The sequence below is a fragment of the Pelophylax lessonae genome (assembly GCF_965119305.1).
Source record: "Pelophylax lessonae genome assembly, chromosome: 3".
NCBI lineage: Eukaryota > Metazoa > Chordata > Amphibia > Anura > Ranidae > Pelophylax > Pelophylax lessonae.
Window position 1 is genome coordinate 77,296,530 of NC_138770.1, and position 51,429 is coordinate 77,347,958.

A 51,429-nucleotide genomic window follows, 5' to 3' on the forward strand; every position below is an offset into this window, starting at 1 on the left:
TGCGTCATGCATTCCAACATGGCCGCTATGCATACCAATAGCTTTCTTAATGACACGAAGCAGCGGTGGACATCTTCTTACACCCACGCAAGTCTTCAATTTTACATTTATTTTATCAGTAAACTGACCTTATAGAATAAATCACAGTATTACATTTGTATTATTATTGTATTCTAGTAAATATAGCGAGAAACCTGCGGCCAATGTGGTGACGGCCACCTTGGTACACCCCGCACTGCTCAGCGACAAACTGATTATATAGTGAAATAGACTGTTCCACTCGGCTGCGGTGAAATAGTCTATTTCAGTATATAAGGTGAGTTTACTGCTAAAATAAATGTAAAACTCCAGACTTTCGTGGGTGTAAGAAGATGTCCGCTGCTGCTTGGTGTTCTGTCACATTAGGAAACCTATTGGAACGCATAGTCGCCATGTTGGAACACATGGTGCATGCGCAGTAAGTTGTTCTTTCCGAATGCCACTTCTGCTAGCAGAATCTGATAGGTAGCGCTATTCTGACAGAACACTGATACATCAATGGGCGGGAAGAGGTTAAAGGGGAGTGGTTTGACTGCACATGTTTACTGTCCCCCAAACACAAGTTTAAAGTAGCATCTCACTGTGTCCTATGATCACCAGCATGAAAATCACACAGGCTACAGGTGCCCTGTCACAGTGTCATATGGATGCTGGGGATGCTGACTTTGTTATGCAGTAACACTCACTACAGTCATAGCTTAAAGTCAGCATCCCCAGCATTCATGTGACACTGTGACAGGGCACCTGTAGCCTGTGTGATTTTTATGCTGAGATCATAGGACACAGTGAGGACTCTATCCTCTGTTCTTCACTCACTGTGTCCAATCCAGCCACGCTGTCCTCCTGCTGTTCCCTGTCAGCTGCTGAGCAATCTGCCTCCGTACATGATCACACTCTGCACTTGAGTAAGGGGAGGCGGGGCTGAGCAGAGAATTATTGTATCCCTCCGCCAGGCAAAGCAGTGGACAGCAGCAGCCAGGACTATATTGCAGCAAATCACCATGGAACTAAATCCTATGTATACATGCGACCCGAAAATGGAAAAAAAGTCCCGCCACTGCACTCACTTCCTGGGCCCTTCTGCTGTCATTATAGGGCCCAGGAAAATGTAATTACACCCCCAAGAAATTACAAATTAGGAAAAGGTTTAGAAAAAACGATTTTTTTTGAACATGCAGAAATTTACTGTGATGCTGCCCGGGCCCCTTGTAGAGCTGATGGAGCCCGGGCCCGGTACAACAGGGCTGGTTGTACTGCCCTATCAGCGGCCCTGATTGGGGTGGTCACGTGTCACCTGTTGTACAAAGTGGGGCTGTCAGTGACAGTGAGAGAAAGTAATATTATATTATATGTAGCTGTATTCTCATGTCTTCCTTTACCATAATCAGCCTCTGAAAGTTCGCTGTGTGGAGTCTCCGCCTATACAATGGTTGCTTTGACTTGCAGGAGCCACCCTCATAGTTGCCAACTGTCCCAATTTTCCCGGGACGTTCACAGAATTCAGACCCATATCCCGGGAAGAATCGCGGAAAATTGGCTTTGTCCCTGGGCTGCCGCAGCTTCCATCAGTAAAAACATGGCCGCGGGCCAACTTTCCAACTGCGCATGCGCTGCTCGGGCGGAGGGGGGCCATGCACAATGACATCATGCTGCCCAGGGGTCAAGTCATGGGAAAAAAGTGTGGGAACTCACCCAAGATCCCACTTCAAAAATAAAAAAAAGTGTGTATATATACCGTGTATATATACCGCCACTTTAGCGACTTGGTAACCAGTCATAAGCCATAATGAGTGGAGCGGGTAGATGACAGGTCAGCATATGCAGAGCAGACACAGAGACAGCCCACTCTACTCTTTGGGTCCTCCGATCCAATCTGCCCAGACAGGAGGGGACGGATCCTCTTCTGTTTTTTTAAGTGGATCCGATTGGAGATATGTCCGTTTACACCTACCACTCTATAGAGGTGAATGGAGGGTCTGATTGGGTCCACCTGAAACACAAACAGGTGGACCAGATCAGACCGATCGTGTGAAAGGGGCCTAAGGCTGCTTTCACATGGATGCACTGCGGTTTACCTGCACCTCAACTGACCTCAGTCTACACTTCTTCCTCAGGATTCCTAGAGGTATCTCTGGCTGATGTTGTCCCTCAGGCTGGTATGGCTGGTGGCTGCTGCTGCTGGCTGTCTTCCAGGGCTGGTACTGCTGGATGATACTGCTGGTGGGTACAGCTGGCTGCTACTGCTGGCGGGTATTGCTGGTGTGTACTGCTGGCAGGTACTACTGGCTGGTACTACTAGTGGGTACTGCTGCCCTGAATAAGGGGGGCATGCCCTCCGAGACACTGGTGAATGGAACTACTGGGCTGTGAGCAGAGGAGTCCAGGGACTGACCTGACATGGCAGGACTGAAGATGATTATCACCCCATCTTCTCTGTACACCTCCTTATCTCTCTGTGCTATCAGCTGTGTCCTTAGTCTCTGACCGTCTCTTGTCCACAATCTCCAACCCCATCTCCTGTATCATGTCCAAACACTCTCTAACCATCTCATATGTCATGTCCAAACACTTTCTGACCATCTCCTGTATCATGTCCGCATACTCTCTGACCATCTCCTGATCATGTCCGCACACTCTCTGACCATCTCCTGTATCATGTCCGCACACTCTCTGACCATCTCCTGTATCATGTCCGCACACTCTCTGACCATCTCCTGTATCATGTCCGCACACTCTCTGATCATCTCCTGTATCATGTCCGCACACTCTCTGACCATCTCCTGTATCATGTCCGCACACTCTCTGACCATCTCCTGTATCATGTCCGCACACTCTCTGACCATCTCCTGTATCATGTCCGCACACTCTCTGACCATCTCCTTTATCATGTCCGCACACTCTCTGACCATCTCCTGTATCATGTCCGCACACTCTCTGACCATCTCCTGTATCATGTCCCCACACTCTCTGACCATCTCCTGTATCATGTCCGCACACTCTCTGACCATCTCCTGTATCATGTCCGCACACTCTCTGACTATCTCCTGTATCATGTCCGCACACTCTCTGACCATCTCCTGTATCATGTCCGCACATTCTCTAACCATCTCCACACACTCTCTGACCCTCTCCTGTATGATGTCCGCACACTCTCTAACCATCTCCTTTATCATGTCCGCACACTCTCTGACCATCTCCTTTATCATGTCCGCACACTCTCTGACCATCTCCTGTATGATGTCCGCACACTCTCTGACCATCTCCTTTATCATGTTCGAACACTCTCTGACCATCTCCTGTATCATGTCTGCACACTCTCTGACCATCTCCTGTATCATGTTCGCACACTTTCTGACCATTTCCTGTATCTTGTCCTCACACTCTCTGTTCATCTCCTGTAGCATGTCTGCACACTCTACACTGTTTCCACAGACAATCCTCCTCCGGCATTATGATGGGCCATGCAAAAATTTGACCAAACAGACCATTATGAGGAATCTGAAGACAAAGCTGTGGCAGAGATTCCACCACCGCACATCAGTGCAGGACCTGCAGTGCTCTTGAAGTGACATCAAAAGGCAAAGCCCACGAGCGCTGAAGAAGGCCATGGAGAGAATCTCGGATAAGTAGTAATGGACGAACATCGGCCAGGGTGGTTAGCGAACGTTAGCCACAAAGTTTCTCAAATGTTCGCGAACCGCAAGTTCACATCGGGCCCCATTGACTTTAATGGGAGGCAAACTTTAAAAACCTTTAGGTCATATTTGCAGCCACAAAACACTTACTAGCTGTGCACAAATAGTCTCACCACATGGACAATGTCATAACAGAAGTATTGGTATTGGAAAAGTTGCCCTAAAAAAATTATTTTTACAGCAAAAAAATTTATTTTTTCCCAAATAAGCCAGAACTGACAGCAGTCGGTAAATACATGTCAAATACATATAGAGTCCATTCACACGTCTGTAAAATGGGTCCACATCCATTCCACAATTTGGCGGAACGTTTACAGACCTTTTGATTTTCAATTCCAAACTGAAAAATTAGGCATTCACAGGATACAGAAGTAAGTGTCGGCCAGTACAGGCCCCAAAAATCAGCCCACATGGGTTTACCTGACAGCTAAGAACGTTGTATTCTGTGGCTGAAGGTACATTAGGCATTCACAGGATACAGAAGTAAGTGTTGGCCAGTATAGGCCCCAAAAATTAGTCCACATGGGTTTAGCTGACAGCTAAGAACGTTGTATTCTGTGGATGCAGGTAAATTAGGCATTCACAGGATAAAAAAGTAAGTGTCGGCCAGTACAGGCCCCAAAAATTAGCCCACATGGGTTTACCTGACAGCTAAGAACGTTGTATTCTGTGGCTGGAGGTACATTAGGCAATCACAGGCTACAGAAGTAAGTGTCGGCCAGTATAGGCCCCAAAAATTAGTCCACATGGGTTTACCTGACAGCTAAGAATGTTGTATTCTGTGGCTGGAGGTACATTAGGCATTGACAGAAAAAATAATTGTGGGCCATGAAAGGCCCCAAAAATTAGGCATTCAATGGACATGAAATGCCTTTTATGCCGCTGTATTTACAGAAGAAAAGGACCATAAATTGTTGTGGGTGGATGGCGGTCTGGCGGATATTTGTGGCCTGTCATGAGGAATTGTAATCAAACATGGTCTACTGGTCACATGTGTTGAATTCCTCAGAGATCCATGCCTCATTCATTTTGGTATAAATGTGAGGTAGTCAACACTGTCATGAGCTAGGCGAGTGCGCTTATCGGTCACGATCCCCCCTGCTGCTCTGAACATCCTTTCAGACAGGATACTGGACGGGGGGCAAGCCAACAGTTCCATTGCAAATTGTGCAAGCTCTGGTCAGAGGTCAAGCCTTCCCACCCAGGAGTCCAGGGGTTCATCACTCCTCAGAGCGTCCACATCGGCCGTTAACCCGATGTAGTCGGACACCTGTCGGTCTAGGCATTCCCTGATGCTGGATCCGGAGTACAGCTGTCGATGGGTCGGCTGAAAGAAGGATCTCATATCTGAAGTGACCAACACATCTTCAAACCGCCCTCTTCTTGCAGGCACTGTTGGATTGCTACCCGCAACTGTTTCTCTGTGAGTGGAAATTCCTCCAGCCAGCACACGCAAAAGCAGAATGCAGCATTTCTCGCAGCAAGGCCTGGAAGTGCTGCATTCTGACCGCCCTCTGTGATGGCGGTAACATTTCCGCCATTTTTTGTTTGTACCGGGGGTCTAAGTACGTTGCCACCCAGTACTGGTCCTTGCCCCTTATGCTTTTTATACGGGGGGTCCACCTTAAAACACTGGAGCATGAAGGTCCCCATTCGCACTAAACTGGACGCGGTGTAGTGGCCTGGCTCCAGCTCATCATCCAGGATAATGTCGTCCTCATTCTCCTCCCCCCATCCACGGACAACACCAGGGATCCCAGAAAGGTTTAAAGCATGCTCTTCTTGCTCCTCCTCAAACGCCCCGGCGCCATCCTCCTCTGTCTCCTCTTCAGACTCCTGTTGTTGACTTGTCTCAGATGGAGTAGCACCCACTGGGAATTCATCCAACATTGCGACTTCCTCATCTTCCTGCTCCTCGACGGCTTGATCAATGACACAACGCAATGCACGCTCCAGAAAGAAGGCGTAAGGTACAATGTCACTGATGGCGCCCTGGCCGTGACTGACCAGTTTGGTCATCTCATCGAATGGCCGCAGAAGTCTGCATGAGTCCCGCATGAGCAGCCACTGGCGAGGTGAAAGAAAACCCAAGCTCCCCAGAACCTGTCCTGCCACAGAGTTCATACAGGTTAACTGCATGTTTCTGCTGGAGCAGCCTATCAAGCATATACAACGTTAAGTTCCATCACGTTGGGCAGTCACAAATAAGACTCCCGGTCGTCCCATCATTAGTGGGATTGACTTCCTTTGTTCTCGTATTGGAAAATACGTAGATGAATTCCTCCAACCACTAGTGTCACAAATGCCATCCTATCTTAAGGACACTACACATGTTCTTAATAGTATCAAAGATGCTACATGGAAGGAGGGTATGATCGTGGCCACGGCCGACGTAATGTCTTTGTACACTATCATTCCCCATCAATTGGGGATTGAGGCTGTACAACATTACTTAAACATCCTTAGTGGCCTTGACAAGGAACAAATAAGATTTATTTTAAACATCTTAAATTTTGCCATGACTCACAATTTTTTTGGGTTTAACAATATCTATTATTTGCAATGCTGTGGTGTGGCCATGGGGGCAAAGTTTGCCCCCAGCCTGGCCAATTTATTCATGGCCAGGTGGGAGGAGGTTGTCGTCTATAGGGACCGTCCGCCCCAGCTGGTGCTGTGGCGTAGGTACATAGACGACATTATCCTCCTTTGGGATGGAGATCAGGGCTCTCTTGATTCTTTTATGTCTACTCTCAACGTTAATGACAGAGGAATCAAACTGGACTGTACCAGTAGCACCACAAATATCAGTTCTTGGACTTAAATCTGATTGTTGATAGGGACAGGCTGGTTACATCTACTTATTTCAAAAAGACAGACCGTAACAGCTTTATCCCAGTGGACAGCTGTCACCACAAATCTTGGTTGCAGGCTGTCCCCAAGGGACAGTTTATGAGACTGCGACTAAACTGTACACACCTTGATGGTTTCCTTTCACAAGCCTCACAATTGAAGAATACGTTCTTGGATAGAGGTTACCAATCAGATTCTTTGGATAAAATCATTAGGGAGGTGGCTGATATGGAAAGATCAACCCTGTTGGCCCCACGTGTAAGAACCAATTGTGACAGTAAACCTTTTAAAAATTGTTTTGTTACATCATTCAGTACGCAACACTATGAGATTAAAAAAATTATGCAGAAGCATTGGGCTGTAATTAAAAATGACAGGATATTGGGCCCTGCTCTCCCTGAACGGCCCAATGTCATTTTTAGAGGAGCCCCCTCTTTGCGGCACCAGGTGGCCCACAATGTCATCGAAAGGCCTCGTAAACCCCTATTTTTCCCGGAATTGAAGGATTTTTATCCTTGTAAGAGATGTAACATCTGCTCTCTTAACGCTTTCAAAGGTAGAAAGATAGTAAAAATTAGGTCTCAAATTACTGGAAGAGAATACCCTATTAATTCTTTCATTACCTGCTCGACACCAAATGTTGTCTACATGCTCCAGTGTAAATGTGGAAAACAATACATTGGGCGCACTCTGCGTACCATGCAAATACGCATGGGGGAGCATGTAGCCAACATTCGAAAGGGCTTCCCTGGCCATAGTGTGTCGAAGCATTTCGATTTGTGCCATCATAAGGACCCTCATAATACTCTATTTGTGGCATTTGACCATTTTGTTCCCAATTGGCGAGGAGCCAACGCTAAGAGAGAATTATCTCGTGCTGAAATTATAGGTCTGAATTATAGGTCTATCATTGTTTCCTGGCATTATTATTCTTTTAGTCCATTTTGGCTTGCGATCAATGAACACTATTTATAACTTTACTACTTCCGCCCTCATGGGCCGCGGTGCAGTTGCGTCACTTCCGCCCTCAGTAGATATTGATTGGTTGAGAGAGCGGAAGTGCTGGACATACAGGGGATTTATTGGCGTGACTGTGGTGCCCGGTAACCACCCCCCTGACGACGTCACATCTGACGAAACCGGTCGGGCGGTTCCGGACACCACGTTTGTCACGCCCCTCTTGACGCCGGCTCACTTCACTACCGCGGGACGCCACGATCTTACGATGTCTGCTTGTACTTGTTTTGTGTTATGTAAGTAGAACCTTTAATAAATTCGATTGAACATCTTTGCTGGATTACGCTATGGTTTCCTTCCTTCTTCCTTCCCATTTGGTTTACCATTAATACCGGAGCTACTCACAAGCTTCACCACGGCTGTGTGTTATACCTTGGAGAGCTAAGAAGTGGTTGGAGGTGATCCATGTCTTATTATGTGGAGGAAAGAGTCTATCCTGAGTGTTTTTGTCTCAAGCCTGAGTGGCCTGTCCATTAAGTTGGGGGCCCATTCCCTTTGGTAAGCAGCCACCTTTATCTATTCACCACGGGTGTTTTCCTCCTGCTCACCACACCTTGGGACCTCACCTTCTTTTTTGACTTTTTTCTCTCCACCTCAGATCCATGTCTGGGATTTGTGATTCTCATGGACTTTCATATGTTGGTTGTTGACTTCACTGGTTGTTTTGACTTCACTGCACCAATGATTTTTTGCAATATATTTATCATAGTTATTTTTTAGCGCTGCACTATTTGATACGCATTATTGTTTGGATTTCTATAGGTCCAGTGTTCTAGCTGCTAAACATTATTTGATCTTCTATTTTCATCATTATTTAGCACAGGATTCCCCCCTTGATTGTATTAGTCACAAATAAGACGCCTGACGGGCAGGTTGTGTCGCCGCTGAATGTCAGCAAGGCGGGCCATGGCTGTGTAAGATCTTCTGAATCTGGCCCGAGATTTTCCTGGCCTGCCGCAAGACGTCCTGGACCCAAGGGTATTTGGCAACGAATCGCTGCACGACCATGTTCAGGACGTGTGCCATGCATGGCACGTGTGTAATTTTGCCCTGTTTCAGAGCGCTCAGCAGATTGGCACCGTTGTCGCACACCACTTTACCAACTGTCAAATTGAGCTGTGTCAGCCACTGATCACCCTGTGAACGCAAAGCTAAAAGGAGTGCAGGACCAGTGTGGCTCTTGGCTTCCAGGCACAACAGACGCAGCACAGCATGGCAACGTCTCACCTGGCATGTGGAATAGGTTCTGGGGATCTGGGGCGGTGCAGCGGAACAGACGGTAGCAGCGGAAAAGGAGGAGTCAGCAGAGGAGGAGAGGGAGGATGGAGTAGGAGGAGGAGAAGAGGCAGGCCTGCATGTAATCCGTGGCGGTAAAACCAAATCTACACGGGTGCTACGGGTTACATGCTTGACGGCCGTCAGAAGGTTCACCCAGTGGGCAGTAAAAGTTATATACCTTCCCTGCCCGTGTTTGCTAGACCATGTGTTTGTGGTCATATGTATCTTGGCACCGACACTGTGTGCCAAAGATACATTCACTTGCCGCTGAACATGGCCATACAGTTCTGGAATGCCCTTCTGCGAGAAATTTCCTGCCTTTGTCCCATTGTGGTGTTCCAATGGCCACAAATTTCCGAAAGGCCTCCGAGTCCACCAGTTGATATGGCAGGAGGTGGCAGGCTATCAGTTCTGACAAGCCAGCAGTTAAACGTTGGGCAAGAGGGTTATCTGGCGTCATCATTTTTTTACGCTCCAACATTTGGGCCACGGAAGCCTGCCTTTATCCAGAACAACGTGAGGACGGCATGATGGAAGGTGGAGTGAAGGACAATTGTGAGGAGGAGGAGGAGAGGCTGGACGGTGAGAGCCTGGAGTGTGGCTTTATGGGTTCTGACGGTGTTGCTCCCACTGGGCTCGGTGATGGGAGTCCAGGTGCCTTCTTAAGGCAGTCCTCCCTAGGTGAGTGTTGGGCTTACAGCGACTTATGCGTTGACTGCAAAGGCTGCAGATGGCAATACTATTGTCAGCAGCAGACACATTAAAAAAAAGCCCACACTTCGGAGTCACGTGTCGGTGTCCTGGGAGCGCCAGATGTGACTGTACATGGTTGATGGCTCGCTCCTGATACATTTACAGTCTGCTTTGTCCCTCCTGTGCAATGCAAGTTCTGCCTGCTTCTCCTCCCTATCTGCTGGTCCGTCTCTCCCTCTGAACTCCCCTCCTCTTCCTCTCTGGTGGGCAACCATGTGATGTCCATAGACACGTCACCATCCCCACCACTAACATTCAAGATCTCGGAGTAGGCAGCAACAGCGGGGACCAACCTCCATGGGCTGATCTGGGTACTGTCGTCAGACTGCGGAGTGGCGGCTGTTGCTACCTCCTCTTCCTGATCCGATGTCAAGAATGGCTGCGCATTGCAAATGTTTTGGAAAAAATAATTCCAGTGACTCAAGCGGAGGGTATATGGTGGTGGTGGTGGCTTTGAGGGTGCACACAGCAGAGAATGAGGATGGTGCAGAAGAGGAAGGCTGGGTGAGCCACTCAACCAAATCTGGTGCGTCCTTTGACGTAACTGAACGCACCATTCTGCAACTTCACACTTTGGCTCCAGCCTGCTGCTCCTGCCCTACCACCCCTGCGTAAGGGCCTGCCTCTTCCTCTGCCTGTCATTTTTTAAATGTGCTCCCCCAAAGACACCACCACCTCCCCTCCGCTTGAGTCACTGGAATTATTTTCCGATCCATCACAAGACATTTGCGATACGCAGCCATTGTTGGCATCGGATCAGGAAGAGGAGGTAGCAACAGCCGCCACTCAGCAGTCTGACAACAGTACCTGGATCAGCCCAAGGAGGTTGGTCCCCGCTGCTGCTGCCTACTCCGAGATCTCGAAAGTTAGTGGTGGGGAAGGTGACATGGATGATGACGTGTCTACAGAGTTGTATAAAGTACTCGAAACCCATACTTGAGTAAAAATACAAGTGCTCGATCAAAAAGTGACTTGAGTAGAAGTGGAAGTGCTCGATCAAAAAGTGACTTGAGTAGAAGTACTAAAGTATTCAACATTTTTTGTACTTAAGTATTGCAAGTAGTTTTTTTAAAAATGTTGCTACTCAAGTACTGAAAGTAAAAGTACCAGTAGTTTAAAAAAAAATTGCTACTCAAGTACTGAAAGTAAAAGTACAAGTACTGTGTTATGTAGTTACTAAAGAAAGAAGTCAAGTTTGAACATCATATTGTTTTTTATTATTTCAAATGCAGCTTTTATTTATACATACAGTAGCATTTATTTTCGTATGTGCTGATTTACACATGTTTTGAGCTTCATGAAACCTGCCATCTACTGTTCTGGCAGTGGTAATTTTTATAATTGTAACGAGTAACTATGCAGCACAAAAAAAAATATATATCGGAGTAGAAGTATTGAAATCATTGAAAAAATGTAGTGAAGTAAAAGTAGAAGTAGGAGAAAAAAATTCTACTCTAAGAAAGTACAGATACCGCCTTTCGGTACTTAAGTACAGTAGTGAAGTAGTTCTACTTAGTTACTATACATCTCTGCGTGTCTATGGACGTCATGTGGGCAGCCAAAAGAGATGAAGAGGAGGGAAGATCTGAGGGAGAGATGGACCGGCAGATAGGGAGGAGAGGCAGGCAGAACTTGCATTGCACAAGAGGTACAAAGCAGAATGCCAATGTATCAGGAGCGAGCCATCAACCATGTACAGTCACATCTGGCGCTCCCAGGACGCCGGCACATGGCTCCGCAGTGTGGACTTTTTTAAATGTGTTTGTTGCTGACAACAGTGTTGCCATCTGCAGCCTTTGCAGTCAACGCATACGTTGCGGTAAGCCCAACACTCACCTAGGGACGACCTCTTCTCCTTCTCCTCACATTTGTCCTCCACTCCACCTTGTATGATGCCGTCATCACGTTGTTCTGAAAAAAGGCAGGCTTCTGTGGCCCAAATGTTGGAGCGTAAAAAAATGATGACACCGGATAACCCTCTTGCCCAACTTTTGACTGCTGGCTTGTCGGAACTGATAGCCCACCAACTACTGCCATATCAACTGGTAGACTCGGAGGCCTTTAGTAAATTTGTGGCCATTGGAACACCACAATGGAAGGTCCAAGGCAGGAAATATTTCTCGCAGAAGGGCATTCCAGAGCTGTATGGCCATGTTCAGCGGCAAGTGAATATACAGTGCCTTGCGAAAGTATGCTGCCCCCTTGAACTTTGCGACCTTTTGCCACATTTCAGGCTTTAAACATACAGATATAAAAACTGTAATTTTTTGTGAAGAATCAACAACAAGTGAGACACAATCATGAAGTGGAACGAAATTTATTGGATATTTCAAACTTTGTTAACAAATAAAAAACTGAAAAATTGGGTGTGCAAAATTATTTAGCCCCTTTACTTTCAGTGCAGCAAACTCTCTCCAGAAGTTCACTGAGGATCTCTGAATGATCCAATGTTGACCTAAATGACTAATGATGATAAATAGAATCCACCTGTGTATAATCAAGTCTCTGTATAAATGCACCTGCACTGTGATAGTCTCAGAGGTCCGTTTAAAGTGCAGAGAGCATCATGAAGAACAAGGAACACACCAGGCAGGTCCAAGATACTGTTGTGGAGAAGTTTAAAGCCGGATTTAGATACAAAAAGATGTCCCAAGCTTTAAACATCCCAAGGAGCACTGTGCAAGCGATAATATTGAAATGGAAGAAGGAGTATCAGACCACTGCAAATCTACGAAGACCTGGCCGTCCCTCTAAACTTTCAGCTCATACAAGGAGAAGACTGATGCAGTCAAGAGGCCCATGATCACTCTGGATGAACTGCAGAGATCTACAGCTGAGGTGGGAGACTCTGTCCATAGGACAACAATGGAAGAGTGGCAAGAAGAAAGACATTTCTTAAAGATATCCATAAAAAGTGTCGTTTAAAGTTTGCCACAAGCCACCTGGGAGACACACCAAACATGTGGAAGAAGGTGCTCTGGTCAGATGAAACCAAAATCGAACTTTTTGGCAACAATGCAAAAACGTTATGTTTGGCGTAAAAGCAACACAGCTCATCACCCTGAACACACCATCCCCACTGTCAAACATGGTGGGGGCAGCATCATGGTTTGGGCCTGCTTTTCTTCAGCAGGGACAGGGAAGATGGTTAAAATTGATAGGAAGATGGATGGAGCCAAATACAGGACCATTCTGGAAGAAAACCTGATGGAGTCTGCAAAAGACCTGAGACTGGGACGGAGATTTGTCTTCCAACAAGACAATGATTCAAAACATAAAGCAAAATTTACAATGGAATGGTTCACAAATAAATATATCCAGGTGTTAGAATGGCCAAGTCAAAGTCCAGACCTGAATCCAATCGAGAATCTGTGGAAAGAACTGAAAACTGCTGTTCACAAACGCACTCCATCCAACCTCACTGAGCTCGAGCTGTTTTGCAAGGAGTAATGGGCAAAAATTTCAGTCTCTCGATGTGCAAAACTGATAGAGACATACCCCAAGCGACTTACAGCTGTAATCGCAGCAAAAGGTGGCGCTACAAAGTATTAACTTAAGGGGCTGAATAATTTTGCACGCCCAATTATTCAGTTTATTATTTGTTAAAAAAGTTTGAAATATCCAATAAATTTCGTTCCACTTCATGATTGTGTCCCACTTGTTGATTCTTCACAAAAAATTACAGTTTTATATCTTTATCTTTGCAGCCTGAAATGTGGCAAAAGGTCGAAAAGTTCAAGGGGGCCAAATACTTTCACAAGGCACTGTATCTCTGGCACACAGTGTTGGTGCCAAGGTGCATCTGACCAGACACATGGTCTAGCAAACACAGGCAGGGAAGGTATATCAGTTTTACTGCCCACTGGGCAGGGAAGGTATATCACTTTTACTGCCCACTGGGTGAACCTTCTGACGGCCGTCAAGCATGTAACCCGTGGCACCCGTGTAGATTTGCTTGTACCGCCACAGATTGTATGCAGGCCTGCCTCTTCTTCTCCTCCTTGGCTGACTCCTCCTTTTCCGCTGCTACCGTCTCTTCCGCTGCGCCGCCAAAGATCCCCCAGAACTTATTCCACATGCCAGGTGAGATGTTGCCATGCTGTGCTGTATCTGTTGTGCCTGGAAGCCAAGAGCCACACTGGTCCTGCACTCCTTTCAGCTTTGCGTTCACAGACAGATCAGTGGCTGACACCGCTGAATTTGACAGTTGGTAAAGTGGTGTGCGACAACGGTGCCAATCTGCTGAGCGCGCTGAAACAGGGCAAAATGGCACACGTCCTAAACTTGGTCGTGCAGCGATTCGTTGCCAAATACCCTGGGGTCCAGGACATCTTGCGGCAGGCCAGGAAAATCTCGGGCCAGATTCAGAAGATCTTACACAGCCATGGCTTGCCTTGCTGACATTCAGCGGCGACCCAACCTGCCCGTCAGGCGTCTTATTTGTGACTGCCCAACGTGATGGAACTCAACGTTGCATATGTTTGATAACTGCACGTTTCTGCTGGAGCAGCCGAACGACTACCCGTATGAATTCTGCGGCAGGACAGGTTCTGGGGAGCTTGGGTTTTTTTCACCTCGCCAGTGGCTGCTCATGCGGGACGCATGCAGACTTCTGTGGCCATTCGATGAGATCACCAAACTGGTCAGTCACGGCCAGGCCGCCATCAGTGACATCATACCTTACGCCTTCTTTCTGGAGTGTGCATTCCATCGTGTCATTGATCAAGCTGTCGAGGAGCAGGAGCAGGAGCAGGAAGATGAGGAAGTCGCAATGTTGGATGAATTCCCAGTGGGTGCTACTCCATCTCAGACTAGTCAACAGCAGGAGTCTGAAGAGGAGTCAGAGGAGGATGGTGCCGGGGGGGGGGGGGGATGAGAACGAGCAAGAAGAGCATGCTTTAAACCTTTCTGGGATCCCTGGTGTTATCTGTGGATGGAGGGAGGACGACATTATCCTGAATGATGAGCAGGAAGCAGGCCACTACACCGCTTCCAGTTTAGTGCGAATGGGGGGCCTTCATGCTCCAGTGTTTGATGGGGAACCCCGTATAAAAAAACATAAAGGCCAAGGACCAGTACTGGGTGGCAACGTACTTAGACCCTGGTACAAACAAAAAATGGCGGAAATGTTACCACAACCACAGAGGGCAGTCAGAATGCAGCACTTCCAGGCCTTGCTGCGGGAAATGCTGCATTCTGCTTTTGCGTGCGCTGGCAGAGGAATTTCCAGTCACAGAGAGACAGTTGCGGGTAGCAATCCAACAGCGCCTGCAGAAGCGGGCGGATTGAAGATGTCTTGGTCACTTCAGATATGAAATCCTTCTTTCAGCCGAACCCTTGACAGCTGTACTCCGGATCCAGCGGATCGCCTAGACCGACAGGTGTCCAACTACATCGGGTTAACGGCCGATGTGGACGCTCTGAGGAATGATGAACCCCTGGACTACTGGGTGGGCAGGCTTGACCTCTGGCCAGAGCTTGCACAATTTGCAATGGAAATGTTGGCTTGCCCCCCCCCCCCCCATCCAGTGTCCTGTCCAAAAGGACGTTCAGCGCAGCAGGGGGAATCACGACCGATAAGCGCACTCTCCTAGCTCATGACAATGTAGACTACCTCACATTTATAAAAATGAATGAGGCATGGATCTCTGAGGAATTTAACACATGTGACCAGTAGCCCATATTTCATTGAAATTCCTCATGCCAGGCCACAAATATCCGCCAGACCGCCATGCATCCACAACAATTCCTGGTACTTGTCTTCTCTAAATACAGCGGCATAAAAGGCATTTCATGTCCATTGAATGCCAAATTTTTGCAGCCTTATTTTTTTCTGTGAATGCCTAATGTAACTTCAGCCACAGAATACAACGTTCTTAGCTGTCAGGTAAACACATGTGGGCTAATGTTTGGGGCCTGGAATGGCCGACACTTACTTCTTTATCCTGTGAATGCCTATTTTTTTCAGACTGGAATTGAAAATCAATAGGTCTATAAAGGCCCGTACACACGTAGCGATTGTCGGCCGTAAATATTCGGCCACCGTCCGATCGGTCGATTGTCGGCTTGTTAGTATGATGCTTCCGACAACCGACTGCGACTTTTCGGCCAAACAGAATCTGGCGTGCAGACTTTAAAATTTTTGTTGGCCGTCACCAGAATGGCCGATTGTTCGCCAGTCAGTACAGAATTCAGCCGACAAACAGCAGATTTGCAAGAGTGGGCATGCTCAGAAAAGAAAAAAGACACGGAAAGTTAACCATCACATGACATCACTTCTGCAGTCGGCTGTTGTTGGCCGACAAAATTCGTGTGCAGTCTTTAGCACTTTTCAGCCGACAGGACAGCACCGGACAAAAGACGGCCGATCGTTCGGCCGACAATAGCTACATGTGTACGGGGCTTAAAGGTTCCTCCCAAATTGATGCGGACCCATTTTACAGATGTATGAATGGACCCTATATGTACAGTATTTGACATGTATTTACCGGCTGCTGTGAGTTCTGGCTGATTTATGAAAAAAAATTTAAAAAAAATTTTTGCTGTAAAAAAAACAAAAAAAAATAAAAAATATTTAGGGCAACTTTTCCAATTGCAATTCTTCTGTTATGACATTGTCCATGTGCTGGGACTATTTGAGCACAGCTAGTAAGTCTTTTGTGGCTGCAAATATGACCTAAAGGTCTTAAAGTTTGCTTACCAGTAAAGTCAATGGGGCCCGCCGCGAACTTGCGGTTCGCAGACTTTTGAGAAAATTTGCGGCTGACGTTCGCGAACCGCCCCGGCCAATGTTTATCCATCACTATTGGGGGACCACTGGTCTATCACACCAGTTGTACAAAAAATTGGCCAGTAAGTTTGGCACTGTGTGTAGCAGAGTTAACACAGCAAAAGAGGCAATATTTTTGCAGGACACAAATACACTTATAAAAGTATACTCAGATAACACCCCACTTCAATCTGTGGTATTGGGGGGCCACTGGTCTATCACACCAATTATAATACTTTAAAAGTGCTTTCGTCACTGTTTGTAGTATTGCTGCAGAAACACTAACTACACCAGTCACAATGCTGCACAGTGCACAATACAAATCTACTATAATATTTCTATATTAGAAAGTATATTATAAGTGTATTACACCCCTATAAAGTGCACTGCACACCAAAGAATAGTACACCTATACCAATCCTTAAAAGGACTTTTGTGGACCTTAACAAAGCGATTTTTTTCTCACTGACAATCTGTCCCTAGTGCACACAGCCAACCTCTCCCTACACTGACAAAAAGCAGAATGTGAAATGGCTGTCAGGTCAGGTCTATTTATAGGGTAGGGGGCATGTCTATGTGCTGAAATGTCTTAATTGGCTGTCCCATTTCACCTGACGGCTGTGTCATGGGTCAAAGTTCTCCCCAATGTAAACTAATATGGCCGCCGCAAACAACGCCATATGTTCACAAAATCGGCAGACTGAGAAAGAGCAAAGTTTGCAGCGAACCGACCGCCAGGCCATCCCTACTGATAAGTACATGTAGCCTGGTCGCAAGGCTGGTGTTGTTCAAACTGTTCGTTCTGTTAAAGTTTCTTCAAAATACTGACTTATGGGAGATGAATCATGGATTGTCTGTGTGATGGAACTATACTCCCAGGGAGCAGTGGGACTCGCAGGGGCAGTTGGGAGTGTCTTTATAAAGGGGGCAGGACCAAGGTTCGCTCTCTTGCCTCGAGCACAGCGCGCTGTGAGGAGGAAGAGAGCTGATGCGGAGTGCAGAGAAGGATAGGCCGAAGGCCTAGAGGGCAGACACCAGAGACAGAGAGAGCGGTGTGCGGAAGGATCTCGGTGGTTGCTTGAGCGGAGGGACGCCCTGAGAGGCTGCGAGTGTTGCTGACGGTGTAGACTGTGGGACACAGAGCTCATCACACTGGGTGAGAGATCCAATTTGAAGTATTTACTGTACTACAAGACTAAGCCAGGGCAGGTCTGCAGAGCAGTTCTAGCAGAAGGCCACACTAGCTTTAACAGTCGCCACAGGACACTGCAGCATTGATTAGTGCATGGCAGACCAGAAAGCCTTGCCCCTCTTTTCAGTTTTAGATTAGCTACCAGCTGTGGAGTACAGGAACCTATCTTCTCCCTTTCTGTTTGGATTACAGTTAATGGTTATTCCTGTGGTGGATTACAGTTAATCACCTTTACCGTGGATTACAAATACATTCCCTGGATTGGTTAAGGACTCCTTTGCCGGCGAAGACTAGCAAGGACTTGATCATCCAGGAGACTCTTGCAATCGAATGTAAAGGGGGTCCCCTATAGAATCCAGAGTGCACTCTGATAGATAGGGGGAGAAGGAAGGAATGAGCGCACAGAAAATTTTTGGGTAGTAAAAAATTAAAAAGGCTTTGACTCAATAGTAATTTAAACAGGGATGCAGCCAAACACCATAGCAAAGCTATATGGATATAGGGTAAGGATTAAAATTAGCACAACCACTGTGAGTGTAAAATTACTATTAGAAGTGTGTTATAATTCAAAATATGAATACGAGTTAATATAAGTTAAAAATATATATAAATTGAAAATTAATTGATTAAAGTACTGATGTGACTATATAAATTATGATCAATGGAGTGTGAAAAGCTCAAACCAAAATTAATAAATCATCAAAATTACATCAAATAAAGTGCATACATCAAAGGAAAGTGCTTATATAGTGCCATGCTTCTTATCAATCAATATAAGTGAAAACACAAAGTTCATCAATAAAAGTCCTTGTTATAATCTTCCAGTGACAAAAGTGAAAGTAGTGCTGATCATCCAATTATAAAGTGCTTTTCAGTGCTGTGCTTGAGTGAAAGTTCTTCCACCACAGTATTCATATAACTTCCCTGGGTAAACTCACCAGAAGTTGAGCTGGTTAAATTATAAACCAGAAAAACACACCTGAGCAGCAAATCGGTTGTAATATAGAAACCTCTCTCCTTACACTTCACCCAATCCCTTCAGGATGGATCTCATCTCACGGACAGCCACATAGAAAAAAAGAGGAAGGGATGCCACACATAACGTGATACTGTGTATTACTTTTTTACCACCACTAATATTGTTTTATTAAACAACTCACATTTGTTGGTGTCTGCACCTATACAATCCTCCCGCTGCTCGGATCACATCACGAGCAGGGATACAAAATTGCAGTGTATATCAGAGCCTTTAGCAGTGACACAATCTGTGCGGAGGACGCCTCCTTACCCAGACAAGTTGGCATCCGTGGTGATGACCATCCAGTACAGGGGAAGAAAAGATTTTTCCCTGACAAAGTGCTGAAACAACTAAGCCACCAAACCAGGTACCCTCTCATACTCCGACTCAACGGGGTCAGATTGTCTAGAGACTGAGGATTCTTGTTCCATTTTACCAGGATCTCTTTTTTTGTAGAGATCTTGCGTGGAACTGAGCAAACAGAACCACCTCAAAAAAAGGTAGACACCATCAGGCCCAGCAACCACGTGCCATTACATAAAGATGACTGTCTGCTGGACAGCAGAAGCTGAATTTCCTCCTGCAATTTCTGGAATTTTTCCAGAGGAAAAAACCACTGCGCCGAGTCCAGAGTCAGATCCAGATAGTCCAGACGGTGGACGGAACAAGAGCAGACTTCCGAAGATTCATAATCCAACCAAACTCCCACAGATTAATTTCCAAATTATCCAGAAGAGCAGTAGGAGACTCTTGCTTGCAAAAGCATATCATAGATGTACCCCAGTGCCACAACAATGGGGGCCAAAACTTTTATGAAGACCCGAGAAGCAGAGGCAAGACCAAAGGGTAACATCACAAACTGATAATGCTCCTCACCCATGTGAAGGAAGGCATCCTTGATGTCGATGGAAGCAAGGAAAACTCCCTGGTGTAGAGTCACCACTACCATGCAAATGAACTCCAATCAGAACTTCTGTACCCGCACAAAGCAGTTTAGTGGCTTGAGGTACAGAATTGGAAGTACCTTGCCTTCCTTCCTGGGAACTGTAGACAGGTTTGAATAAAAGCCCAAAGAGATACCCTAAACGATCTGGGGACACGCGCAGGTAGGAAGGGAAAAATAATTCCAGAAGATCGAAACTCGATCTTGTAGCCGGAGTGAATGACTTAAACACAAAGAAAGCAACACCAGCTTAGTGAAGCATAAGGTTTATTGATACAAAACACACGTAGCAACTTACTCTTAAGTAAAGGCTGGTAGGTAAATGGGACCGCCTAATGGAGCACGGATGCTCCGAAAGCTTGCAACGCCCATCTTTCCCTCCGCCTCACCGGAATTGATGTCGGGCTGACAGGAAATGGAGCCCCACTGAGAGTCTTCCACCAGACATGCTGCCAGACAACAGCCTCCATGCACCACCAGCACCCCGCACTCCTTTCCACAACAGTATCCAGGAGAAGATTGATGATCATTCACCTACCGTACCGGCCTCTACTTACCCAAGAGTAAGTCACAATGTTTTTTGTATCAATAAACCTTATGCTTCACTAAGCTGGTGCTGCTTTCTTTCTGTCCTCAGAGCCTCTCCTTGCTCCAGCCACTTTTCAAGCCCCCCCCCCCTTCCACCTCATCCTTTTATATATTTTTTTTACTTTCTATATTTTTACCTTTTTCCCCCTCATGGTGTGCCACCCACCAACATCAGACAGTGCCATGTAATCATTGACTTTAGGAGTGAATGACTTCGTAGACCCACTTGTTCTGTATCAGGGAGTTTCCACGGATCCAGAAACCATGAAAGGCGTTCCTGAACCACCCCCCCAACCCAGATACAGGTAACGGCTCCCCCTTCATGCAGAGGAAACCTTGTCCGCAGATGGAGGCCTTAGAACCCTTGTGTTGAGACCCTGAGGGATGAAAAGGCCGCTTGTGAGCTAAAAAGAAAAAGGTCCCAATCTTCTTCCACAGGCTTTCAAGGGAAAGGAACCCCGTTGCAGAGTACTCTTTCCCTCTGTGAGGCCTTTGATGATGTCATTCAAGGAAGCTCCAAACAGGCAATCCCCCACAAATGGAAGCTCGGATAAGGCCTTCTTAAAAGCATGGTCCGCAGACCATCATTTCAGCTAGATATTACGCAGCAGGACCACTACTGAGGCAGACAGTCTAGAAAACAAGGGAGCCGCATCCAAAGAGGCGTCAAACTGTAGCCCTTGGACCAACTGATCCACCCAGCTCCGCAAAGGCGCAGGGGGAGCTTTTCCCCTTTCAGGTCCCAGTGTAGAAGTTTTGCCCACTCAGTCATAGCTTGCGACACCAGGACAATAGTAAACACCGGCCTAAGTGCCAAACCAGGGATCGCAAAGGTGCATTTTGGGCACCCTCACTGTTTTGGGACAATATTGTGAATGAAAGTAGGAAGGGGGGGGGGGGACCTTTGCCACCTTGGAGGACCTGCGATTGCCAAAAGGTGACCCGTGCCTCCAATGCTGCGTTAGTAGCATCCTTCTTTAGGGTTTCCCAGACTGATACAATCAGCGCATCCACTAGCACCTTTTCATTTGCGGCAAGAAGAGCAGAGGAATCATCCTATCTGAGCATGCAGACCCAGAAAGGTAACTCGCACCTGCAGTGGCCGAATCAGATTAAGAAATTCACCATCAATCAGGCACTTACAGCACAGAGGTGCACACCATGCAGAGTTTAGGAAGAGAAATAGTGAGGGATCAGCACTAGGGTCTGAGGAGGGGCTCCCAACGCTGATCACCACCCATCCGGCTTCAAAAACATGGCCGTCACCATTTGCATTCGGAAACCACAAAAAAATGGCCACCGAGGCTACACAAACATGGCCACTGAATGGGAGCATAAAAGGCTACAAGAAAATGGCAGCCCCACGTGGCTCCCAGAAGGGATCCTAGGAGTTAAAAATGATCCAACAGGAAGGTGGGCCCTGATGGTGCCCCCACCAGGCCCAGCCCCCTCCCAAAGTTTTGTTGTCCCAGCTCTGGTGGCATACCCCCCACCCACCCCCAACACCCTAGACTGACCTACAACAGTAGGACCACCCAAAGGGGGCAGATAAGGGGGGACCAAGGCCTGCAGAAGACTGAGAAGGGGGGAGAAGGGGGGATTCTGTAGAGAAGGAGGGAAACCCGGGGGGGGGTCAGACCATCCCAGAAGGGGCCCACATTCCCCCCCAAAACCCTCCAAGGGTAGAAGAGGGGGGACAGCTGCTTACCACACCAGAACAGGATGGGCACCACTCCAGACAGACCACAACTCTATCGTAATGTAGGTGCTGTCGGCCAAGAGGAATGCCGCGACTAAGGGCGAAGCCAGGTCGTATGCACCCTTGCGAGAAGTTTAACCTGCGACCCCCCCCCATCCAGTTGAGCTGCGATTGTAGATTCTCAACCTGGAACAAAAGGAAAAAATTCCATAAAAAAAAACTGCCATTTGTACCCGAAGAGTATTGCCCGCCATACCCTTCTCTACCCAATCTTGTAGGAAATCTAAGATTACGGGGACAGAGGTAGAAGAAACCTGCTTCTGCCTACGCCAAGTACAAAATGTTTTCCAAACCTTAGAGTCTCTTGCTCGTTACTGGTTTCCCCACTCAGGAGTGTGACTCACTGTCTGAGCAACACTTCAATCTAAGGATCTAGCGCTCACTAACCAGGCCGTCAGCTGGAAGAACTCCGGCCTAGGGTGCAATACTGGACCCCGAGAGAATAGGTCTGGGAGCTTTCAAGAAGGCGCCACTCATATGGCCTTCAAAGCCGCGAACCACCCCCTCCTTGGCCACCAAAATGCAATGAGGCCCAAGGAACGACTGAGTTTCTGTATGACTCGAGTGATTAGAGAAAGGCATAAGCTAACGCAAACTGCCAGAGCATCCGGGCCCTCCAACTCTTTCCAAGGGGGAAGAAGAAATCTCCTTGCCTTCTTGTTATTGAAGCTGGCAAATTTCTGAGCAGCCAAGTTTCTGGACTGGTGTCCGAAAGCTTCCAAATCTGCTCACATTCCCTGTCTTATTGGTTGATGGCTGAGGAAATCCGCTCCCCAATTGCTTCCCCTTTTATGTGAATTGCCGACAGACCAGATCTCCTTGGCTAGGTCCAGGAGGGGTCTGGACCTGGTACCTCCTTGGCACTTCAGGTAAGCTACTGCCATAGAGTTTCAGACCTGAATCTCATTGCATGAAATGGAAGGCAAAGGCCTTTAGAGCTTGTGGCTCCCTGCTCCGAGCCTGGGCTACTTCCTTGTTCCAGGTGCCCTGGCTTCCTCTAGGTGGGCCCCCCTCCCCAGGTGCTTGCGTCTATGGTGACTTTCATAGGACCCCACTAACCCAAGGGCCTGCCCTGCTCCAGATGGCTGGGTACTGACCATTTTAGGGAATATTTTACCTGAGCGGGTAAGGATTAAACTTAGTCCAGGGACTCAACCCTTTTTGTCCCAGGAAGAAAAGGTGGAAGCATTGAAGGTCTGAGTGCAGCTGTGCCCAAACTGCTGGCTGATATGAGCCCCAGAAAGCTCAGGATCCCTCTCCTGAAGCAAGGGACTCCCATTAGCCATTTTAACAATGAGATAACTTTCTCCACATTTTCCCTTGGCAGGAAGAGTTTTGTACCTGCAAGTCTATCCTGTAACCTAAATAGGTCTGAACCTGGCCTGGAACCAGGGATTACCTTTCCATGCTGACCAACCAGCCTAGCATCTGCAGGACTGTTATCACCTGGGTGTCTCTCACCTGGATTGCTGAAGAGCCAAAGATTAGTAGATCATCCAGGTAAGGAATTCAAGCCTTTTCACTGCTGGAGATTAAGATAAGCTACCTGCCAGATCTTTGTGAAAATACTTGGACTAGCTGCTAAACCAAATGGGAGTGCCCTGAACTGCCAATGAGACCCCATTCTGGGTTACGACCACACATCTCAGGAAAGCCTGGTTTTCCAGATTATTCGTAACATGCAAGTAGGCATCCCTTAGATCCAGAGTAGTCATAAAATACTCAGACACGTCAGTCATGAATACCTCAGATAATTTAACACACACACACACACACTGCATAAATACCTTCCATGGAAAACTTTTCGTTTAAAGGAACTTCTTAAAACAGTCTGAGGTTTATGATAAGATGACATTTCCAAGGGTTTGGGTACCACAAACATGGGAGTAAAAAGCCTTGGTAAAGCTAAACTTCCGGCACTACCACTTACTGTTCCACCAACACCAATTTCTGGATTCCTTTTAATAGGACATATCCCAGGTGGGGAGGAGATGTTACTGCAATTTTTTTTTTGTGTGGTGGTTTGGACTGGACGAGAACCTCTAGGTTGTAGCCTTCATAGATTTTCTCTTCTCAATCAAGGACTGACTGAGATTTCGTCCCACTGGGAAATTAAGTGAGACAGTCTGCCTCTGGCATCACTTTGCATCTTTCATACTTGAAACAGAATGGGGGCGGGGGAGCAAATTCTTCTTTGCCTACCTCTACCAAAACGCCACTTTCTCTTGGGTTCCTTTCTGTTTTTTGCCCTGGGGGGGGGGGGGGGGGGATTTGATCGGTTCTTTCTCCAGGCCAGGGCCAAACCGCAAGAACCCTCAAAAAAAATAAAATAAAAAAGCTTTCACCTCTGTTTAATACAAATGAAACCCACTTTCCTTTAAATTTCACAAAGCGCACAAGAAACCAGCTTCAGATCATGTTAGTGTATTTTGACAATCATACAAAGCACTTTACAAAGTGCTAGTTTACAAAGTGCTAGTTTACAAAGTGCTAGTTTACAAAGTGCTAGTTTACAAAGTGCTAGTTTACAAAGTGCTAGTTTACAAAGTGCTAGTTTACAAAGTGCTAGTTTACAAAAAAAGTGCAGCAGAGGAGATTCAGTGCAGTTACATTGTGTTTAACCTTTGTTTTAAGAATCATATCTCCCCCCTCCAACTCCCTTTACAAAAGCAAAGAGCAGAGCATCCAGTCACTTATTCTTTGAGGTCTTCTGGAGTTTCTGGACGCTCAACAATCTGAGGGGCAAATGGTCCCGCCACCCAAGTCAACGGGGTGTTTGCCATTACATAGCTGAAAAGCTCATTGACGTGTTCATGAACCTGAGTGGCTTTTGCACGGCTCTGTGCCAGAATTCCAGCCGAAAGATCACCAAGTGAGCGATCGGAGGCAAATGAGGTGTGCAGTTCTTGTACGTTCTGTCGCAGGTGCTGCATGCGCTCCTGGATGTTGGCTTGAAGCCCTTGTGCCCCAGATATTAAGGTGAAGCATGTGGTCTGAAGCTGTTTAGTCATCATTTGGGTCATGCCGAGTACTCTGGAGTCAAGTGCCTGTAGAAGACAAGTCTATTACTCACAATGTAAAGTCTTATGACAGCAGAAATGTCCAGTGGGACAGAAAAGACAAGTTAGAAGGTGCACCAAAATGGAAATTGCAGTGCCAAAAAATAAAAATGCACTTGGCCAAAAACTGAAAGATAACAGTATTATATAGCTATATAGTTTGACTTAAAGTCATGCACTTAAAATATGAAGGTTAAGAAAAATATTCTATGTAGGTCTTCACACTGGTTCATTGCGCTTCTGTTGTATTAGCTCCGGTTTACACTAGAATTGGTGCAAATTTACTGCGGATTCCACACTGCATCAAAATCGCAACCCACTCATGCAAACCGATTGCAGAGTATCAAGTTATTGACGCCCTGAAAAAAAACGGTTTGCAAGTTGAAGGGTGATTTGCAGAAATCACCAATTCTGGTGCAGACAACCCCCCAAAATGCAATAGTCATTAAAGATGGTCTATATCGGGCATCACTAAATGGCGGCCCGCGGGCCGTCTCCGGCCCGCGCTGCTGCTCCATCAGGACCGCCGCCATCAGCTGCTGGATTTCTTCCCTGTCTCTGCTGCTGTCATTAGCAGAGCAGGGCGGATGGCAGGAGGCGGGACTGAGACTGGGGGCGGGACCGGCATTGAATGGAGGAAGGCAGCTGCCTGAATTAGCATTTCAGGCTGGAGGTGATTGGCTGCTGGGAGGCGGAAGGTGATTGGCTGCTGGGAGGCGATTGGCTGCTGGGAGGCGATTGGCTGCTGGGAGGCACACAGTCGGCTGCCTCTATGCATGCAGCGCTGCTGTTCCTCTGTCTTCCTCGAGATTGTCCCGCCTCCTGCTCTCCGCTCTGTGTAAGGTAGGAGAGTGAAGGGAGGACAGGGCTGTGAAGTTTGATTGGGGAGCAGGGGTCATGTGCAGGGGGGGGGTAGTGTGGTGTTTCATGTAAAGGGGAGCAATGCTGTGGGGGTGATATGTTAAGAGGGTAGTGGTCTGTGTTGATGTAAAGGGGGGCAGTGCTATGGGGGTGTGTGTTAACAGGGCAGTGCTGTGTATGTGTGTGAGGGTGATGCAAAGGGGCAGGTCTGTGGGGGTGATATAAGGGGGCAGTGGTGTGTGTGTGGGGGGGGTGATGTAAAGAGAGACAGTGCTGTTGGGGGGATATGCAAGAGGGACAGTGCTGTTGGGGGGAATATATGAAGGGGACAGTGCTTTGTGTGTGGGGGTGGTGGTGATGTGAAGGGGGACAGTGCTGTGTGTGTGGGGGGGGGGACAGTGGTGATGTGAAGGGGGACAGTGTTGTGTGTGGGGGGGGGGGGGACAGTGGTGATGTAAAGGGGGATAAGCAGCTGCACAGAAAACGTGCAGGGTACAATTGACTCTTAAATGCAATGAAATACAAGGTGCGGTTTCCCACACATGGAAATTGCATGGTACATACGCGCCATGCAGTTTCAATGCGACAGCGTTTTTAAAAAGGTGCCAGGGCCTTTTCCCAGCAGAAAACACAGACACAACAGCCCATTCAAATGAATGGGCTGTCGTGCCTGCACACCTGGGCTGTGATGTAAAGAATCCGAGTCATCACGCAAAAATGCAATCTGGACCTCTGCTGGAAGAAAATTTTGCTAATCGGACCTCCATGAATTTTAATTCAATACCCCTGGTCTATATGCATGCACGTACTTTTGATGTGCAAATTGTCTTGAATACACAACGTAATATTTATGGACACTTTCTCCTATGCCTGGGAGGAATTTACATGAACCATGTTTTACCCAAGTTCAACCACACATGCAGAGAGCCATAGGTACTGTGAATGGAAAACCTGGGAACACCACTCCCCATGTACAATAAATGGATGCATGGTACTCCAAGATGGAAGCTGGGGGATCATGGTTGTATTCTTCACACTTTAAACTATCAAGAGGGCAATTGGCATTCCTCCATTACAGGGACTTCTATAGCACCAACAATGTGGCACAAATATTAATGCATAGTCTGCAAGCTCAGTAAGGGACTGATGTGAATGTACAATATATAAGGCTCCCCAACTCACATACTAGGGCCAATTAACCTACCAGCAGACTTTATATCTGGAGTAAACCAACACAGGCAGAACATGCAAATTCCAGGCAGGTAGTGCCATGGTTAGGATTTGAACCAATGACTCTGCTGCTGTCAGGCGATCTGTTACCACAGTCATTGCGCTTATGTCCTCTATACCAAAAGCCATATTCTGAATCGGGGCAATCACTACATAATACATACAAGTCCATTGTACTTCCTGTAAACTCTTAGCTGACTATTCCAATATCTGGCCAGGGGAGGAGTCACAGCCGCTTGGGTGATGTGGCCTCACAATTTTTAACTTAGTTGGTTTTCATATTAAAGGAAAATTAAGTGGTGCTGGCTTTTTGGTTTTATGAAAAAGGTATTTTTATTCAATTGAGATGTACATTAGTATTTGGAAGGAATCAAATTTACCACATTCATAAATCTAATACAGACCACATTTCTCATAATCCATTACCTGATCCCCACATCCATTTTAACCAGCAGCAGAGGTTTCTGCTTTTGGCTGCTGTTTGCTCCAATCAACCCATAGCTGGTGCAGCTTCTCTTTTCGTCCCTGAACACTCTGATTGAAAGACTCCACCTTGAAATAATGTGAGGAGGGGACAAAAAGCAGACAATGACTACTTTCAATTGTGCTGGACAGTTCACACGCATTAATGTACAATAACTCCTACCAGATCAAAAGTTTGGTGCAGTTGTGACAGAACCTCTGCAGTGCTCATTTGGGCGCTCCTCACCTTGCCCAATGAGTGCTGGTATGCGCTGTCGGGATTATAAAAATGGATTTAAAGAGCCATGTATATTCAGTCTCATATAGATTCTGAACAACATAGTTTCCATTTTGTTTGAAGGTGAAGGAAAGTTCATATATGTCCTCTTGCAAAAGGTCTTACAAGAGAGTAGAATTTCAACAGAGGTCTTTGTATTTCTTTTAAGATCGTAAATAAGGTGATACATTGACATCTCTATCAGATAAGACTCAGTCAGCCTGACGCTATACCAGATGTAAGGGGGGGGTGATATCCCCTTAATTGTCTGTATTCTAAAGATGAATAGGTTCATTTAGAACATATATTTTTAAGATACATTGTGTGTGAGAAGATATTAGCCATAATTATGTCATTATGTAAGGCATATACATATATATTTAGAAATGGTTTGTCTACCATATGTTAGGTTTATATTCTTGCTAAATAACAAATCTTACTTAGGTAAAAGTAATTCCACTTAAATTACTTCATTTTAAAGGCATGTGGTAGGAGTGTTTATATAAGAATTGCTTTAGAATAGACTAAGTAATAGATCTTCCAATCCAAGTCCAAATGTCTGACAGAATTCAAATAATTAATGGACTTTCACTAGCAAGAGGTCAATAAGGTCATCAGATAAGGATTTGTTCTAATTATTTTAAACACAAAATCTAATGAACGGTACAATACTGCCCTCTTTGGACGAAATACCAAATGCAGTCTTGGGGTAATTTAGATATTTCCCAATATAGAAATATTATATTATATAAATATTATTGAAATGGCATCACTTGCCAGGGTGAATGATGGAGATTAGATGGACATTTATGTATGTACTGAGTGTATGGACAAAGTTTTATGTTGTGTTTTATAGTTAGTCTTGAACATAGAGAAATCATCCTTTAATTTTGTTATACAAGTATTGGGTTAATTAGGAGAGGTTTGACTATGACCTCACCACTTAAGGTATAGACTATCCCAACCAATGGGGATAATGTTCCTCCCTCTGGGTTTAACTTATGGTAATTTTAATAGTCCTTTGTTCAATAACAAAAAAAGAGAGAACCCAGATGTGAGACAGGACACATTACATTGCCCAACATACAATACACATACATCACACACTACTACATCCCATTTATAGACTCATCCAGACATACTCCCATCTTGCTCCATCATTCATCTGAAACTTTGAGGGACGTCAAAAGAAACTCCTCCCTCACTGTCCACCATCTTAAGAAAGGCGTCCATCTTAGGATTCTGGTAACGACCATTTGAAGCTAGCAGCCATCTTAAGTGTGGTAAATATGCCTTGCTGTGTTATTTGATTTTATTCAATATTGTTTGTTTATTTCTTTCCTTATATGTTTTATATTGCATATTTAAGGGTAATAAGATTACAATCCCAGCCGTATAAACCATAGTAGATTTTTATCTAAAAAGCTGATTTGTTTATACATTTTTATTAATATCAGATTTAGCGCATTATTGCGAATTTAGTCTTCCGTTTTGCATGGCTTATTCTCGCTCCATCTGCAGTGAAACGACTTTCGGCTATGCAATTCGCAGACAATTGTGGTCCGTTTATATAGAACACTTATGGTTTATGCTATACCTGGAGAAATGGTAATCTTGCTTTCACTTAGTTTCACTTTCATTATTGAGCTAAACATCACATTGCATTGATTGTTTGAAGTTAGTATTTTCTGTAGAGTTATTTGTGTCATTTCTTGTTTGATCATATATTGTGAATAAATATTTTTATATATTCCATACTGTAGACTGTACTTACTAAGATTAGTATATGCTTTTAAAAAGAAAAAATTAAAAAGAATTTGCTACATATTGATTTGTGGAAATAAGTGGAGATTCTCCTTCACAGATCTTTGCTTATTGACACAAATAGACACTGTTATATTCAGAGCAGTATAAATATTCTGACATAATGGAAGTACGAGCGTGAGATATTATTAAATATTCTTACAGCACGGTGACGAATTCGTGAAGACAAGGAGCCCAGGCGCACATAGTAAGTCTGCTGATCTCTTTGCTGCTGCAATGGTGCAACCTCAAAACCCTCCACAGTGGATGCAAGCTGGGCTGTATAAAAAAAAATAAAAAATTCCGACAATACATTACAGTACAGTACAAACATTTACATAACTCAACAGGAAACAAGCTCTCAAATCTCAAGTGTTTGCCTTCAGCCAGGTAACAAGATGTTTTATAGTGTCAAGAATAGTCTTTGAATATTTGTAATGTTGGCCTCAAGATTTGGTAAAGAGCTCTTATCCCAGTCATGAACACTCAAGTGAACCTGTGCCCAGGACTATGCCCATTAAGTATTTACATAGTCTAAAACAGTGTTTCTCAACTCCGGTCCTCAGGGCACACTAAAAGGCCAGATTTGCAAGAAAACTGAAATACATCACAAGTGATATTTGCTGCTCAGTGATTGCAGTATTCTAGTCTGCATCTCCCCAAGGTAATACCTAAAATATGGCCTGCTAGTGTGCCCTGAGGACCGGAGTTGAGAAACACTGGTCTAAAACATCCTCATTACTGGTCTAAAACATCCTCATTAAACCTCTATAGCTATAGAAATGTGAAGGTCAGGGGGCAAAACCCCTACATAGTACACCGCTGCAATATATGCAGATTTAAGATTCATCCCTTTAAAGAGAACCCCCTTTCGCCTGCAAGAACTGACAACACATTGTACGCTTGCTTAAATCCACACTGCTTCTCTGCAGCCAGTGTGCTCCCACACCACCATTTTGAAAAGGTTTTGTCCTCCTGTAGAGGTGCATGCTGAAGCTGATGGGAATTTTACTAAAAGGGAAGGTCTGCTTAAATAACCCTGGACCCAGGATACTTCCCTCGCCCACTCTTCATAAAAGATTAAAGTTTTCTGTAGTTCAGCAAGGGAGAACTGGGCAGGGCAAACACTACTCGGGATTTTGGTGCAGCCACCTTGTTGGCTCATTACAGATGCTATGAGCATGATGGGTTTCTGGTTGGATCAACTGTGTCAAGTACGAACTGCTTTACCATGCCTCCCATAAAGTGTACCCGTTACTTGGCTAGCGTGGGTGAATGACAGACCTGGACTAAGTCTTTAGTCTAGTATGCTTTTTACAACCTAGACTAGGTCAGTTTATGACCCCCATTACTATATGTTCTAAAGCATTGCCTAAAATGGTACACATGGTGTTCCAAGAGACTGGCTCTACTACGATGGATCAAAAGGAGTTTAGTTGGTTTTGCACTCCTGTGACCCATTATCAGCAGACAGAGCTGGTCCAGGCACTAAGATCCAGACCATATGGTTAAGATCTGCCTAGAAGCCTGGACCAACAGCTCAGCCTCTTAGTGATCCACTAAGATCCTAAACCAGCCACCCGGTCCCTTCCAGGGCTCAGCGCTCTAGTGAGTGCTGGAGGGGCAGAGAGTGGTGACTGGCAGTCTCTGCAGACTGAGGACAGCAGAGTGATCAGTGCTTGATCTCTCAGTTTTCAGTCTAGAGATGGGGCATTAAACCCAAAAGCAAACATTGCGGCATACCATTTTAGATGCGATGGCTGCATTGGTTTTGTGACTATTCACCTGGTGATCTGGCCAGTAAGTCTGGAAAAACAAAAAAACCCACAAACTTCTACAGTTGTATCCATTTACAGGGACCACTGACAGGGGTTCTTACAATCGGATGTTAACACCCCCCCCCCCACCCAAAAGTAAACCACCTGCTCGCTGTAACTGCTTGTACATATTAGCTGGCGTTTAGCTTTAATTTTGTTAGCCTATTTAAACCTGCTCTAGTACATTTACACCCTCCAACTGACAAAGCTGCTGTCCAAGGTGCCCTTCATCCAGAGTGGGGACATGCCAGGTGGTGTTACTGGCCAAACCACCAGCTGGAGAGGGAAAAAACCCATAAGAAAAACAAATGCAGACACCATCTCTAATGATTGTTGAGCAGCAACATCTTTGGTTTTGGGTTCAATAAACTGCAAAAAGATTAAACTCGTGCAAGGTGGAAGTAGTTAAAATCTCCCAGAGAACTTACATTTCTGTCAGTGCTAAAGGCACAAAGCTCTGATACACAGACCTCTGGCAATTCACTATCACTTAAAGGGCTTGACCCTTCTGAGTGGACAGGAAGGGAGAAGCAGCACATGACCATTGCAACACAACCTCTTAGTTTGTGGAGTTTTACTAACTACAACCCAACTATTACATATGGCTGCTTTAGCTACTTACATAGTTCTTCATCTGTCATGGGAAGGTAGTGATCAACCCATTCCTCAGTTTTCCCCAAAACAGTGTCCACACCGCTGGTCACAAACTGTCCCACATGAGACTCCATAACTTTGGGAACTGCAGATCGAGTGGCATTGATGCTGCCCTGAATGGCTCCTGTTGCCAGGCCCATGACACCGGACACAGCACCAGACACCACACCAGTTACAGTATCCCGAGCACCTGTCACAGTGCCTGTAACTGCACCAACAACTGCATCACGCGCTCCTGTCACCAGAGACTTGGCATCAGATACCACCTGCAGGGGGGAAGAAAAAAGGTCACTCAAATGGTCAAAGTATTCAGGTGTCTTGGCAGGACCAAGACTATTTTGTTCATCCCACTGTAGGCTCCCCCTTGGCTTTGGTAGAACCAACACTTTGTATTCTTGTAAAATTGTATTTATTCCTATTTAATATGAATTATATAACCTGCTACATGTCCCTTCTGTGTGTCCTTATAGGTTGTACATGTGATTCATACAATAAAATGTATTTGTCTAGTTGACCTCATTTAAAGTTCCACATCTTGGGCTTTGTTCATGTACATATTTAAGGATGGAGGCAACTAGACATGCAAGGTGGCAGATCACATTCTGTTTGCTCTGACTTTATATTCTTACACAACTGCATATTTCCCAGCCGTGACTATGTTAGGAACAAGTCTTATTTTGTTTCGCCCACTGTAGGTTTTCTTGCTGTGGCTTGACAAGTGAGACTATGCAAAGTTGGTTTACTTGTGTCAATCAGCCCCCACTCATTTCAGTGAATTAGAACATGCCCTCTTGCAGAAGATTTACTAATCAGCTCAGGGTTCAGAAAAGAGCTGATCAATCAGAAAATTAAAGTCTAAGGTTTATCATGCAACAAAGATTTCATACACACCACTGCTGCAAGAAATGCAGTAGCAGGACTGTTGCCCCCCAATCTAGCATGCAAGGAACTGCTGCAAGAAGTACATCTGGAACCACACAAAGCAATCCACTCATACCCACCTTTGGGAAGCTGCAGAGTGGGAGAGTGATGGGAGTCAGTGTTACATGAAGTGACAAATGTTTTGACTATTATGAAATTTAATGAGTTATGAAATGTAATGAGTGCCATAAACAGTTCATAAAAAAAAAAAAAAAAAACACTTATTGGATATTTTAAACAAATGGGTGTAACAGGGTTATTATAGTACACTTAGCCATCTGAGGGGCTTCTGATGTCCTCTGCACCCACTGACATCTCAGTGTGGGATCGGGTAATCGGCAAAAAAAGTTATGTATACAGATTTCTTCTTCACAGATAGTGTTAAGATTGTTGATGTCTGTAGATGCCGGGATTTTAGTGTTGGACTTATTCTGCAAGTTCACACTTGCCAAGCTTAAAGTAAGTCCCGACTATAATTTACAAACAGGACCCCTTTTAAAATTACCCAATATGTCAAATTTGCTCAATCAAAACTATGCAACCCCCCCCAACACTACCTTTACATACACCCACCTTATAACCAACACCTGTAGGTGCCTACACACTGCTGTTGGTTTCTGTAATTGCTACACAAATGCAGAAAAAGTACCATAGGCAATCTACCTCTCAAGCCGCCCCATCTGCATCCATTGACAGGGCAGCTCTGCCCCACTCTTGTCCGATTTTGACTGACAGCAGCGAGAGCCAAAGACTCCCACTGCTTTCAGACCAGTAACGAAGAACAAAGCCAAGAGCACTCACACTGCTGGATCGAGATCGGCCCAGGCAAGTATAATTGGAGGCCTGGGAGTTCTGATAAACGAAAAGGTTTACCTTTATGCAGAGGATACATTAAGATTCATTTGGCAGATCCAAGTCAGGTGACCACCAACGAAAAGTTTGTAAGAGCATTTCAAACCACTATGTAGTTGGCACTTACCTTTTTAGCTGGTTGCTGGAGAATAGGTAGAGAGGATTCCAGTTTATCCAGACCTTTGCAAGCCAGGTCGTTAGCGGCTGCAACTGAAATAAGTTAATACAGTATATCAATCCATGCAGAACTGGCGACCCGCTTTCTTTGAGCCCTACATAAGTCACAACACTTAATATGGGGTTCTAAAGGCTTGAGGTCTGGCATTGCTGCTACTCTGACAAAGGAGCAGAACCCTGAATTACACAAGTGGCAGATTTCATTGGCAGATTGTGGTAGAGATTCATCTTACTAGATGCAGATTAGGCAACCCCCCCAAATCTTTTGGATAGAGCAAGGAAAGGTTATAACCCCTGTATTTTTGCTGTGTCTCACTACAAGGATTTCTTCACTCCATGTTCCATAACCAAACAGAAAGTGGGGGCAGATTCCTGAAAGGAAAGCCCTTGGGGACACCTAGGTCACCAGAACTAGTGTTCCAATTGGATAATTTTACCCTCCAAGTAAGGTGCTTGCTAGTGCTACTATAAAAACTGTAGTAGGATACCAGTGATCCAGAACTGACTGGGTGACAGCAAAGGTGGATAAATACAAAAAAAAAAAAAAAAAAAAAAAGAGGAGACCTTACTCTGATTTTATCTACAGCACCTGTACCATCTTGTTTTATGATAAATTGGTTAATATCACTCTAGTTTTACTTCATCCATTAGCGTCACCTAAATATTGTAGGACTGGCACTGCAGTCACATTATAATATTTGCAAAAGCACCACATAAGGAGACCCTGTTTACAGCATTGAAGTCTATTACTTCGTGTATATCACCACAATCCTACTATACCTGTGTAATACATACACCATTTATTGACCTACTGTTCTATGTATTGGATGATTGCAGCTTCACTATTGTATTGTTAGTGTAAAAATAAGGCAAGAAAAAAAAATTAAAGCACCCCGCCAAGCTTGTGCGCAGAAGCAGAAGCATATGCAAGTGTTCAAACCACACATGAGGCATCGCTGCAATTGTTAGAGCAAGAGCAAAGACCTCCCAACTCTAACTGGTAACCCATGAAATTGTTAAAGCATTGCATATGGAGTTTTAAGTACCAAGGTTTGTTGTGCAATTTTGAAGCATGACATGTTATGTAAAAATGTTATGCCAAGCAAATTGATACCCAAGGAAAAAAAAAAAAAAAAAAAAAAATAGTTCTTGTTCTAACTAAACGGAAAACAAAACCATTCACCCATGGGGCTGTCCCCATAGGCATAACACCACACCCTCTGCTCCAGCAAACCAGTTTGTTGTAAGCAGCGAGATACAAAAACCCATCCCTATATCAGAGGGGCGGGTGCTGCGTCTTTTCAATGGACTTTAGAAAAGGATTTTACGGTTAAGTTCTTAGAGAACTGGATTTGTATCATTCATTGACAGGCGCAGCTTTCATACTTATCCCATTGGGATGTCCCAAAACAGTATAGGCATGGGGGGGGGGGGGTGGGAAGAACGCAACCAGATCGTAATGTAAACTCCAAAGGCTAAACTGGGTAACATGAAGCTCAGAGCAACAGGAGCTAACTCAGGAGAAAAAAAAAACCCTAAAGAGAAATAAAGATTCTCTTACGAAACTGCAGCCTGCAAAACCTTGCGGCCAAAAGGAAGCATATGAAGATGCCAACAAATCAACCTTGTAGAATTTTGTTAGTGCACAGACGACCAAGTCGCTGCTTTAACTTTCACTACTAAGGACTGAACCACATCCAGAGTGCAAGGCAATTTCCTTGGGATGCTTAGGCCTAGGACATAAGGCAGCCAACACAATGTCTTAATTGAGATGAAGCCAACACAGGCACCTAAGGAAAAGTCAGATTAGGTCAGAGTACCACTTTATCTCTGGACCACCAAATAAGGCAGACAGGACAGCGCCACCAACACAGACACTCTTGCAAGCAGAAGTAACAAACACCAGAAAGGCAACCTTCGGTAAGAAAAGCAGAGAAATCTCCCTAATATTCTAAAAGGGAGGCTTTTAAAGAACAGAAAAGGCAACAGGGATCTCCTCGGAGAAGCCAGATGACGAGGCCCCTGAACAAAGGTGCGAATCAAGCCATCAGTAGCAGACAGATGTTGGAAGTGAATAGCCAAGGCAGACACTTGGCCCTTGATAGTGCCCAAAGCCAATCGCTGCTCAACCCCTTAAGCCAAAACCCTAGCTATAGCAAAGGTGCAGCTGCAGCGATTCACACCATGAAAATGTACAATTTCCACTTGCGATGATAGATCTTCCTGGCCTTCAAAAGTATAGGAATCCCCGAGTCAAAGGGCTATCCCTTAACACCTTGCTTTCAATAGCCACACTGTTAAGTCAGCGACTGTAAAGCAGGATGGAAGATCGGTCCCTGAGACAGCAAGTCTGCATACCAAGACTGCCGGGGCCAGTCTGGTGCCACTGGAATGACCAAAATGCCTTCAGCCACCCCTTGAACAAACCTCGGCAGGAGTACGAGCAGAGGAAAGGTATAGATCAGCCAACACTGGCTCCAAAAGAACCAAAGCGCCTGGAGTCGGCCAGAGGATCCCGAGACCTGGCCACAAACACATCTGAACTTTCCCCGTTTAGTGAGACGCAACAGATCCACCTCTGGAGTCCCCACTGGACACAGGAGATTAAAATTCCGGATGAAGGGACCATTCCCCTTGATCCAACACCTGACTCGGGTAATCTGCCTGCCAATTCTCCACGCCTGGAGTGTGGACTGCGGAAAGAGCCAGAACATGAACTTCTGCCCAAACCAGAATCTCAGCCACCTCCATGGCCGCCAGAACACTCTTGGTGCCCCCTTGATTGATGTAAGCCATGGCTGTGGCATTGTCCGATTGTATCTGAACCGGAGACCCATGTAGCTGACTCGTCCAGTGGAACAGGCAAGGCTTGATCGCTCTGAGCTCCAGAATATTGATCAGCAAGGAAGACTGTTTACCAAGTCCCCTGGGCACAGCTTCCCAAGCACTCAACCCCAGCCCGACAGGCTGGTGTCTGGTGATCACCGTCCAGAACAGTGGCAGGAAGGACTTTCCCCCGACAAAGCTGGTGACTGGATCCACCAGGATAGAGCTGACCTTGTGAGATGGCTCAAACAAATCTTCTGGTCCCAACGACCGAGGGTCCCTGTTCCCATTTTGCAAGAACTTTTTTGCAGAGGTCTCGAGTGAGGGAAAAAAAAAAAAAAAAACACAGGACCGCCTCAAAGGTTGATAATATCAGACCCAGGGCCCTCATGCAAGTCTGTAGGGAAGACCGATCGGTTTCCAGCAGCAACCTGATCACCCTTTGCAACTTCTGAAGCTTTTCCAAAGGGAAGAAAAAACGCTAGCCAGGGCAGAGGCAAGAGTCAGCCCCAGGTGTGACCCATACAGATGGAGTCAGCAGTTTTTAACTTTATCTTCCCTCTGAATTCCTGAAGGGTCTGAACTGTAATTGATATGTTCCCAAAGATCCAAATGAGTCTGCTCACAACAGGAGATCATCCAGCTATCCCAAAATGCAATTCCTCCTGACGTAACAAGGCCAGCACTGGGGCCAGGACCTTGGTAAAAACCTCTGGAAGCGGGACCAAGGTTAACCCCACAAGTGCTCCTCTGTCACCGCAAAGTGGAGATTTGATGTCCCTGGAATATGGGGGGGGGGGGGGGGGGAGAACATACAAATATGCATCTTTGACATCAATGGAGGCCATAAAACCCAGATTCAAAGATGTCACCACCGACCGAATGGACTCCGTTCAAAACTTCTGCACCCACACAAAGTGGTTAAGAGCCTTGAGATCCAGGATTGGATGCACCTTGCACTCTGGGCACTGAACAGGTTTGAATAGAAACCTTGAAAGCATTCCTGCAGAGGAACCAGCACAACCACTCCTTGAGCCAGGAGATCCTGCACAGCCTCCCAGGGATCTTTCAAACGATCCGGAGACAGGTGAAAAAACCTGTCCACCGGCCGGGACCAAAATTCAATCTTGTACCCAGAATAAAATCAGTTTGTGAACCCATTTGTCTTGAATGAAGGAAGTCCAGGGTTCCTGAAAGTGCAGATGCCCCCCCCCACCCCAGAAGCAGGTGAGGGCGCCCCTTCATGCTGAAGAGCACTTGTCCGCAGAACCGGGCTGACTGGTCTTGGGCTTGCCCCAGTGCTTCCTAGTCCCTCCAGAAGCTCTGAACCAGAACCTTTTCCTTGCAACCCAGAGGCACGAGAAAAAAAAAAAAAAAAAAAAGTCTACGAAAGTAAAGCACCCTGTACTAAGCAGGGGCCTTCCTTTACTGCTCAGAGGATTGAGGAAGAGTACTCTTTCCCCACCAGTCAGACCCTTGATCAACTCATCCAGCGAGTAGAAAAATAAGTTACTTACGGGTAATGTCTTTTCCAGTAGTCTTTTCAGGACAGGCACCTTTGAGAGAACCTAAACCTTTGGGTGTGTAACGGTGCTGTCCTGAAAGACTACTGGAAAAACACATTACCCATAAGTAACTATTTTTCCCTTATTGTCTTTCAGGACAGGCACCTTGAGGATAAGCGAGTACTTACTCTTAGGGTGGGACAACCACCTGAAGGACCTTTCGCCCAAAGGCCTGATCTTTAGTGTACAGTAGGTCCAGTCTGTAGTGCTTGGTAACAGTTGTATAACCAGGTTGCTGCCCGACAGATCTGCTCCAGGGTAGCCCCAGCTCTTTCCACCTGAGAAGCTGCCATAGCTCTAGTGGAATGTGCCTTGATAGGCACCTCCTTCCCAGAAAAACTATAGGGCTGACTAATGGCTAGTCTAAAGCCCCGTACACACGCAGATCGTCATCATACAAACGTCGGACGAAAGATCTGCCGATTGTATGCGTGTTAGTATGGTGCCTCCGACAGATGTCTGCACACAATCCGCGGACAAGAGTCTTTCTTGCAGACATGAAAATTTTTGTCTGCAGACACCAGAACGGACGATTGTTCGCCTGTCAGTACAGAAATCAGCCGACAGACCGCAGATTTGCAAGACTGGGCATGCTCAGAAAATAAAAAAAACAACAGGGAAAGTTAACCATTACATGACATCACTTCTGCAGTCAGCTGAAGTCTGCAGACAAAATTCTTGTGCTGTCCTTGCACTTTTCAACAGACATCGACATCCCGGGGAGAAAAGACGAACATTTGTATGACGACAATCTGCGTGTGTGTACGGGGCTTTAGCCATCTGGCTAATGAACGTCTAGATGCTTTAGCACCCTTATTCGTGCCAGCAAAAGAATTTGATTTCCTTAACTCTTTGTGATGGCTATGTATTGAAGAAAACATCCAATGTCCAACCTATTGAAGTTTACTTCCTGTTCCTTCACCGGATTTGAACAAAAGTTAACCCATTTCCTGGTCTCTATGAAACTTTTGTGAGACCACTTTAGGAAAAGCCGGATCAATTTTAAAAATAGAGCACTTTCTGCAGATATTTTCGGATCGCATTAACAGTAAAGGGCTTCGAGCTAACCCTTCTGGCGGTAGGGATTGCCACTGAGAAAAAAAAAAAACCAAAAAAACCCTTCAGGGTTAAAAATTTCACCGTACAAGATGCTATAGGTTCAAATGGTTCTTTCAGGAGAGCCTGTAAGACCACAGATTAATACCACATAGGAAAGGGGAGATTTCCTGCCGGTCTTTGCATGTTTAAGGCTCTAAAGAACCAAATAACACAGGGATCCTTTGCCAAAGATGTCTCCAAGACGACAATAGCCAAAACTTAGCGTTTCAGGGTGCTGACAGCTAGACCCTTGTTTGCCCCCTCTTGCAGAAATTGGAGTACTGTCTCTGGGCTACCTACATCTAAGGAGCTTCTTGCGCACCAAAGCTTATTCCCAGTTATTCGGTAAATGCTCCCCATTTCCTTCTTTCTGCTTTTTACGCATTTCCTTCTTTTTAGCAAAGTTGTCACCAGTTGGTCTGAAAATCCTTTACTTAATAGTTCTTCCTTAGAAGCCAGGCTGCAAGGTTCCAAAGTTGCGCCTGTGGACATAGTACTGGGCCCTGATCGAGAACATCCTCCCAAACTGGTAGAATCCACTGCTAGAATTTAGGACCGAGAACCATGGTCTCCTCGGCCAGTGTGGTGCTATGAGAATCAGTAGTATTTTCTCCTGAAATTCTCAGGACTGCGATATCAGTGCCGGCAGAGGGAACGCATAACATTTGGGAAAGAGCCATGTTTGTGCGAGGGCGTCTACTCCAAGAGCTCCGTCCCATCTGCTCAGGGAAAAGGCGACAGTTTTGCTGAGAGGCAAAGATCAACGCTTTGTATTCCCCATTTTTGGGTTACCCAACTGAAAACCTCCTGATTTAGAGTCCAGTCGCCCTCCTTTACGGTTCTTCTGCTGAGGAAGTCTGCCAACTGGTTCAACTCTGAGGTGAACAGCTGAAAAGGGAGAGAACCTGGGCTTCGGCCACTGAAGGATCCTCTCTGCCAACACCCACAGGGCACTGCTCCTCGTTCCCCTTGTCGGTTGACACAAGTCACTACCGTGAAGTTGTCCAAATGGACCTGGATTCTGTGTGCCGGTAACTCCCCCGGGAAAGCTCTGGGCCAGTTCTGCTGCTCTGTTCCCTCCAGTTTGAGGATTGCTTCGCCTCTTTGGGCCCCCCAAGACCCATGCACTATCTTGGACCCCCAGATGGGCCCCCCAGCCTGTGCCACTTGCATCCATGGTGACAATGCTGGAAGCATCCGTGGCAACAATGCTGTAAGCTGTCTGGACCCATGGGAGGCCCTGAGATAGATTTGAGGCCTTCACACCACCACAGCAATCTTTTCACCTGTGCTGGGATGTGAATTAACAAAATCGAGAGAGCCCCGAGTGTGGTCCCAGGCCTCTAGGATTAACAGCTGTAGGGGACGGAAATGTAGACCCGCCCACTGTACTGCTGGGATAGCGGCTGTAAGCAACCGCAGTGTCGACATGGCTTGTCTTACTGAGATTGCTTGATTGTTTTGCAACAGGCCCACCACTCTATTTTTGTTTGTTGAGAGGCATAAAGACCTTTTGAATAGTGGAGTCTCCTCGTAGCCTAGGAACACGATCCTTTGTGTCGGCACTAGGGTGGATTTTTCTAAATTCAGCCACCATCCTAGGCTTTCCAAAACACGCCTTGCCTTTTGGAAATCCCTGTACAACTATTCCTGAGAAGGAGCAAACAGCAGCAGGTCATCTAGGTAAGCGATGACTGACAAACCTTGAAGGTGCATGAATGCCAAGGTCTCTGCCATGACCTTGATAAACATGCAGGGGGTGGGTAAGAGGTTAGCCCGAATGGGAGGGCCTGAAATTGCCAACATTAGGAATTTTAGGCCCTTTTCTGCAATGGGAATGTGCAGTTAGGCGTCTGAGGTCCCATTAAGGCCATGATAATTGGGGGGGGGGGGGGGGAATAGTTATTGAATAGATCGAATCCATCCTGAACTTTGTTAACAACTGAATGATTCAGGGGCTTTAGTTTCAAGAGCAGTCTAACTGCCCGAGGTTTTTGTACCACAAAGACGTGGGTGTAAAACCCCCCTCCTACCTCCCTCAGTGTTACCTTCAGCTTTGAGGGAGGAGTGTATGGCCGAGGCCTTTTTCCTGCATTTTGGTAATGGTAATGAGCATTCTGCGAGGAAGGGCTTGAAAATTCCGGTTTAAGATTTCCCCAAGGATGAGTCCCGCGCTTTTTTCATGGAGTCTGCTCTTTTGTCCATGGGATCAGGAAGCAAACCCATATCCTCAAAGGCTAGGTCTGTATGTCTAGAGACCCGAGAAAAAGCTGCGTCCAGTTTTGGTGACTTGTTCCAGACCACAAAGTTGGAAAAAGGAAACCTTTAGAGCCCTGGAAGAGAAAGGCTCTTTCTGGATCCCACCATTCTTCCTTAACAGCATTTATCAGGACCTCATGTACTGGGAAAACTAGGTTTGCCTAAACCCACATACATCTGATCATTGAGGGACAAGGTCTTTTCCTCCTGAATTCCCAATGAAGTGTGGATAGCCCCCAGAAGGCCCCCACCTCTTCCAGGGTCAGTTTGTAGCTAGAGGTTCTGGTGGATTCCCCATCCGAACCCTCCGCTTCGGATTCCCGCTTCCTCCCATGAGGGTGGAAGACAATGCCAGGCCGGAGCCTCCCCATCTCCTGGTTTACACACCACAGGAGACCTGGGACGAGCACCCGAACAGGCACCGCTGGAACTCTGCATCTGAGGACCGGGTAAGGCCCCACCAGACAAACTAAAGGGAGAGGGGGTCCCTCCCTCTTTCTTCCCCCCCCCTCCCCACTCCTGCCACCCAGCACGGAACCTGACCGCACCCACTTCTGAGTGATCCCTGTCGGGGGGGGGGGGGGGGAGGTGTGGAATCTGCCTCTCACCTGTATTTAAACTAATATGTATCGCGTTTCATGTGCTAGGTGGGAGGAGCCTATATCTCAATTAAGCTGTCCTGGAAGAGGACTTGGGAAAAATATTTTCCATTGCCCACACTAAAGATGGCAGCGCGGTCGACATGCATGTGGTCAGGGACCCCCAATATGAAGGCCTTAAGATCTACAACCAGACCCAGCAGGAGAGAGAAAAAAAAAAAAAAGCCACCCCCCCAGGACACCAAATGCCCCAACTATCAAATATAAAAAAAAGATGCCTATACTTCGAGAGCAAAGCAGTGCGATTTGAACCCATTCAGAATAAATGGGCTCAAATTGCACCACACCTATTTGCATGAAATGCAATTCACATGAAGGTTATAGCAAGAACTGGGGTTTAATATTATACATTTTTCGGTTCAGTTTTTTATGCTGGCTGTATTAAGTGTCCAGTAATGTTTACTTTCTATAACCAATGCAATTGCAATCACCACTTACTTTGTGGCTCCAGCCTGCTTACAATGGGCTTTGATCCAGTGACTGCAGCCCCAGTTAAGGTCTTTGCTCCCATCTCAGCGACGTCGCACACGCTGCGGATGTAGGGATGACTGTCCTTTGTAGAGGTGTATACGCCACTGACCATACTGCAGGCTGAGCTCACTAGGGGTATATTGGCAACACGTTCCACCAAATTCTAGAGAAAGAAAAAAAAAAAAAAAAAGACTACATGATCTATCCAAATCCAGCAACAAAACCAAAGTCAAATCAGGTAAGTTTTTTTTTGTTAAAGAAAGTGCTCAAGTAGGTGGTAACCCTTGAGCAAAATTTAAAGTTAAATAAGCAGATTTACAGAACAGACAAGCGAACTGTAGAGAAAAGTTTTGCAAACAGTTCACACCAATGTTGCAGCATGGGAAAATTCTGCAGCTGTCCCTTGCCAGCTCTAAGCCCAAGAAATGAGCAATTGCATGACTGCTGATCGTTCAGTTCTGACCCTGTTGGAGAACAGAGCAGTGACAATTCACCCTGCCCCTCCAGTAATTACAGAGTGCCAGGAAGGGGAACAGCTAGCTACATGCTGAAAGGCCGAGCCAGCTGCTGATCAGGCATCTGGGTGGATCTGAACATGGTCAGGTTCCTTCCAGAGCCTAGAGTGGCTCCAACATAAGCTTGCTCTTTCAGGACCCAGAATCAGCTTAAGTGCACTCCTGTGATCCAGAAGGAGACATTTGACCACCCTTAAAATCAAATCCAGGCCTTCCACCTCCTGAGCTGCCAATGAGATCACACTGGAGTCATGGAGATGAGGCTACAAACCATAAAAAAAAAAAAAAAAGTTCAGTTAAAAATGGAGCCTGGAGCCATCTACATTTTTTGAGAGGTTCCATGCAACCTCTGCCTAGGAATTCCTTCATTATGCTCACTTGCATTTAGGCTTAACATAAAGGGCAGCCAATCAGCATGGGGCCAAGTAGTAAGTGGAGATCACTGGAGTAGCAATGCATAATACAGTGAATCCAAACTCTAGATGGATCCCACAGGTATAGAGCATGCATAGATACACTGGTACAAGCTGGACTAATGTAAAAATATCCACACATGGAATACTTAAGAGCGATGCTAAAGCCCAAATTTTACCTGAATGCATTTTGTACATTATTAATGTAAAAAGATTTAAAGTGGAGTTCCTGCCATGAAAAAATGTTTTCAATAAAAATACCCCCAGGACAGTCAGGGTTAGTACATTCCACAATGGATAGCGTCTGTACTGTCCTGGGTCACACTTACCTGCAAGAAGAAATACTTACCTTTAAAAATTTCTTCTCCAGCGCTGCCATCTCAGATGTGGGCAGCTGAAGCCAGCACGATCCTCTTCTGTGTCCTCTTCTCCCAGAATGCACCTGCCCCGCTCGTCACTTGCGGCGCTGCATTCCTCCACAGCTTCTGGGCATGCCCAGAAGCTGTTTAGCAGGGAATGCGGCTCCGCACCGGAAGTGACGAGCGGGGTCGGTGCCGTCGCATTGATTCCTGGGAGCGATGACGTTCAGCTCCCAGGAATCATTGCAAACTGGAAGTGACGGCACAAGGGAGGAAGTGAAGAAAAGAGTATATTTCTACAACAAGTAAAAAACGCAACTATCCATTTCCTTTTCAGGTGACGAAAAGCAAGCGGATGGCCACAAAATCGATTATGTCGATTTTGTGGCCGGAACTCCGCTTTAAGCATTTTGGCCTCTCGCCCCCTCTTATACCTGAGCCCTCATTCAAGCCAGCGCTGTGCACGTCTGCAGCTCTTCTCCCCTCACTTCTGGGTCTCACTGGCTTTGCTGGGGCACCCGGAGCCATTGGCCAGGCCTGCCTACAGTTATCAGATATCAGTATTACTATAACCCCACCTGTCCTACAAAGTCAAACATGAAGGCCAAACCTGAGAGGATATTGTGAACTAAAGCAGCAGCTTGGACAAGTATGACAACATAGAAGTCCAGTTGAATGACCAGCTAGTAGCTATACCATGACCTGTATAAATGGGCACCTTCACACAATAGGAGGTGGAACACAAGGTGGAGGGGGAACAGGAACATGACTTCAGGTGGATAGAAACAGCCAGATACCATGGCAGGATGATCTGGCTGTTGGGAGTGCCTAGGACAGAAGAAGCCATGGGCTGGTTCAGCAAAACAAGCACCACCAAAAACACATTGTATTACTTGCCCCCTATGCCTTTCAACTCATCTCCCCTCCCCCCACAATATGAAAATCGATTCACCAGTATGATGCCATCTTTTGGACACCTTCCAGGCACTGGGTCTGAACCAGGGTGGCAGTTGTGTAGGAATTACTGCCGACTGGCTCAGACAGGTTGAGAGTACAAATAGTCAGATGGTTTCTGCTGGGACATACAGATAGCAAGGCGTTTACATGGATTTCTACAGCATCCACCAACCACCAATAGAAGCTCATGGTGGACTGACCCCATTACATCCATCAAAACACTGATTTCTGTTCAAGGTGCATCATACCTTTAACTCATGGTTAAAGTACCTTCTAGTTCCCTACCTGAAAGATTCTAAAGGCTGTTTTTTTAACATACATGTTATACTTACCCGCTTTGTGCAATGGTTTTTGCACAGGAGCAGTCCCAATCCTATTTTTGGGTTCCCTGCCAATGGACTGGCTCCTCCTGCTTAGTGCCCCCCCCCCCCCTCCCATAGCAAGCTTACTAATTGGGGGTACTCGCAGAGACAAACCTCAATAGACTTTCCGTTTGCCCACACAGCCAATGGCTCCTACTGCTGTGTGAGCCAATGAGGGAGAGACCCAGGAGAGCGGCTACTCTCGCACATTGCTGGATTTAGATGGGGGGGGGGGAAATCAGGTGTGAGTGTAAGGGGGGAGCTGCTCCCAGAGGTTTACCTTGATGCATAGAATACATTAAGGTAAAAACCGACCTTTAGATCCACTTTAAAGCCTTGAAAAAAGGATAAAGAGTCGATGCAGCCCTAAAGAAGCTGCTGCTCAAAGCCCTGACAGTGAATCACATGACCATGCTGAAGCACTGGCTTCCACCAAACAGATCAGCGTTAGGGGGCGTGTCACCCCTTGGCAGAACCTAAACACGAGAAATCTAGAACAGTTGTTCCAGAGCAGGAACGCAAGACATAAGCCAAGACAATTTCTCTTGGGGGGGGGGATACAATTTGTCTCAATGTCCCTTTAGGTCCCATGCACCCTGATGTTTAGGCCCAATGCATGGAGCTCAGGCTTTTAGCTGCAGGAGGTGTCTGTCCAGACCGACTGCCAGCAGCCTGACAACCTGTCAGCTGACAGGGCAGTTGGAAACCAAATTTAGGGCAGTATGCACCAAGACACTGCCATCAATTCAGGCAGTTCTTACTAAACACTTTAAGAATCCATTACCAAGGCAATGACATTCTTAAAATTACGGACACTTCTCAGATTGTGACAGGGAAAATAGTGCCCCATCAGTGGGAGGAATAGTACCTTAAATCATGGAGGGGGGGGGGAATAGTGCCCCATCAGTGGGAGGAATAGTACCTTAAATCATGGAGGGGGGAGGGAATAGTGCCCCATCAGTGGGAGGAATAGTACCTTAAATCATGGGGGGGAAATAGTGGCCCATCAGTGGGAGGAATAGTACCTTAAATCATGGAGGGGGGGAGGGAATAGTGGCCCATCAGTGGGAGGAATAGTACCTTAAATCATGGAGGGGGGGGAGGGAATAGTGCCCCATCAGTGGGAGGAATAGTACCTTCAATCATGGAGGGGGGGAGGGGGGGAATAGTGCCCCATCAGTGGGAGGAATAGTACCTTAAATCATGGAGGGGGGGGGGGGAATACTGCCCCATCAGTGGGAGGAATAGTACCTTAAATCATGGGGGGGGGGAAATAGTGCCCCATCAGTGGGAGGAATAGTACCTTAAATCATGGAGGGGGGGGGGAATAGTGCCCCACCAGTGGGAGGAATAGTACCTTAAATCATGGAGGGGGGGGGGAGGGAATAGTGCCCCATCAGTGGGAGGAATAGTACCTTAAATCATGGAGGGGGGGGGAGGGAATAGTGCCCCATCAGTGGGAGGAATAGTACCTTAAACCATTGGGGGGGGGGGGTGGAGGAATAGTACCTTAAAGTGGAGTTCCACCCTAAAATGATACTTTCCTCCATCTTCTCGTTCCAGGTCACCTGAAAAACAAATGGATAATTTTTTTTTTTTTTTTTTTTTAAACTTACCTCGTACAGAAGAAAATATACTTCCTTCTTCCTCCCCTCGGCGGCCACGGCGAGTCGTCACTTCCTGGCTTTGCATGCCCAGAAGCTGTGGAGGGATGACGAGCGTGCACCGGAAGTGACGGCGGGGGCGGGGCAGTGCATCGTGGGACCGAAGAAGACGACGCAGAAGAGGATCGCGCTGGCTTCAAGCTGCCCACACCTGAGATGGCAGCGCTGGACAATACTTTTTCAAGGCAAGTATTCGTCCTGAAAGGTAAGTGCAACACGGGACAGATCAGAGGCTAGTCATAGTGGAATGTACTAGCCCTGACTGTCCCAGGGTATTTTTATTAAAAAAAAAGTATTCCAGGGTGGAACTCCGCTTTAAATCATGGAGGGGAGGGAGGGAAAGTGCCCCATCAGTGGGAGGAATAGTACCTTAAATCATGGGGGGGGGGGGGAGGAATAGTGCCCCATCAGTGGGAGGAATAGTACCTTAAATCATGGGGGACCCACAAAGGCAGCATACATGCATATAAAGTGCCACAGTTGGAGGCCACTGCTCTAATATATAATAATGCAGTGGCGGCTGGTGCTCCATGGCCCAGGGGAGGGAGCAGCAGATGGACCACACCATACACAACCACCCCTCCCTTGTGGCCGGCTCACTCACCCTGGACATGAGGGCAGTCGGCAGCTTCCCCATCGGTCTCCTCTCTCCTCGGCCAATGGCATGGCTTCTTTCGGCTAATTGGGAAACGAGTCTCAGGACCCACTTCCTGATTGGCCAGGAGGAGAATTCATGTGAAAATAAAAAATATTCATTCGCTATTGTCACACAACTGGGTGGGCTCAGGGCGCACTGCTCTGCTCCCGGAGCCCACCCTATTTTTTGAAGCCTAGTGGAGCCTCTGGCTCTAATCACGTGCTTCAAAAAGAAAAAAAAAAAAAAAAACCCCGACCATAGGAATCCATCCATGCATCCAGCACCCTGCATGGAGATTAGGGGGGGGGGGGGGGGCAGACGCATGGACGGGGGGGGGGGGGAGGCAGCACCCCCAATGGACAGGTCACCCTGCAATAGATATGATTGGTTGCAATGTTACATACATTCATAGTTCCTGGGAACAGATCCTATTACTGTAACAATATAGAAATATCAGCTCCTGTGTAACATTGTAACAGTCATGTGTATTGGAGGATCTGTCTATGGGAATGGATGAACACATACATGATTCTTATCCCCAGGGGACAGATCCTGGAATACACAATACAGATGATTGGTTACAATGTTACACAGGATCGCTCCTGGAATGATAGAATACACAGCAGACAGTGGTGTCCGGGGGATACAATGTAACAGAGGGTTCCCCGGGCTCCTCACCTGTTGCTCGGGGCTCTGCTCGGTCAGATCGGAGGTGTCGGTACCGTTGGAAGCCATGTCGGAGTCTCCGGTGCAGAGTGATGACAGATATCCCGGTCGGTAGAGAGATCACACTACAAACACAAGACAGCCAAAGGACATCAGCGCCACCTAAAAAGAAACTTCTCGCCCGCTAACAGCAGGTGTGATGACATCCCGCTGAGACTCCGCCCCCCACCATGAAAACTCACCAGCTCCTCCTTGCGATTCCTCTACCGCCTCCCACACTCGCCTTATAAGGGCGGTGTGACGTCAGCGCTTGATTGGGTTCCTGCGAGTGAGGGGCGGGTCCTAGGAGAGAAGGGCGGGGAGTGTCCTGGCTGCTGTGATTGGGGTGGTCACGTGTCACCTGCTGTACAAAGTGGGGCTGTCAGTGAGAAGTGAGAGAAAGTAATATTATATTCTATGTAGCTGTATTCTCATGTCTTCCTTTACCATAATCAGCCTCTGAAAGTTCGCTGTGTGGAGTCTCCGCCTATACAATGGTTGCTTTGACTTGCAGGAGCCACCCTCATAGTTGCCAACTGTCCCAATTTTCCCGGGACGTTCACAGAATTCAGACCCATATCCCGGGAAGAATCGCGGAAAATTGGCTTTGCCCCTGGGCTGCCGCAGCTTCCATCAGTAAAAACATGGCCGCGGGCCAACTTTCCAACTGCGCATGCGCTGCTCGGGCGGAGGGGGGCATGCACAATGACATCATGCTGCCCAGGGGTCAAGTCATGGGAAAAAAGTGTGGGAACTCACCCAAGATCCCACCTCAAAAATAAAAAAAAGTGTGTATATATATAGAGTGTATATATACCGCCACTTTAGCGACTTGGTAACTAGTCAAAAGCCATAATGAGTGGAGCGGGTAGATGACAGGTCAGCATATGCAGAGCAGACACAGAGACAGGCCGCTCTACTCTTTGGGTCCTCCGATCCATTCTGCCCAGACAGGAGGGGACGGATCCTCTTCTGTTTTTTTAAGTGGATCCGATTGGAGATATGTCCGTTTACACCTACCACTCTATAGAGGTGAATGGAGGGTCTGATTGGGTCCACCTGAAACACAAACAGGCGGACCAGATCAGACCGATCGTGTGAAAGGGGCCTAAGGCTGCTTTCACATGGATGCACTGCGGTTTACCTGCACCTCAAATGACCTCAGTCTACACTTCTTCCTCAGGATTCCTAGAGGTATCTCTGGCTGATGTTGTCCCTCAGGCTGGTATGGCTGGTGGCTGCTGCTGGCTGTCTTCCAGGGCTGGTACTGCTGGATGATACTGCTGGTGGGTACAGCTGGCTGCTACTGCTGGCGGGTATTGCTGGTGTGTACTGCTGGCAGGTACTACTGGCTGGTACTACTAGTGGGTACTGCTGCCCTGAATAAGGGGGGCATGCCCTCCGAGACACTGGTGAATGGAACTACTGGGCTGTGAGCAGAGGAGTCCAGGGACTGACCTGACATGGCAGGACTGAAGATGATTATCACCCCATCTTCTCTGTACACCTCCTTATCTCTCTGTGCTATCAGCTGTGTCGTAAGTCTCTGACCGTCTCTTGTCCACAATCGCCAACCCCATCTCCTGTATCATGTCCATGTCATGTATCATGTCCAAACACTCTCTAACCATCTCATATGTCATGTCCAAACACTTTCTGACCATCTCCTGTATCATGTCCGCATACTCTCTGACCATCTCCTGTATCATGTCCGCACACTCTCTGACCATCTCCTGTATCATGTTCGCACACTTTCTGACCATTTCCTGTATCTTGTCCTCACACTCTCTGTTCATCTCCTGTAGCATGTCTGCACACTCTACACTGTTTCCACAGACAATCCTCCTCCGGCATTATGATGGGCCAAAAATTTGACCAAACAGACCATTATGAGGAATCTGAAGACAAAGCTGTGGCAGAGATTCCACCACCGCACATCAGTGCAGGACCTGCAGTGCTCTTGAAGTGACATCAAAAGGCAAAGCCCACGAGCGCTGAAGAAGGCCATGGAGAGAATCTCGGATAAGTACTAATGGACGAACATCGGCCAGGGTGGTTAGCGAACGTTAGCCACAAAGTTTCTCAAATGTTCGCGAACCGCAAGTTCACATCGGGCCCCATTGACTTTAATGGGAGGCAAACTTTAAAAACCTTTAGGTCATATTTGCAGCCACAAAACACTTACTAGCTGTGCACAAATAGTCTCACCACATGGATAATGTCATAACAGAAGTATTGGTATTGGAAACGTTGCCCTAAAAAAATTATTTTTACAGCAAAAAAATTTATTTTTTCCCAAATAAGCCAGAACTGACAGCAGTCGGTAAATACATGTCAAATACATATAGAGTCCATTCACACGTCTGTAAAATGGGTCCACATCCATTCCACAATTTGGCGGAACGTTTACAGACCTTTTGATTTTCAATTCCAAACTGAAAAATTAGGCATTCACAGGATACAGAAGTAAGTGTCGGCCAGTATAGGCCCCAAAAATCAGCCCACATGGGTTTACCTGACAGCTAAGAACGTTGTATTCTGTGGCTGAAGGTACATTAGGCATTCACAGGATACAGAAGTAAGTGTTGGCCAGTATAGGCCCCAAAAATTAGTCCACATGGGTTTAGCTGACAGCTAAGAACGTTGTATTCTGTGGATGCAGGTAAATTAGGCATTCACAGGATAAAAAAGTAAGTGTCGGCCAGTACAGGCCCCAAAAATTAGCCCACATGGGTTTACCTGACAGCTAAGAACGTTGTATTCTGTGGCTGGAGGTACATTAGGCAATCACAGGCTACAGAAGTAAGTGTCGGCCAGTATAGGCCCCAAAAATTAGTCCACATGGGTTTACCTGACAGCTAAGAATGTTGTATTCTGTGGCTGGAGGTACATTAGGCATTGACAGAAAAAATAATTGTGGGCCAT

The 51,429-nt window shown here is 46.4% G+C and overlaps 1 pseudogene across 1 annotated transcript; it reads right to left on the minus strand.

Annotated features, from left to right (window-relative positions):
- Nucleotides 1-24,580: 24,580 nt before the first annotated feature.
- Nucleotides 24,581-48,564, minus strand: LOC309551092 (perilipin-3-like; annotated as a pseudogene). The gene is made up of 8 exons: nt 48,478-48,564; nt 42,860-43,055; nt 33,965-34,047; nt 32,033-32,330; nt 29,758-29,872; nt 27,698-27,782; nt 27,478-27,603; nt 24,581-24,948 (listed from the first exon to the last, which is right to left on the minus strand). The product of its transcript is annotated as a perilipin-3-like (transcript).
- Nucleotides 48,565-51,429: the final 2,865 nt, after the last annotated feature.